The following is a 72,089-nucleotide window of genomic DNA, read 5'->3' as shown; positions in this document are numbered from 1 at the left end:
CTATGCACATGCTCTGGACAGCACTTAACTCTGCATAACCTGTGCAGTTTCCTATGCATCCCTTTATCTTGAATTCTCATCTGCTACATACCAGGTAACTCTTTCTTTTTGCTCTTAATCTTTACAATTCCTGGTAATTACCATTTACTTTGACTTTTGATAACACATTGCATGAGATATTGAGGACAATGTCCAATTTTGAGTTTGGGGGTGCACATTTTGATTTTTAGCTTTATTTTTCACATTTGAGTATAAGAGCATCCCATCCCATTTCATTTACATATATTGTAAATATTTTACATTTACATCCATACATACATATTCATTACACATTTACACACACATTATACATCACTTAGAAATTGTACAAATTGCATACAAATAGACTCCTTCCATTTAGTTCATGCATTACTCATTTTAGGAATCATGCACCATGCATTAAAATCTTTTGCCAAATCCCTTGAGTATTGAAAATGTGCCTATGAGAGTGATTTGACTCACCTTTTAGTTGGGTTTGTGGATTGAAAGTTTCCTAAAAGGTGCAAGGTTTTGAAGTGTCTATCCCTTGCCTATATCTTCTTAGCCAAAAAGCCACCCAACTAGTCATTTGGAGATGGAAGTGTTTAGAGGGAATTATTGGATATAAGGTAGTCAAATGATGTCTCCCCAATCCTAGAACAAATTTTCTAAACCTTTCAAGGCGAAATATCAGCTTATACTTGAAAAGAGAGATGATTAGGCATTCTTTGATTTAAACCTTCTCATTTTAAACCTTTGGCCCTTTTTCCCAATTAAAATTGACCTTTGAAAACCCCTTTGAGCCTTTTTATCCCTAATTTTTCTTGAAACCCTTATTGCTACCTAGCCAATGAACCAAACACTCCAACCCTTTTCATGAGAATAATTATTCATAATATTAGGTACATAAAAAAAATTAAAAAAAAAAGAAGAAAAGAAAAAAAAAATACAATAAAAGGGAGAAGAAATGCTTGTCACCTTGTAAAAGTGCTAGTATATGTGCTTTTCACCATTGTCATTCAAAATGAAAGAAATCCACCCAAAGTATTAAAAGAAATGAGTTTGGGGGTGGCAATTTTAGGGACAATCATCAAAAGAAAATGCAAAATACAAGTTAAAGTATCAAAATATCCCTCCATTTTTATGTGCTTTGTAAACTATGCTAGCACTTGACAATCCTCATTGTGTATTTCTCTCTCCCACATATATAAAAAAAAAAAATATATATATATATATATATATATATATATATATATATATATATATATATATATAATAAAGTGTACCTTATGTTTCAAAATTGCAACATATTCTCATGCTTTGAATACTTTTTACCCATTTTTCTTCTTAGCCTCTTTTTGAATCCCATGGCCCCATTACATCCATAAAAAGACCTTTGATCTCTTGAAAGTACTTGCTACATTAGTGGAGATAGGGGTAGGGAATTTGCCTATGGGATTGGAGAACTATTCATTCATTCATTCAATTCCATCATTCTATATAGAGACACTTTGACTATTGATTGTTCTAGAATTCCTTTTGAGCATGACTCTCTCTTTTGATTGGTTGGTTTGGGGATTTGAATGATAATTGACTTGATGGCTAAGCGGTGAAAGCTTGGATAAGCATTAAATTCTTTGCATTTTGAAGGATGGGTATATGGATTGTTGGTATGGCTAAAGGTGTGTTAAGTTACCTTAATGAGTGATTTTCATAACTCTTTGGATAAGGCACCCCTAAAAACTTTGCACCACATTTTAAAGTTTGCTTGAGGATAAGCAAAAGCTTGAGTTTGGGGGTATTTGATGCACACATTTTGCATAGTCATTTAGGTCTAATTTTATAGCTATTTTATTTGATTATTAGTCACTTTTAGCTAATTTCATTAGTTATTTAGTTAGTTTTCCATAATTGTCAATTTTGGATTAATTTGTAATTTTTACTTTGTTTTGTAGGAAAAATGGTGTTTTTGAAGGACTGAAGAGAATTTTGCCATTGAGGAGTGCCTTCCACAGCCCAAAGATGTCAAAAACAAGTTTTCAAGCTGAAATATGCATTGACCAAACTGTGCATAACTTGCCGCATAAGCTATGCAGATCTGCATAAGGAGAAAGATCACTGTTCCAGAACCAACCGAAATGTGCATAAGGAGACTGCATAGCCTATGCACATTCTCGCCTCCCTTATGCACATTCACGAAATTGTGCATAACCTATGCACCAAGTCATGCACCGCATAAGTGACCCGAACCAGCTGAATCAGATAAGGGATCGCATAACTTATGCGATCCACTTATGCGATCCCTTGAAGAGTTCATTAATGAGTGGCAGAGATTCCCTCAAATAATTCCTCCTAGAACATACTATTTTAGGGCTCCATGTCAGAAAAATGCTATATATAGTCTCATTTTCCCATTTTAAGGGGGACAAGGAGCAAAGAAGAAAAGGAGGAGGCTAAGCAGAATTTGAGGAGTCATTTTCACCTTCCACACCATTTTCAACTAAGATTTGCAGATTTCTTCCTTCCTTTACATTTTTCTACATTTCTAGTGTTTAATTTCTTACTTCTTAGCTTAGATTAAAGCTTTATTTCCATTTAAACTCATCAAATCTTGTAAGCATTATGGATAGTGAGTAGTTTACTTTTGATTCTGGAGTAAGGGTTGTAATATTTGAGATATTTTGTGGATTTTGATTGGGTAATCCATATTTTGTGTTCTTAATGAGTTTTATTCATTTCTTGTATGCTTAATGACATGCTTAATGTAGGATCCCATTGAGTAATGTTCTTAATCCATGGTTGAAGCACCGAAAGGAGAAGGCCTTGTGATAGATAATCAAGAAATTGGACTTAATTAACTTAGACCTAGAAATAGGCTAAGGATTAAGAGGATTCACAGATTAATTAAGGAACTTAATGGGTCTTAATTAATTCTAACTCCACGAAAGTAGGATTAGTTTGATTAAGGCACTCTTTGTCTCACTCGAAAGGGAATTCAAAGGATTTAAGAATTAATCTCCTTAAAACCCATAAGTTTCATAAGATTGGATAACCAATTTAAAATCCCAAAATAGCTCGAATATGAAATCCCGAACTCCGGAATCACCTTTTTACCATTGTTAATTTCTAATCGAAATTAATTGCTTACCATTTTAAATATTGCCATATTTGAACTTGCTTATTTCTATTTGATGCAATTTTAGTTTAATTAATACATTGTTGAATAGAATATTAAATTTGCACATTTAGATTTCATACTCCATTACCCATTAATTCATTATTTTAATTTCATAAATACTTCAATTTAGTCAACTTTTATATCGAAAATTCAATCATTAACACAACTCCTCGTGGGATCGATATTTTTCTATACTACTTGTACGACCCGTACACTTGCGGTTGGGACGCATCAAAAACTAATTGAATTTTTATAACTAATAAATTGAAATGATAGTAACAAAGTGAATTATGTGATAGATCCTTGAGGATATGCTGAGGAGTTGTGTCATTGAGTTTGAGGGGACTTGGGATAGATATCTCCCATTGGTAGAATTTGTATATAACAATAGCTACCAAGCTAGCATTCAAATGGCCTCGTATGAAGCACTGTATAGGAGGAAGTGTAGAACCCCAGTATGTTGGACTGAATTGGGCGAAGATAAGCCGGTAGGACCAGACCTGGTGAAACAAACTGAGGAGAAAGTAAAAATAATCAAAGCAAATTTGAAGGTTGCCTCAGATAGACAGAAATCTTATGCCGATTTGAAGAGAAAAGAGATAGAGTATGCAGTTGGTGATAAAGTGTTTCTCAAAGTCTCACCGTGGAAGAAGGTACTGAGATTTGGAAGAAAGGGTAAGTTAAGCCCTAGGTTCATTGGCCCATATGAAGTCATTGAACGTGTGGGACCAGTGGCCTATCAGCTAGCTTTACGACCAGAACTAGATAAGATCCATAATGTATTCCATGTGTCTATGCTAAAAAGATACCGCTCAGACACTTCACATGTCATCTCCATGGAAGAGATTGAAATCCAACCGGACTTGACATATACAGAAGAGCCTATACGGATCCTGGCTCGGGAAGTGAAGGAACTAAGAAATAAAGAAATTCCACTGGTGAAAGTACTTTAGAGCCACCACAATACCGAGGAAACAACTTGGGAAAGTGAAGAGACGATGAAGCAACAGTTCCCTCAAGTGTTTGCATCAAGTAAATTTTGAGGATGAAATTTTTATTAGAAGGGAAGAGTTGTAACATCCTCACTTTAGCTAGTCCATACAGTCTACTGTTTCGACGACCAATGTCGGTCCTGACAGTTAGAATGTTTGAAATTATAATTAGACTAGAGTGGAGAGTTATAAATAAACCAAATAATGATAAGAAAAATTAAGAAATATTTTTAGGAATGAAATACACTAAGGTTAAATGAGTCGAAACCCCAGTGATGAGTAACCCGAAGGGGAAGTGACGGTGAAGGCCGTTAACAACCCTAAACTCAGGGAAAACTTCATAAAATAATTTTTGATACCTCAGGGAAGGATTATTGGGGTTCCCATGATAATAAAATGTTAACAAAACACAAGAAAATTTTAATCCATCGGTACACACAATTTTAGCTCGTTAAGCCAAACAGAGGGCATTTTGGTCATTTCGTCTTCAGAGATGATTTTTGACCAACTTGTTCATTTATGTAAGTGAATTATATGACATGAAATATGAACAAATATTGATGAAAATTTTATTAAAAATGAATAGCAAGAGAAAGGAAAGAAAATGAAAATAAATGGGATTTATTACCTAATGCTTATGTAAGCAAGAGGTAATTAAATCCTATGGCCAATCAAAATAAAGAAACACAATTAAAATACATTAAAACTAAAGAAAAGAAGGCAGAAATCTAGAATAAACCAGCAGCTCTTTCTCCCTTCTTCAAGCCGCCCCCTTTGTTCCTCCATTTTCAAGCTTACCAAAGCTTGATTTCTTTGGTTTTTAACCAAATAAAGCCTAAGTTCCCAACATAAAATCTTGTTCTTTCATCTTGGTGAAGCTTTTGGGAGTAAAAAGAAGTGTAAAGGAAGAATTCTCACAAGTTTGGAAGTGACTCCATTAGAGGTATGTGACCAAACTTAATCTTTCTCTTTCAATTCATGTTGAAGGAGTGAAATTGAATGCAAATTTACAAGAAAATTTAACAAACATTATGTGTATGCCTTGCTTAAAATTTCAATAGCCTTGGGCTTGGTAGAGTTTTGAAGATTTTTTTGAATTAAAATGATACCCTAGCTGCCCTTAATACTAACCTATTATTTAGGATAGTGAAAGGTAAGTGAATGCATGATTTGAGATGGAATGGGTTAGGGTTTGGGTATGAAATTGAGACCTTGATCATATAATGGTGAAAGTAAGTTTTAATGGTCAATTAGTGACCATTTGGTTATGTGTGAATAAGAAATAAAGTGCTTTGTTTAGTGGGAATTGAAGTTAGTGTTGCTGCCTTGGCTGACCTGCAGGACTGAGCATGAGTCCAGCAAGTTTGGGTAGCTATAACTGGAGTTTTGTAGATTCAATTGGTACAAGGTCAATTGGACATGAAACTAGACACATAATGGCACAACTTTGGTGAAGAAACCCTACCCAGAAAACCAAACAAAGTTGACCTAAAGATTGCCCTAATCCGGGTGACCTGCATTCTGCCTGGGCAAAATGACCAAATAAACAGTGTTTATTCATTTGATCATAACTCAGTGTATAAAGGTCCAATTGACCTTAACTTTTACCAGCAGAAAGCTGAGATATAGACCTACAACTTTCATGGAGAAACCTAACCCAACTTTTGACCATAACATATTCAAAAAGTGATCTGCAGTTACTGCATAAAACACTGTAGATTTGGTCAGTCCAGAAAATCTGGAAAGTTTGCAATCCGGCCAATTATGGTTTTTAAGCCATAACTTGAGTTACAAAACTCCAAATGGAGTGATTCGAAAAAGGATATGTAATTAGACACAATAAGGAACAATTTTCATGTTGATAACTTTGCCAAATTCTCACTGTAAAAATGACTAATAGAATAGTAAACACAAGGCTTGAAATCTAAAAATTTTGAACAACTAACACTATGCTTAGAAATAGTATTGGCAACCAATACCAACAACTTTAAAATGCAAAATGTGGTATGTTGGGAGTATTAGAACCAATGTACCTATTGCCTATGCAAAAGTCAACATTTTAGTTAACTAATGAAATGAATAGTAACACCTAAGCTTAAATTTCAAGAATTGTATAATTTAAGAGTGTAACATGCCCTAGTACACCTAGCAAGATTGGTTTAGATAGATTGGTATGCCAATAGGGTTCTGTTAGTAGTATTACATATGGCTTCATGCTATTCTGTGTTTTATGACCTCACGTGCCATTCTGTGTTATAATAGCTTTTGGCTATGTTGATTGAGTTGTTATACTTGGGTTTTATCCCTGATAATTATTACAGTTTATTAGCTATTCTGTTGCACACCGAGAGACACAATGTGACCGATGGTGTGATGGTCCGAGGTACTTGGTACCCAGTGCCAGTTTACCCGTTTATCCTGTCCAGTTGACTAGTATAGGTTGCTCGGGCAATTAAAATAAATCTTACCAAATTTTAATCGAATAATACTGCAATGAATGCCAGGAATTAAGTCTACATAAAATGTAAACATACATTCTGCATATTTATTTTATTTAGTTATTTTTATTTTATATTGTTACCCCTAAGAAGAATTACTTAGCGCATCCCTTTTGCCACGCGCAGGTACTGGAGACATAGCTGGGGAGTCCAACAGACCTTAGACTGGGTGAATTTTCAGATCTGCACACAGAGTCCAGAGTCACCTCACATTTGCAGTGCATTGGTAGGACATTAGGCTACTTTTGGTATTTTGTATTTTGTAAACTTTTATAATCAGACCTTTATTTTGCCATGTATATTATAAACTCATGTAATTATGTTTTGATGTAATTATCTATAAATCATGTTTAGTAATAAATTTAAGTATTTCTTATTGAGTTGAGTGTGATATGAAATGAATTGAATTTTGAAATATTGAAGTCATTTTAGAAATTGTGGAAATATATTGGTGATTGACTGAGATTGATAATATGATTATATTGGAAGTGATTTTAACAAATTCAGAAGAATTGTTTTTTTTCAATTTATAGCTGGCACTCTGCCGAATTTTCTATAAAATTTGCGAAAAATTCAGATTAATCAAAATTATAAATAAATGAATTAAAAAGGATAAATTGTAATGAAAATATGATTTGGTGCTCCGGCACACTGTGTGGTATATCTTGCTCGGCTACACTGTAGACAGGTAAGGGGTGTCACATTTTCAAAATTTAATACCACTTATTTCTCATGGACATTTAGGTCAAAAGTCCACTCTAGGTGTTAAATGACTAAAATGCCCCTCTTCGGGTTGTATTTCTAATTTTTTGGTACTACCGATTAACTCCTTGACCCGCCTATTTCTTAAATTTTCGTTTTTTGTTTATACTGACTTATTAATTTTTCTTTGACATTTTCTAAGTCCATTATATCTCAATAAATGTTTATTTAAGTCTTAAAAATATTTCTCAGGGTTTCCCGCGGTCCAAGGCTAGTCAACAGTCCTCACCGCAACTTCCCAGTGCGGTCACCCATCGCTACAGTGCTGGCTCATTTAACTTACTTTCATTTCGTCTCTTTTATTTTTTTTCTTAATTTTTCTTGTATTTTCTTTTTATTTATTTCATCAATTTATGCCTGTTTATTATCACTAAAGTGTAGTTCCAGACATCCTGACTTGTCCGGACCGACATTAGGTCATCAGAGTAGTCGAATGTACGGACTACGTAAAGTGAGGGCGTTACATTTCTTTGCTGGTAGACAGGAGACTCCCAGCATAGTGGTTTAAGCAAGAGAACTCCCTCTCATACTCTACCACTGATCTGTTGCCTTGCTTCAAACTCAGAAATTCTTGCAACTTTTGATCTACATATGCATCTGGGACATATTTCTGTCTGAACTCTCTGATAAAGTCGTCCCAGCTCAATACTGGCGGTTCTGCCAAGCTGCGGGGGGATGGTATTCACTAGTCATAAACATCCCCTTGCAGTAGCGATATTGAATACTCGAATTTTAGTTCATCTGGGCAGTGTAGTTTCTTAAACACTAGGTCCATTCTCTCTAGCCACTGCTCTGCCTCTAAAGGGTCTACTGTCACACCTTACCCCTCTGTAAGGCATAACATGATCCTGTAGAATACCTAATGAACTATCGAACTTCACCTACCGATAACTCATTAAGTACCCTACAAGGGATTTTAAAACAATTTTCTTACATTTATAAGTCGGGAGCATTTTCTAATAGGTATTAAAACATTTAATTAAAGTTGAAAACTAGTTAAAATTTTTGGCCCATTTTATTTTATAAAAATTTCGACAGAGTGCCGTCTGTATTTTGAGAAAATAGATCTTTAAATTCCTGTAAAAAGCACTTCAATAATTTGTCTCAACAACTTCTTCAAATTCACAACCATCCCAATCAATTTCAACATCATTTATCAATTTTCAAAAATTCAAATCCACAATTTCCAATATTCAACAATCATCAAAATACCATTAATCAATTTCATTCAATTTAAAGCAAAATACTTCCATTCATATTTCATTAAAGATAAAACAATTTATATACATCATTATAAAAATTTACATTAAGAGAAATTCAAACTAAAATTTATTATAAACTTTATACAAACTGCTCAAGACCACTTTTACATGTCCATACCTTTACATACATTACATACATCAAAATAAATTTTTACAGTCAGGGTATAAAATATACCCGATAGACTTCAGAGTAGGTACCTCCTCTGTCCTCAGCAGCTCACTCTGCTACTCTTCTAGTCTCTATATCTGCGACAGCAATAACAGCTATCGTTGAGTACTAGGACTCAGTGGTGCACAACATACTAAAATAATCTTTATGCAGAATTTAAATCATATTTATTCAAAAATTGGACTGAACATGAGAATTAAATACAAAACATGAATTATGAGATTTTAATCCAAACAATTTCATTTCAAAGTGTCAAAACCAATTTCATAAAACCCACAGTTATATCATGCCATTTGAAACAAATATAATCTCAATAGCCAGAGGCTAAGGAGAAGTCACATCACAAGGCTAGCTAGCTCAAATATAGGGGAACCCATTCTTTTTCTTCTTCTACTGGCACACACCTCAACACTTCAGCCAGAGAAGGAATCAAAATTCGAAATTGTTTTCCCGCACTAGTCATGCTAGTGAGGTGTTCAAATATATGGTCATGACACTGTGGTTTCAAAACTTATCTTAACAATTTACTAAGCATTTATTGCCATTTCAAACATACACAAATAAACTTTCAACAATTCAAAGCAAAAGCATAATACACATTTCATGCACTTTGTAAATGAATTTTAAAGCATTTCAATGTTGTGCCCAAACCTTATATGATTCGCCTTTTGGCCTTGACTCGACACCTCGGGTTCTTTCCCGGTGTTCTTTTCCACTGAAACACACAGTTTCACAGTGTTTCAGTATCATAACTTAGCATAAATCCAAAAATAAATTTAAATTCACTTTTACCTAGCTCTAATATGCTAAACTTGACTTTCTTTAAAATTTGTGTTTTGGGTTTACTACTCACGATACTATTCAAGTCAATTTGTTGACTTTCTAAGGCTTAATAGGTATGGGAATTCCAACTTCACCCACATACCACATTTTGGTTACTAAATTTGTTGGTTTTAGTTGTTTACTTAAATTCTAAGTCTTTTAGGCAAATTTGCAAATTTTCAGTTTTGGTGTCTTAAGTTGCACTGTTCCATTGGTTATTTTACTGTTAGAATTTGGCAAAATTTTCTTCATAGAAAATGTTCCCTATTGTCTAAAATTTATTCCTCTTTTTGAATCACTCCAATTGAAATTTTGTAGCTCAAGTTATATCCATTTGAATCATGGCTGCCAGATTGGACTTAACCCAGATTTCTGGGCACCAAACTGGTTCTGGCAGTTTTAGGTCACCAAATTTGGGTGGCCAAATGACTTGGTTAAAGGCATAATTTGGGTTTGTGTTCTTCATGAAAGTTTTAGGTCTATATCTCAACTTTTCACTGGTAAAATTTCAGGTCATTTAGACCTGCCTAGCTGAAGTTATGGCCAAATGAATAAACACTGTTCATTTGGTCATTTTTAGTATAGGTCAAATTGCCAATTCCGGATTTGGTCAATTTGTTCACTAGGTTTTGGTCACTTTTTGGGCATGATTCCTAAATAAAAAATGTTCCATTTTGTGTCCATTTTCATCCCCAATTGACCTCACACCAATTAGACTTGTAAATTTTTATTTTTGGTCCCTAAAAGGGACCTTAGTCCTGCTGCCTGCAGCATGACCCTAAGCAATCCGAACTTGTATTTGGTTCCAAGACTTCTAACATACTCCAATTGGTCACAAATGACCATTTCTTACCTCAAACCAAGTTCAACACACCATTTAACACATTCTCACATTTTTGTCTTTAAAACCCTAGGTGCCAAACCCTAATTCACCTATTTGTTGAATTTAACTAGTTAAACACATATACACATGCTTCCTTAACTCATTCAAACTTACCTACACTATTTATTCAATCAAATTCGTATATTATCATCACAAACCCTAGCTGGCCAAATTTTTCACTAGTCCTCCAATAATTATTTTCTTTTAATTTTAAGTTAAAATCTAAGCTACTTGAACCAAAAACATAGAAATTAAACTAAGAAATGGAGGTTTGCTCACTAACCTCAACCTTTGATTTTCAATCTTCAATTCCCTTCTTCTGTTCTTCTTTCTTTCTTGCTCAAACTTCTTTTCAAGTTGCCAAAACAAGTTTTAAGTAATAAAATTGAGGAAATCTATGGTTACTTTAAAGGTTTGAAAGCTTGAATTTAAGCTTTTATGGAGGATTTTGAAAGAGAGAGCTTGGGAGAGAGAGACAGCAAGGAATGGAAGACCACCTTTTTTTTTCTTTTCTTTTCTTTTATTTTTCTTTTTTTATGTCTTTAGGAAGACCACAAATTTAAATTAAATAAATTTTAATTATAATAATTATTGCATCATGCATAAGGTCATGCATGATGTCATCACTTTTTACTTTTTCCTCTTTTTTTCTCTTTTTTTTATTTTTCTATTAGTTCTTTAATTTAATTCCCGATTCTGAAATTTTTTTTTCTTCGATTTTATTTGACAGTTAGGTCAGGAGTCAACTCTCAGGGTCAATTGACCAAATTGCTCCTCGTCGGTTCGGCCCGGTTTGCAAATAATTCAATATTTCTTCCGGATCCTTGACCAAATTATTTGACTGGCTTAACAGTTCTTTTTTGTGATTTTCTCTTTACCACTGTGTTCGCAATAGTCCTAAGGACCGTGGTGTCACATTTTACAGTTCGAAATTTGAGTTTAAATCGACTTCGCAATCCTTCCCAAGAAGGTCACCCATCGTTGTGACTCTCGGCTCATTTAACTTCTTATGTTCTGTTTTTCTTATTTATACTTAACTAATTGGCAATTACTAATTATTTGTGTTCAGGGCTTATCTAGTTATCTTAAGTGTGGTTCTAATCCCCTTAATTGTCCGGACCGGCACCGATCACCGAAATAGTGAAATATACCAGGCTATGCAAATAGGGGTATTACAATTCTCTCCCCCTTAAAATAAATTTTGTCTCGAAATTTTACTTGGTATCAATCTCTGAACAGCTGTGGGTGCTGTCTCCTCATGTCCTCCTCTCGTTCCCAAGTAGCTTTTTGGCCCGAATGATGGTTCCACAACACTTTCACTAACGGTATCTGCTTATTCTGTAGTTGCTTCACCTCATAAGCTAGAATCTCTATGGGTTCTTCCTCATATGTGAGGTCTAGATTCACTTCAATTTCTTCCACTGGTAGTATATGAGATGGGTCTGATCGATACCTCCTCAACATGGACACATGGAAGACATTATGTATCTTTTCTAACTCTGGAGGTAGTGCCAACCGATATGCCAAAGGACCCACTCTTTCCAGAACCTCATATGGCTTGGTAAAACGAGGAATTAGTTTCCCTTTTCTGCCGAATCTCATAATTCTCTTCTAAGGGAAAACCTTGAGGAATACTTTGTCACCCACTACAAACTCAATATCCCTTCTCTTTAAATCAACATAGGACTTCTAACGGTCTGATGCAACCTTGAGTCGATCTCTAATTAATCTGATTTTCTCTTCAGTTTGCTGAACAATTTCTGGGCCAATCATCTTTCTTTCACCTGCTTCATCCCAACACATGGGAGTTCTGCATTTTCTGCCATCCAAAGCTTCATATGGAGGCATCCCAATGCTTGATTGGTAGCTGTTATTATAAGCAAACTCAATCAAAGGCAAGTGTGTGTCCCAACTGCCCTCAAATTCAATCACACAACCCCGTAGCATATCCTCCAAGATCTGAATTACCCTTTCAGACTGGCCATCTGTCTGTGGGTGGAATGCAGTACTATAGTTCAATCTAGTTCCTAAGGCTCTCTGAAGACTACCCCAGAATCTAGAAATGAACCTAGGATCTCTTCTGATACAATGGATACTGGCACTCCATGCAGTCTTACTATCTCATCAATGTACAACTTGGCCAATCTTTCTAAACTGTAGTCCATCCAAACTAGCAAGAAATGAGCAGACTTGGTTAGTCTGTCAACAATGACCCCTACTGCATCATGACTCTTTTGTGTCCTCGGAAGTCCCATCACAAAATTCATTGTTATTCTCTTCCATTTCTACTCTGGTACTGGCAGTGGATGTAACAACCCAGCGGGTACTTGATGCTCTGCCTTCACTTGTTGACAAGTTAGGCATTTGGAAACAAATTTTGGCACATCTCTTTTCATACCCATCCACTAGTAATGCTCCTTTAGCCCTCTATACATTTTTGTACCACCAGGGTGCATGGCAAAAGGAGACTCATGTGCTTCCTTCAAAATGATCTGCCTCAAATCAACATCATTAGGAATACACATTCTGCCCTGGTGTAGCAATAGACCGTCATCTCTTATTGAGAATTCTGGTTTCTTGCCCTGCCGGACTTCTTCCAATAGATTCTGATACTTCTGATCATTCTGAGCAGCCATTCTGATCTGATCAATCAACACTGGCTATACATGCCATGCCACTGCTGTCTGCCCCTCATCATCAATCTCTAAGCTGGCATGTAATGATCTCAACTCATGTACCATAGACAAAGGAGTAACCCGTAGACTTGCCATAGTCTTGCGACTTAAGGCGTCAGCTACAACATTAGCTTTCCCTGGCTGATAGTCTATCAGACAATCATAGTCTTTTATCAACTCTAACCATCTCCTTTGTCTGAAATTCAACTCTTTCTGAGTGCCCAAATACTTCAAACTCTTATGATCTGTGTAGATGTAGCACTTCTCCCAATACAAATAATGTCTCCAGATCTTAAGAGCAAACATAATAGCTGCAAGCTCCAAATGTCACACCCTACTTCCCCGTAAGATGTAACATGATCCCGTAGTACACCTAATGAATTACCGTACTTCGCCTACCGATAACCCATTAGATATACTACAAGGGATTTTAAAACAATTTTCGTGAAATTTAAATCATCGATTAAAATTTGGTGTTATGAAATTTTTTCAAAATTTCCGCAAAGTGCTGACTGTGTTTTGAGAAAATAGTTCTTCAAACCTGAAAAGGAAAAAACACTCAATATATTTTCTCAAATACAACTCCAATAACTTCATTTCAACTCACAATTCAAATCTCAATAATCAAATCTATCACACCCTACTCCTCGTAAGATGTAACATGTTCCCATAGTACACCTAATGAATTACCGTACTTCACCTACCGGTAACCCATTAAATATACTACAAGGGCTTTTAAAACAATTTTCATTCATTTTGGAATTGGTGGGTAAATTTTTTTTTTCAAATATTAAAAACCTTCATTTAGAGTCCAAACATAAATCAAATTTTTGGATATTTAAAATTTCAGTAATTTTTACAAAAATTTTGGCAGAGTGCCGTCTGTATTTTGAGAAAACAGTTCTTCAAAACCTGAAAATAGAAACACTCCCAATATATTTTTCAATCACAACTCCAAATGCAACCACCAAACCTCAAATCAACAGCAATAGCAACACTTCAATTCAAAATCCAAATTTCAAATCAAGAATTAATATCTCAAAACATTTCATAACTCATGCACGTTACATTTTAAATCATTAATTTACAATCATAAGTTAATTTACAGATGCAAAATCTCAAAAATAATATTATTATAATTTTATTTGTACAACTGCTCAAATTACAGAGATACATATGCATACTATCATATTTACATCAAACTAAACTACCAGGGTATAGACAAATACCCGCACAAAAATTCTTCAATTGTGCTCTTCTCTAACTGGAGCAGCTCGCTCTGCTGCTATGTCATTTTCTCTATCTGCAACAGTAAGTTAAAGCTATCGTTGAGTATATAAATACTCAGTGGTGCACAATAAAGCATAAAATGCATAATAAAAAACATTTATGAACAAATCATCATTCAAAAATCTCATAATCGCATTTCACAATTTTTTTTTCTCAAATCACATTTATAACAAATCATAATTTTCAAAGCTTAATATAGCACAACTTGATCAAACAATTTAATAAACATAGTGTTGCCAAACAGTAACACCACTTAGGCCATGACACAAAATTTCCGAACATGTCGTGTGAACATCACGACAAGGCATACTCACCCCACTAATCGAAATCAATGAGGGAGGTGGCTAGCTAGCTAATGAGTACTCATCCAAACTCGCCCCTCAGACCAGAAAGCCAGAGAGGGAGGAAAGCGATCAAATATCAAACTCACCCCACAAGTGGAGGAGGAACATATTAGTATTGCCATGCCAAGTGTGAATTACAAACAATTTAAATCAAGTTATTCAAATATTTTATACAATTCACAAATTATATTTCATTCTAAACTTTTCATTTACAAAGTAGGCAACACACTATTTTTGAAATAAGATTTTCAAAGCCATAACTAAATTCAAAACCATATTGTTCAAATATTTCATACAAATCAATAATTAATTTTTCCTTCCAAATTTTCATTGTAGAATAGGCAACACAACATTCTCGAAATTCATAATGAACAAACACATTCACAATGTATAACAAATCAATTTCCATTATGAAAACTATAATTTAAAATTTTTGTGCACAAACCTGACGTGAGTCTCCTCTAGGCCTTGACTCAGTCCTTTATACCTTCCGGGTCTTTTTCAGCTGAAACACAACATTTATAGTGTTTCAGTGTCTTATTTCATAGTAAATCCAATAATTAATTCATAAATACTTAATTCTAGCCCAAATATGCTTCAACTAACATTCTTGGAAATTTTCATTTTAGAGTTACTATTTATGGTACTATTCAAGTCAATTTGTTGACTTTTTAAGGCTTAACAGGTATGAGAATTCCAACTTCACCCACATACCACATTTTGGTCACTAAATTTGTTGGTTTTGGTTATTTACTCAAATTCTAAGTCTTTTAGGCAAATTTGTAAATTTTCAATTTTGGTATCTAAGATTGCACTGTTCCATTGGTTATCTTACTGTTGGAATTTGGCAAAACTTTCTTCATAGAAAATGCTCCCTATTGTCTTAAGTTTATTCTCCTTTCTGAATCACTCCAATTGGAGTTTTGTAGCTCAAGTTATAGCCATTTGAACCATGGCTGCCGAATTGGACTTAACCCAAATTTCTGGGCAAATTTTGGTTCTGGCAGTTTTAGGTCACCAATTTTGGGTGGCCAAATGACTTGGTTAATGGCATAATTTGGGTTTGTATTTTTCATGAAAGTTTTAGGTCTATATCTAAGCTATCCACTGGTAAAATTTCAGGTCATTTAGACCTGCCTAGCTCAAGTTATGGCCAAATGAACAAACACTATTCATTTGGTCAGTTTGTACAGGCAGACTGAGATTTTCCAAGTTTGGTCAACTTGTTCACTAGGTTTTGGTCACTTTTTGGGCATGGTTCCTCAACGAAAATTGTGTCATTTAGTGTCTATTTTCATTCCCAATTGGTCTTATACCAATTGGACTTATAAATTTTTAGTTTTGGTCCCTCAAAGGAACCTTGGTCATGCTACCAGTAGCATGACCACACTCAATCCGAATTCGGCCTTAACTCCAACCATTCCAACACACTTCATTTGGTCACCATTGACCATTTCTCACTTCAAACTAGGTCAAAGACATCATTTACAAATTTCTCACATTTTTGTCTCTAAACCCTAATGGCCAAAACCCTAATTCACAAATTCTTGCATTTAGCTACTTTCAAAGTCTTTAATCATAACCATTCAACTAATTATGGTTCATATACCCATTCAAATAAATCAAACCATGCAAATACACCTCCATACACATGCTGGCCAAAATTTCAGTTTGGTCCTTCAATAATTATTTTCATTTCATTTCTTTAGTTTCTAAGCTACTTTAAGCTACAACACAACTAATAAATCTCAAGTTTTCAAATTAGGGTGCTTACCTCAACTTTGATATTCAATCTTCAATTTTTCTCCTCTTTTCTTCTTTCTTTCTTGCTAAATTTCTTTCTCAAGGGAAGGAAATAAGGTTTTATGGAGTGATTGGGGAAGAACTTAGAGTTTAATGGGGGATTTAAAAGCTTGAAACAAGCTTTAATGGAGTTTCATTCATGGTGATGTGAGGGAGAGGAGAGTGAGGCGGCAACACATGAGGAAGAAGGACTTTTATGTTTTTTTTCTTTTCTTTTCTTTTCTTTTCTTTTTAACTATTTTATGTCTTAGGAAGACCATAATTCAATTTAATTAAATTTATTAATTATCATATTTATGGCATCATGCATGATGTCATGCATGATGTCATCTCCCTACACCTTTTTCATTTTTTCTTTTTTTTTTCTATTAGTTCTTTAATTTAATTCTCGACTCCGAAATTTCTTTTCTCCAATTTTATTTGACAGTTAGGTCAGGAGTCAACCTCGGGGTCAATTGACCAAATTGCCCCTCGCCGGTTTAACTCGGTTTACAAATAATTTAATATTTCTTCTGAATCTCTGACCTAATTATTTGACTGTCTTAACAATTCTTTTTCATGATTTTCTCTTTTCCACTGTGTTCGCAATAGTCCTAAGGACCGCGGCGTCACATTTTACGGTTCGAAATTTGAGTTTAAATTGACTTCGCAATCCTTCCCGAGAAGGTCACCCATCGCTGTGACTCTCAGCTCCTTTAACTTTTTATATTCTGCTTTTCTTATTTATACTTAACTATTTGGTAATTACTAATTATTCGTGTTCAGGGCTTCTCTAAGTATCTTAGATGTGGTTCTAATTCTCTTAATTGTCCAGACCGACTCCGGTCACCGGAACAGTGAAATATACCAGGCTATGCAAATAGGGGTGTTACAATTCTCCCCCCCTTAAAATAATTTCATCCTCGAAATTTTACCTGGTATCAGTCTCTGAACAGTTGTGGGTGCTGTCTCCTCATATCCTATTCACGCTCCTAAGTAGCTTCCTGGCCTGAACGATGGTTCCTTAGTACTTTAACCAATATTATTTACTCATCGATTACTTACCTCGTGTGCTAAGTTTCTTATGAGCTTCTGTCATAAGTTAGATTCAAATTCATTTTAATTTTAGAGGTAAGCAAATCTGTGTGCTAGTGGATCCGCTTTTCTAGAACCTCGTGTGATCCTATGGGTGAGAACTTAGTTTTACTCTTTTCTTATCAATTCTCTTAATCATTTGATGTAACCTTCAGTTTAGTTTAGAATATTTTAGTCTTTTCTTGCTGTTGTTTTAGCAATTATTTTCTTTTGTGGTCATTTCTTTCTTGGCCATAGGTCCATAACTATTATCTTACCATCTCCATTTATGACCAAGGCCTATGTGCCATTTTAGACTATCTTGTTTTCTTTGGTTTAACTTATTTCTTTCTTGATAAAATAATTCAAAATATCGTTACGCATCTTAAGTAAATTGCTTGCCTTGGTGGCAATTCCTCATCTAGTATTTTTCTCATTTTTTACTGTTCTATTTATTTTTTTATCTATCGATATTCTATAGCTTATTTTTCACTGATGTGTAGTCATTATTTTCTTTTGTACTGAACTATAACCTTTCAATATTCTAACTTTAGAGTTTTAAATCCCAGGTTAGGATTTTCAAACTCCCTTCCAATAAGAAAACTTTATCTTATCATAACTGTACCAAAACAGATGCCATTTGCAACTATTCTTATTCTTGTGTACTATTGGGTAGTACGTAGCTCTACACAATAAATCTCAAGTCAGTACTGTAATCTACAGCTTACAGCACAAACATCAAGAATATTACATAGTTACTATGATACATCCAATAGAACAAACTTTCCTATATCTTATTTCTTTTAAATTCACTAATATCTTGAACTTATTTTGATTATGGTACCCACTGACATCTATCAGTAGTAATACCCTTACACGCATCTAAGATAACTATATTACTATAACTTACATTTAGGTTCTCTTTCCTTACATAATTAGGCTTACTAATTAACTTTACAAATTCTTGTGTGCTAGCAAATACTTTTCACTGACAAACTCTTCCAAAATTAATTTTAAAAAAACTAGTCACTAACATATCAAAATTGATTTTTTTTTTTTTTTGTTTCACATATACATATCTCAATTAAGAATTGAGAAAATACCGGCAACCATACCAGAAGTCTCATCCTCGTCCCTCTGTCGCATAGTGTATACTCTCACTGGAGCATCACCTTGTCCTAGTTGATTCACAATACTCTGACTTCCAGGTGTACTACCCCTACCTCTACCTCTGCCTCTACCAATTGTTGGTAAACTCTTTGGGGTATAAACTTGGGCTGATCCTTCTACCATGATAAATGATCCATAATGGCGTGGACTTATGCAATCCTTGGCAAAATGACCAGTCCCTCCAAAATTGAAACATGCTCCTATAGGTCTATAACATACTCCACTATGTGGTTTACCACAAGTCTCACAAAGTCAATCCGATAGCGTATTTCTGCGTCTCCGTTGAGTTTGCTGATCGGATTGGGATGGTTTCTGTCTAGAAGATATACCTCTACCCGATTTACGTGAGCTAGATCCTCCAAAATGTTTTCTTTTCCCAGAGCCACTCTCAGTAGCTTGACCAGTAACCTTTTTAGTTTTCTCTTTCTCTTGTGTACTTTTTTTCACTGCCCATTTTGATTCTATCCTTTCCAGTTCCAGAGCTTGTGAAATCAATGCAGAAAAATTCTGGTGTCGGAACCCTACCACTTGCATTCTCAAGCTAGGCCTCAACCCAGCCTCAAACCTTTTACACCGGTCTCTGGGGGTGGAGACTAAGCTTCCAGCATAATGGCTTAGCCTTGAAAAGTTCCGCTCATACTCTGCCACAGTTCTATCCCCTTGCATCAACCTTAAAAACTCTTGCAGCTTCATGTCTACATAAGTATCAGGGACCCACTTTTGCCAAAATTCCCTTAAAAAGTCTACCCATGTGAGGACTGGTGGCTCTACCAGGCTATAGGGGATGGTCTTCCACCACTCATATGCATCCCCTTGCAGAAGTGATACTAAATATTCGAACTTTAACTCTTCAGCACACTGTAGTTTTCTGAAAACCTGTTCCATCCTCTCTAACTACTGTTCTACTTCCAGTGGATCCACTGTTCCTTTGAATTCTGTAGCCCCAAATTTCATTAATTTCTCATATTGCCGAGCCGGAGGCTATGGTTGTGCTGCAGGTGCGTGTGTCTGTGCTTGAGGTGGCACATTTCCTGCCATTTGTTGAAAGAACGCAGCCATCTGCTGTGCAAACTGAGTAGGGAACTACGATGCTTATGGAGGAGCTGGAGTGGCTAACCCACTCACATTCTGGAGTGTTGGGGCTTCTCCTTGGGCCTCAGCCTCGACAAATTGCTCTACGGAATGATCTCCCTCTTCCATTCTGTTTTCCAGAAATTTTTTACACTCTGATAACAAACACAAGGACGTTGACCTCCGTTAGTGCATATTCATGATGTAAATATGCCATATATATCAAACATTTGAGCAGTTGTACTTACCGATAAAATATTTCAAATTCACAGTTCAAAATTTATTTTAAAACCTTGCTCTGATACCACTGAACATGTCACACCCTACTCCTCATAAGATGTAACATGTTCCCTTAGTACACCTAATGAATTACCATACTTCATCTACTGGTAACCCATTAAATATACTACAAGGGATTTTAAAACAATTTTCGTTCATTTTGGAATTGGTGGATAAAATTTTTTTTTCAAATATTAAAAACCTTCATTTAGAGTCCAAACATAAATCAAATTTTTAGATATTTAAAATTTTCGCAATTTTTACAAAAATTTTGGTAGAGTGCCGTCTGTATTTTGAGAAAACAGTTCTTCAAAACCTGAAAATAGAAACACTCCCAATATATTTTTCAATCACAACTCCAAATGCAACCACCAAACCTCAAATCAACAGCAATAGCAACACTTCAATTCAAAATCCAAATTTCAAATCAAGAATTAATATCTCAAAACATTTCATAACTCATGCACATTACATTTTAAATCATTAATTTACAATCATAAGTTAATTTACAGATGCAAAATCTCAAAAATAATATTATTACAATTTTATTTGTACAACTGCTCAAATTACGGAGATACATATGCATACTATCATATTTACATCAAACTAAACTACCAGGGTATAGACAAATACCCGTACAAAAATTCTTCAATTGTGCTCTTCTCTAATCAGAGCATTCGCTCATTGCTATGTCCTTTTCTCTATCTGCGACAGTAAGTTAAAGCTATCACCGAGTATATAAATACTCAGTGGTGCACAATAAAGCATAAAATGCATAATATAAAACATTTATGAAAAAATCATCATTCAAAAATCTCATAATCGCATTTCACAATTTTTTTTTTCTCAAATCACAATTATAAAAAATCATAATTTTCAAAGCTTAATATAGCACAACTTGATCAAACAATTTAATAAACATAGTATTGCCAAACAATAACACCACTTAGGCCATAACACAAAATTTCCGAACATGTTGTGTGTACATCACGACAAGGCATACTCACCCCACTAATTGAAATCAATGAGGGAGGTGGCTAGCTAGCTAATGAGTACTCATCCAAACTCGCCCCTCAGACCAGAAAGCTAGAGAGGGAGGAAAGCGATCAAATATCAAACTCACCCCACAAGTGGAGGAGGAATATATTAGTATTGCCATGCCAAGTGTGAATTACAAACAATTTAAATCAAGTTATTCAAATATTCTATACAATTCACAAATCATATTTCATTCTAAACTTTTCATTCACAAAGTAGGCAACACACTATTTTTGAAATAAGATTTTCAAAGCCATAACTAAATTCAAAACCATATTGTTCAAATATTTCATACAAATCAATAATTAATTTTTCCTTCCAATTTTCCATTGTAGAATAGGCAACATAACATTCTCGAAATTCATGATGAACAAACACATTCACAATGTATAACAAATCAATTTCCATTATGAAAACTATAATTTAAAATTTTTGTGCACAAACCTGATGTGAGTCGCCTCTAGGCCTTGACTCAGTCCCTTATACCTTCCGAGTCTTTTTCAGCTGAAACACAGCATTTATAGTGTTTTAGTATCTTATTTCACAGTAAATCCAATAATTAATTCATAAATACTTAATTCTAGCCCAAATATGCTTAAACTAACATTCTTGGACATTTTCATTTTAGAGTTACTATTCATGGTACTATTCAAGTCAATTTGTTGACTTTTTAAGGCTTAATAGGTATGGGAATTCCAACTTCACCCACATACCACATTTTGGTCACTAAATTTGTTGGTTTTTGTTGTTTACTCAAATTCTAAGTCTTTGAGGCAAATTTGCAAATTTTCAGTTTTGGTGTCTAAGATTGCACTATTCCATTGGTTATCGTACTGTTGGAATTTGACAAAACTTTCTTCATAGAAAATGTTTCCTGTTGTCTTAAGTTTATTCTCCTTTTTGAATCACTCCAATTGGAGTTTTGTAGCTCAAGTTATAGCCATTTGAACCATGGCTACCAGATTGGGCTTAACCCAGATTTCTGGGCAAATTTTGGTTCTGGCAGTTTTAGGTCACCAATTTTGGGTGGCCAAATGACTTGGTTAATGGCATAATTTGAGTTTGTGTTCTGCATGAAAGTTTTAGGCCTATATCTAAGCTATCCACTGGTAAAAGTTCAGGTCATTTAGACCTGCCTAGCTCAAGTTATGGTCAAATGAACAAACACTGTTCATTTGGTCAGTTTGTACAGGCAGACTGAGATTTTCCAAGTTTGGTCAATTTGTTCACTAGGTTTTGGTCACTTTTTGGGCATGGTTCCTAAATAAAAATTGTGTCATTTAGTGTCTATTTTCATTCCCAATTAGTCTCATACCAGTTGGACTTGTAAATTTTCAGTTTTGGTCCCTCAAAGGGACCTTGGTCATGCTGCCAGCAGCATGACCACACTCAATCCGAATTTGGCCTTAACTCCAATCATTCCAACACACTTCATTTGGTCACCATTGACCATTTCTCACTTCAAACTAGGTCAAAGACATCATTTACAAGTTTTTCACATTTTTGTCTCTAAACCCTAATGTCCAAAACCCTAATTCACAAATTCTTACATTTAGCTACTTTCAAAGTCTTTAATCATAACCATTCAACTAATTAAGGTTCATATACCCATTCAAATAAATCAAACCATGCAAATACACCTCCATACACATGCTGGCCAAAATTTCAGTTTGGTCCTTCAACAATTAGTTTCATTTCTTTTCTTTAGTTTCTAAGTTACTTTAAGCTACAACACAACTAATAAATCTCAAGTTTTCAAATTAGGGTGCTTACCTCAACTTTGATATTCAATCTTTAATTTTTCTCCTCTTTTCTTCTTTCTTTCTTGCTAAATTTCTTTCTCAAGGGAAGGAAATAAGGTTTTATGGAGTGATTGGGGAAGAACTTAGAGTTTAATGGGGGATTTAAAAGCTTGAAATAAGCTTTAATGGAGTTTCATTCATGGTGATATGAGGGAGAGGAGAGTGAGGTGGCAACACATGAGGAAGAAGGACTTTTATGTTTTTTCTTTTCTTTTCTTTTCTTTTTAACTATTTTATGTCTTAGGAAGACCATAATTCAATTTAATTAAATTTATTAATTATCATCTTTATGGCATCATGCATGATGTCATGCATGATGTCATCTCCCTATACCTTTTTCATTTTATCTTTTTTTTTTCTATTAGTTCTTTAATTTAATTCCCGACTCTGAAATTTTCTTTTCTCCGATTTTATTTGACAGTTAGGTCAAGAGTCAGCTCTCGAGGTCAATTGACCAAATTACCCCTCGCCGGTTCAACCCGGTTTGCGAATAAGTCAATATTTCTTTCGGATCTCTGACCTAATTATTTGACTGGCTTAACAATTCTTTTTTCGTGATTTTCTCTTTTCCACTGTGTTCGCAATAGTCCTAAGGACCGTGGCGTCATATTTTACGGTTCAAAATTTGAGTTTAAATTGACTTCGCAATCCTTCCCGAGAAGGTCACCCATTGTTGTGACTCTCGGCTCGTTTAACTTTTTATATTCTGCTTTTCTTATTTATACTTAACTATTTGGCAATTACTAATTATTCATGTTCAGGGCTTCTCTAAGTATCTTAGATGTGGTTATAATTCTCTTAATTGTCCAGACCAACTCCGGTCACCGGAACAGTGAAATATGCTAGGCTATGCAAATAGGGGTGTTGCAAAATCAATTCATTTTCAAACCAATCTCATCATAAAGAACATTTCATTGATTACAAGACTCAACATTTATATTACAATAATTTACGTTTAATTATATACCAAAATACTTTAAAAGAGTTTTTATACAGCTGCTCAAATAATTTACATACATATTATTACATGCATACATCAAAACCTATGTACATGGCTATACCTATGATATACCTGGAGCTGATCTGAATGTGTCTTCAAAGAAGCTTACTCAATTGCTGTGACACCCCTTACCCGTCTACAGTGTAGCCGAGCAAGTTATGCCACTCAGTGTGCCGGAGCACCAATTTATGTTTCTATTACAATTTATCCCTTTATAATTCATTTATTTTCAATTTTGATAAATCTGAATTTAACCGCAAATTTTATAGAAAATCCGCAGTCTTGCATTGTAAATTGGAAAAAGCAGTTCTTGAACTGTTTAAAAACACTTCCAAAATAATTTCCAAATCCAAACTCCATTATATATATTCAAGTCAATCTCAAAATCTCAATCTCAATCACGATATTATTTTCAAAACTTTTCTGTTCACTTCATCACTTGAAGCATATTCACAAATAATTCTCAACATTTCATTTATCAACATACATAATGCAGAAAATCTCAATAATATGAAATTTCATATATTTACATTAGTACATAATTACAGGAGTTTATAGTTACAATCCAAATTAAAAAAAAAAATGCCAAAATACAAAATACTCCCAAAATCCTATATCCTACCATATGCACTACAGGTGTGAGGTGACTCGGGACTCTGGATGCAAATCTGAAGGCTCACCCGGTTTGATGTCTACTGGGCTCACCAGCTAGGTCTCCAGTACCTGCGCGTGGCAAAAGCGACGCGCTAAGCAATTCTGCTTAGTGGTGACAATATAAAATAAAATAAAATGAATAAAATAAAATAAAATAAAGATGCAGAATGTGTGTTTACAATTTTTGATAGACTTAACTTCTGATACTATTTGTATTATTATTCAATTAAAATTTTGGTAAGGTTCTTTAACATTGCCCGAGTAACCCATACTAATTAACCGGACTGGATAAACGGGTAAACTGGCACTGGGTACTAAGTACCTCAGACCATCACACCATCGGTCACATTGTGTCTCCCGGTGTGCAACAGAACAGCTAATAAGCTGTAATAATGATCAGAGTTAAAATCCAAGTATATCAACTCAAATAACATAGCCAAAGGCTATTATTTCACAGAATGGCATGGGAAAGCCATGAAACACAGAATGGCATAAAGCCATATGCAGTACTGCTAACAGAACCCTATTGGCATGCCAAGCTATCCAAACCAATCTTGTTAGGTATACTAGGGCATTTTACACTTTTAAGTTTTACAATTTTTGAATTTCAAGTTTTGGTGTTATTATTCACTTAATTAGTCAACCAAAATGTTGACTTTTGCATAGACAATAGGTATATTAGTTTTAATACTCCCAACATACCACATTTTGCATTCAAATTTTGTTGGTATTGGTTGCCAATACCATTTCTAAACTTAATGTTAAGTAAGCAGAATTTTCAGTTTTCTTGCCTCATTTTTACTGTTTCATTAGTCTTTTTTGCAGCTGGAATTTGGTAAAATGATCAACATGAAAGTTGTCCCTTATTTTGTCTAGTTGAATTTCTTTTTTTGACTCCATTTGGAGTTTTGTAGCTCAAGTTATGGTCTAAAAACTACAACTGGCCGGATTGGAATTTTTCTGGACTAACCATATCTACAGTGTAGTGAACAGTGACTGCAACTCCCTTATTGGATAGGTTCTGGTCATAATTTGGGGTAAGTTTCTTCATGAAAGTTGTTGGTCTATATCTTATCTTGTTGCTGGTAAAATTTCAGGTCAATTGGACCTTTCTACATTGATTTATGGCCAAATAAACAATCACTGTTCATTTGGTCATTCTGCAGAATCAGACTGCAGGTCACTGACTTCAACTCACTTATTGGATAGGTTCTGTTTATAATTTGGGATAGGTTTCTCATGAAATTTTTTGGTCTATATCTCATCTTATTGCTGGTAAAATTCCAGGTCAATTGGACCTTTCTACATTGAGTTTTGGCCAAATGAACAGTACTGTTCATTTGGTCATTCTGCAGAAACAGCCTGCAGGTCACCCAGATTTGAGCAAGCTTTTGGTCCACTTGGTTTGGTTTTATGGGCATGATTTCTTCATGAAAGTTGTGCCATTATGTGTCTAGTTTCATGTCCAATTGGCTTTGCACCAATTGAACCTCTACAATTCAAGTTATGGCTGCCCAAACCTGCTGGACTCAAGTCCAATTCTACAGGTCACTCCATTCTGTAGGTCCCTTTAATGGCAGCCACACTAAACCCAATCCCATAACTCAACACACTTCATTTTTAATTTAAACAGAACTAAATGGTCACTAATTGACCATTAAAACTCACTTTCATCATTACATGCTCAAAGTCCCATTTTTCCACCCCAAACCCTAACTCTAACATCTCAAATCATGCATTTAACTTGCATTTCATCAATCCACTTAGTAAATACATGTTGTGGGCAGCCATAATAGTCTTTTAATTTCATTAAACTCAACCCAATCAAACCCTAACCATGGCTGCCCAAAATCTAGGGTTTCCATCCAAATGGTATTCAATAATTTTTCTTTGCAATTCACACTTATTCAAGTCCCTAAACATGTATTCAAAGTAAAAATTTAGGGTTAGGTCACTAACCTTTGTTGGAGAGTTTCCTTAGCTTAGAAAACTTCTTGATTTTTCTTTCTTTTTGCTGCCCAAAGTGTCCTCAAGGTGCTAGGTTAATTTTTTTGTGAAGAAGGCTAGGGTTTTGGTGTAAGATTTGGTGAGGTTGGGAGCTTGGGTGAGCTTTAATGGAGTTTTTTCTTCCTCTCTCTCTCTCTCCACGTTTTTGGCTGCCCCAAAGGTTGAAGAAGTCTGATTTTTTTTGTTCCATTTCCAGCCCATTTGTCTCTTTTAAGTGAGCTTATGCCATGTGTCAACATTGGGTTTGTTGGGAGAATTTTAAATGACCTCATAGTGATGTCATAAATCTGTTTTCTTTCATTTTTACTCCATTTCTTGTCTATTTAATTGCAATTAAATTTTTAACAACATTTAATCATATTTTATGTTATATAAATTATTTATTTAACTGAACAAGTTGGCCCAAAAATCATCTCTGAAGACGAAATGACCAAAATGTCCTCCGTTTGGCTTAACGGGCCAAAATTGTCTTTACCGATTGAAAATTTTTTCTAAGTATTTTCTTGGCATTCTAATGCTATAAGAACCTCAATAACCCTTCTCTGGAGTCCCAAAAATTATTTTATAATTTTTTTCCCTGGGTCTAGGGCTCCTGGTTGCGAGAACCGCAACTTCTCACTAAGTTACCCATCGCTAGGGCACCAGCTCATTTAACTTAGTTGTATTTTATTTCTAAAATTTTTCCTAAATTTTTCTTATTAATATTTAAGTTAATTATGGTTCCTCACTTTAGTTTAATTTTTTTTTCCGAACGTTCTAGCTGTCCGGACCGACACTGGTCACCGGAACAGTAGACTGTACGGACTAGCTAAAATGAGGATGTTACAACTCTTCCCCTCTAAGAAAAATTTCGTCCTCGAAATTTACCTGATGCAAACAGTTGAGGGAACTGTTGCCTCATTATCTCTTTACTTTCCCAAGTTTCCTCTTCTGTGTTGTGGTGCCTCCAAAGCACTTTCACCAGTGGAATTTGTTTATTTCTCAGTTCCTTCACTTCCCGAGCTAGGATCTGGATAGGTTCTTCTGTATATGTCATGTCCGGTTGGATTTCAATCTCTTCCATGGAAATGACATGTGAAGGATCTGAGCGATATCTTCTCAGCATAGAAACATGGAATACATTGTGTATTTTATCCAGTTCTGGTGGTAAAGCTAGCCGATAAGCCACTGGTCCCACACGTTCAATGACTTCATATGGGCCAATGAACCTAGGGCTTAATTTACCCTTTCTCCCAAACATCAGTACTTTCTTCCACGGTGAGACTTTGAGAAATACTTTATCGCTAACTGCATATTCTATCTCTTTTCTCTTCAAGTCGGCATAAGATTTCTGTCTATCTGAGGCAACCTTCAGGTTAGCTTTGATTATCTTTACTTTCTCCTCAGTTTGTTTCACTAGGTCTGGTCCAACCAGCTTATCTTCGCCCAATTCAGTCCAACATACTGGGGTTCTACATTTCCTCCCATACAGTGCTTCATACGGGGCCATTTGGATGCTAGCTTGGTAGCTATTGTTGTATGCGAGTGCCGCTGGGAGGTATCTATCCCAACTCCCCTCAAACTCAATGACACAACTCCTTAGCATATCCTCCAGGATCTATCACATAATTCACATTGTTACTATCATTTCAATTTATTAATTGCAAAAATTCAATTAGTTCTTAGGTTTACCTGAATTACTCGTTCTGACTGTCCATCCGTCTGAGGATGAAAAGCTGTGCTAAAACGGAGTTGTGTGCCCAAGGCTTCTTGCAACTTTTTCTAGAATCTCGATTTAAACCTTGGGTCTCGGTCATATATGATGGAAAGTGGGATTCCATGCAGTCTAACTATCTCACTGATATATAATTCTGCTAGCTTCTCCAGTGAGTAGTCAGTCCTAATCGCGAGAAAATGTCGACTTTGTCAATCTATCCACTACCACCCACACTGCATCGTGCTTCCTTTGGGTGAGAGGTAGACCACTAACAAAATCTATAGTGACCCGGTCCCATTTCCATTCAGGTATGCTTATAGGCTGTAGCAATCCTGATGGAACTTGATGTTCTGCTTTAACTTGCTGACATGTCAGACACTTAGTCACATAGTCAGCTATATCCCTCTTCATACCAGGCCACCAATAATGAGGCTTCAAATCATTATACATTTTTGTGCTTCCTGGGTGCATAGCATAAACACTAGTGTGTGCTTCTTTCAGAATACTAGTCTTCAGTTCCCCATCATCTGGTACACACACTCTTCCTCTGTAGTACAGCTACCTATCTGCTTTCACCTCATATTCAGTTTCCTTCTCCTCAGGAATTTTACCCATAATGGCCATTAGTTTTTCATCTGCCCTCTGCCCATCTTGTATCTGCTGTAGCAGGGTTGGCCTCACTTGCAACTCAGCCAAAATAGCTCCATCTTGAGCTAGGGACAGATAGGCATTGAGTGATCATAAAGCTGTGATGGACTTCCTGCTTAAAGCATCAGCAACTACATTTGCCTTCCCAGGATGATAATCAATCACACAATCATAGTCCTTCAGGAACTCAATCCATCGCCTCTGCCTGAGGTTGAGCTCCTTCTGGGTTGGCAAGTATTTTAGGCTCTTGTGGTCCGTATAGATGTAGCATTTTTCGCCATATAAATAATGCCTCCATATCTTCAGTGCGAAGATAATTACTGCTAACTCCAGGTCATGAGTAGGGTAGTTTTGTTCATGTGGCCTTAACTGCCTGGAAGCATAGGCAACCACTTTCCCCTCTTGCATCAATACACACCCTAGCCCATTATGTGAGGCATCACTGTAGACCACAAAGTCTTTTCCCGACACTGGCTGTGTTAACACTGGTGCTTCTATCAACATAGCCTTTAGCCTCTCAAAACTGGCTTGGCACTTGTCGTTCCAGCCAAATTTCACATTCTTGTGTAACAACTTAGTCATTGGAGTAGCTATAAGAGAGAACCCCTTCACAAATCTTCTGTAATACCCAGCTAGCCCCAAGAAACTTCTGACCTCAGTTGTATTTCTAGGAGGCTTCCATTCCATCACTGCTTCTATCTTTTTGGGATCCACTCTAATCCCCTTAGCTGATACTATGTGTCCAAGAAAAGAGATCTCACTCATCCAAAAGTCACACTTGGACAACTTAGCATACAACTTCTTTTCTCGCAGGGTTTGCAGAACAATCATCAAGTGTTCATCATGTTCTTCCCTGGTCTTAGAATACACCAGGATATCATCTATAAAGACCACTACAAACTGATCTAAGTATAGATGGAAGTGAAGGAACGGAAGCGTGAAAAACACAAGATTATACCATTGAATTCAAAAATTTTCACCTAGGGTCACATGCACCATGCAAGATTTATTTTTATCTATTTGATTTCAATGATAAACAACATATTAAAACTCTTTTAATATGTTTTTGGATCTGTATTTGCCATTTAAGATTTTAAAATTAATCAGATTAATTTTAGAACCCTAGATTAAATCAAGAACGATTACACTAACCTCTTGATGTGCTGCAGCGTGTCTGCGCCTTTGAGATTCGTCTTCAGGACACCAGATGTTGTCCCTCTAGCTTGTCCACACCAAGAAAACCTATGGCAGCCCTTGAACAGCTTCTAAAGCCTTTTCTATTAATTAGAAATTCATGTTCTGCCTTTTAAGAGATTAGAGATGCAAACAGGACACTAGAAACAATTTCTAGTGTTCTTAATTCAAGAGATTGATGGCTAATCTCTTTGAATTGATGAGAGATGAAGAGAAATAGCTGGAGAGGCTCAAAGTGGCGTGACATATGAGAGGAGAGGCTGCTGGTTATGTTTTCTTTTCATAACCACACTTAAATAGCTAGGTTAACACATTAAACCCTAGCCACATGTCACCTTTTGATTAGCTCTAGGTTTAAGTGACCCAATCACATTGTGCCAAGTGTCAAACCTATATTTAATCTTGATTTTAATCATCTTACATGATTAAAAATATTTGGCAAGCTTATGTGTTATGCCATGTGTCACCATCTCATGGTGCCACGTGTCACACTGTGAAATGACCAAAATGACCCTGTGTCTTAATTTTGAGTTCTTAACCCAAAATAATTATTTTCTTCTTCTAATTAATTTATATCAAATATAAATTAATTAATTAATCTCTATTAATTAATTTCTCATCAATTAAATTCATATTTAAACACTTTAAATATAAATTTAATTTATACTACACATCCAATAATCTAGATTTGGTTTCAAGTCATGCTAGGGACTTTGCAATTTAATTGCAAACCAAATCTATTTAATTAATCAATTAAACTCTTTAATTAATTAATTAAATCATATTTAAATAGGTGATAACTTGTGTATGTGTGTGACTTACTAGGCTCATCACTAATTGGCAATGAGACATGATATCAACTCTTAATATCATCAGAACTCTTTCTTACCATAAATGATTTCTCTAAATCATTTTATGAACCTCATAGACCATGGTTAACACCTAGCATAGCATGCCATGGCCACCCAATTAGTAATAAGGTTTACCTTAAATGAACCTATAATCATATGTTACCATGCACTAGAATCTCTCTGTTACAAAATCCCAACTCAAGCCGAGTCATGGTTTATGTCAAACTCCATTTGCTATGAATATTATGTTCTCTTTTAATTCCAGTTCTTGATTAAAAGATTTTTCTTATCGAAACTCTTTTACGAATAAATCTATCTGTCTGGCAGAACTTGAAACATCAAGAACAATTAAATGAACATAGGATTTTAACTCTATTTACTTAGAGGAACAGATTCCATCTTGATCAACACCTACCTCCATATATAACTAGCGTGAGCCAACACATGCCCATATACCCATACATAGTACAAGTATGAAAGCGATATCAAACTCAAACTACCTATATACAAGATAATCGTGCTATCTCAGTCTAAAGATTATATGCATTGATATGATTTATGACAAAACATTGACAAGAGTAAACTCCATGTGCTTGTCATAAGTGTCACTGTTCGACCTACTTATCATTTATAAGTGCCTATCATGTTTGTTATATGGCATGAGACTCACCATTCCATCTTATTTATATCTCATATAAATAACTTGGGAACAAACATGAATACAATCTTTCTGGATAAGTCATGTCCTTATTATGAAGTATCCTCGATTGTGAACCTATTTATGATACTTCGTGCTAGAAATATTGTCACTCATATTCTTAACAACTTAAGAATAATATTTCTAACAAAATATCAATGGACCTTTTCTATTACACATAAATATATTATGTAAACGGAAAAGTGGAAATGCCTTTATTAATAAAAATATGTACAAGATACATACTAAATGATATGCTCTAGGGCATATTACTAACAATCTCCCACTAGCACTAGAGCCATTCATTACAATATCTTAGACCTATCTTCTCAAGATGTCGGTCTAACTGAATTTGTGACAAAAGCTTAGTGAATGGATCAGCTGAATTTTTCAGCTAATGCTATTTTCTGCATGGCTACATCGCCTCGCCCAACTATTTCTCTGATAATGTGGTAGCGCCTTTCTATGTGTTTGGATTTTGGGTGAGACCTTAGTTCCTTAGCCTGTATGACTGTTCCATTATTGTCACAGTGTAATGGAACTGCTGACTCAATGGAAGGAACTACTGTAAGTTCTGTCACGAACTTCTTTATCCAAGCGACTTCCTTTGCGACATCGATGCAACAATATACTCGACCTCGATGAGTGGAATCTGCACTCGTGCTCTGTTTGGAACTCTTCCAACTGACTGCACCTCCATTACAAATGAACACATATCCAGAGGTAGACTTTCTATCATCGATATCTGATTGGAAATCAGAATCAGTATAACCATCCAATTGCAAGTCTCCACCTCCATAAATCAAGAATAAATCCTTAGTTCTTCTCAAGTACTTAAGGATATTCTTGACAGCTATCCAGTGTTCCAAACCTGGATTGGATTGATACCTGCTAGTCAAACTAATAGCATATGCGATATCCGGCCTAGTACACATCATTGCATACATTAAACTTCCAATAGTCGAAGCATATGGAATCCTGGCCATCTTATCTCTTTCTTCAGGTGTCTTTGGAGACATCTCTTTAGAAAGGTGGATACCATGTCTCACTGGTAACAATCCTCTCTTGGAATCAAGCATGTTAAACCTCTTTAACACCTTTTCCAAGTATAGACTTTGGGATAAACCAATTATTCTTTTCGCTCTATCTCTATAGATGCGAATCCCAAGAATATAGGTTGCCTCCCCTAAGTCTTTCATGGAGAATGTATTTGACAACCATACCTTTATAGTCGTCAACATACCTGTGTCATTACCCATCAACAGTATGTCATCCACGTATAAGACAAGGAAAGTGATAACACTGTCACTAACCTTCTTATATACACATGGCTCATTCTCATTTTTGATAAAACCAAAGGATTTAATGGCTTCATCAAAACGGATGTTCCAACTCCTCGAAGCTTGTTTCAACCCATAAATGGATCGCTTTAGCTTGCATACCTTGGAACCATCTTGGGATTCAAATCCCCTAGGTTGTTCCATGAAAATGTTTTCTTCAATGTATCCATTAAGAAAAATTTGTTTTGACATCCATCCGCCAAATCTCATAATCATACTATGCACTATTGCTAATAAAATCCTAATTGATTTAAGCATGGCAACAAAGCAGAAAGTCTCCTCATAGTCTATTCCTTGCCTTTGGCGAAACCCTTTCGCTACTAGCCTTGCCTTATAGGTCTCTACCTTTCCATCAGAACCAATTTTCTTCTTGAAAACCCATTTGTTCCCTATAGGTACAATACCTTTAGGTGGGTCAATAAGATCCCAAACTTGATTCTTATACATGGAATCAATCTCGGATTTCATAGCATCAATCCATTTTGAAGAGTCTATATCTGATATAGCTTCTTCATAGGTAAGTGGATCATCTCCATGATCTACTTCTTCATGAGTAGACAACTCTTGTTCTTCTTCATGAAGAAAACCATATCTCACTGGTGGGTGAGATACCCTAGTTGTTCTACGAGGAACAGCTGTAGATGTTTCATCAATGGGTATAGGTTGACTAGATGGATCTATATCCATCTGATCTGTTGGTTGGTCAGAATTCTCCAATTCTAACTCTATTTGCCTTCCTTTGCCTCCTTCTTGAACAAACTGTTGTTCAAGAAATGTGGCATCTCTACTTATCACAACCTTTTGTGAAGTAGGCAAATAAAAATAATATCCAAAACTATCTTTTGGATATCCAACAAATTGACCTCTTTCTGATCTGGTCTCCAATTTATCAGTGTTCAGCTTTTTGATATAAGCTGGACAACCCCAAATCTTAACATGCTTAAGACTTGGTTTTCTTCCATGCCATATCTCATAAGGTGTGGAAGAAACTGATTTTGATGGAATCCTATTCAGAATATATAAAGCTGATTCTAATGCAAATCCCCAAAAGGAGATTGGCATATCAGTATAGCTCATCATACTACGTACCATATCCAATAGGGTACGATTTCTCCTTTCAGATACACCATTCAGTTGTGGCGTTCCTGGAGGAGTCAGCTGAGAAACAATGCCATGCTCTCTCAAGTATTCATCAAATTCAGTACTCAAATATTCACCTCCACGATCTGATCGAAGAGCTTTAATACTTTTTCCTGTTTGATTTTCTACTTCAGATTTAAATTCCTTAAACTTTTCAAAGGATTCATGTTTGTATTTCATCAAATACAAATACCCAAACCTTGATTTATCATCAGTAAAGGTAATAAAATAATGAAAGCCCCCTCTAGCCATTTCTTTAAATGGACCACATACATCACTATGTATTAGCTCCAAAATATTTTCAGCTCTTAGCCCTTGTCCAACAAAGGGTGATCTAGTCATTTTGCCTTGAAGGCAAGATTCACAAGTTGGAGTAGGCTCAGAGCCCAATGAGGATAGAATCCCCATTTTCTCCAATTTTGCAATCCTATCTTCTGCAACATGACATAACCTTAAGTGCCAAATATATTTTGAACTTGAGTTGGTTTTCACCATGGCATTGCATTCTTTTAGATTACTATACTCTGGCCAGTGGAAACACTTTCTTACTGACAATGGAAACACTTTCCTGTTGTCAATGGAAACACTTTCCTGTTGGCAGTGGAGACACTTTCCTTTGCCTTTATCAGCTTTAATCTTCCTTTTCTGTTTAGCTATTTTCTTGGAAGGACCAGGAATCTGAGATTTCTTTTTCTTGTTGGACTTTCCAGTAGAAGAAGATGCAATCAAAGCTACCTCTTTTCCTTTATTGCCTGGCATATTCTTTTGGGCAATAACCAGCATGTTGAGTAAACCAGCTAAGGTGCATTCCTGTCTAGTCATATGGAAATTTGTCACAAAATTCCCAAAAGACTCAGGAAGGGACTGAAGGATCAAATCCGTTTGTAGTTGGAAATCCATGTTGAAGTCAAGATGTTCCAACTGCTCAATCAGCCGAATCATCTTGTGGACATGATCCCCAACATTACATCCCTCGGACATCCTCATACGGAATAACTATTTAGATATCTCATACCTAGCATTCTCTTTGTGCTCACCATACAACTCTTGTAGGTGAAGGAGGATCTCACTAGCACTCTGCATGTTCTCATGTTGCTTCTGTAACTCATTACTCATGGAAGCAAGCATGTAACACTTAGCTCTCATATCATGCTCCTTCCACTTGTCCAAAGTATCATGTTCCTCTTGTGTGGCCTCTGGAGGTAAGGGACCAGGAACATTTGAATATAGAACATATCCTATATGTTCAAGGTTCAGGACAAGTTTCAAATTTCTTAGCCAATCAGACAGATTAGGTCCTGTCAACCTGTTGTGATCAAGTATGCTTGCAAGGATATTGGATGGTGGTGGTTGTTTTGTGCTCATTTTTATCGAAAAATTAACTGCAGAAAATAACCAGATTAATTAGTAATTGTATCATGTAATTATCCTATATGATTTTGTTCTTTTAATCTAATTGTTCCTCCCACTTACTTTGCGTATCCTACACTTCCAAAGTATTAATCGGAAATCCTAGTTGGATGGATTTCTAGTGGGTGATTGAATTCTTATAATTCTATTGATCATCCTCAGGTACATCCATTATTGGAATTACAATAAACTATAAGTGAGCAACTCCTTGCCCATCACATCTCATGTGAGGTTCAATCCTTTACTAGACCCTAATGCTCAAAATCTCGGGTACATCCAATATTGACTTATCTTGCATTAGTTAAGTTGATCCCATTGAGCGATAATTATGCAAATAATTTTAATGTCCTCAGGTACATCCAATATTGGCCACCAAACCATTTACATATTTACAACATCTCATGCTTAACAATTATTCTTAAGAAAATCTCTTAAATTAATTGCATCTCATGCAACTATTTAAAATTTCTTAAAATAATTGCCCCAATGGAGGGCTTATGTTATAATTACTTTAATTATAGCATTTCCAACTTAATCATTTGTTTGGAAGATTTTATAGCCATCCTAATTACTATTAAGGTATCACTTTGCACATTATCCATTTAGCATGCATATATCATATAATTGCATACATTCCCATACATCTCATGCATTCATGGATAAGCAGTAAATATGGTATGATCATGGACTTTCTAAGGGATTCAATTCTGAGCCACCAAGAATTGAATCAGGGCATTCTAGGTGCATTTCATTCATTCATTTTACAAGAGTTGCTGAAGGAGTACATAATCAACACTTGATCTTGAATTCCTCCTTTGGTCCCACCAATGCTCTTGACCTCCTTGAACTTCTTGCAATCCAATATTACATAGTAATCCTTGGCATACCAAGGCGAATTTACAAGAACTTAAATAAATGAAATTACAACCCAAAAATATTACAAACTTAATAATACATGCCCAAAATAAATTAAAATAAATTAATTAATTTACAATCCCAAAGAAACATAAAAGAAATAAATCCAATCACATTGGTCTTTTATAGTCCATGATCATCCATCATGCATATCACTATTTAACAATTAAATAAAATATACATACTTAAATTAAATTGAATATCTCATATTCAACTTAAAAATCCAGATTTGAATATGATTCAAATTAATTTAAAAATTCAGATTTGAATCTCATTCAAACAAATTTAAAAATTCAGATTTGAATCACATTCAAACAACTTCAAAAATTCAGATTTGAATCACATTCAAACATTTTTTAAAAAATCAGATTTGAATCACATTCAAATATTTCTTAAAAAATCAGATCTGAATTTTATTGAATCAATTTTAAAAAATCAGATTTAAATATGATTCAAACAACTTTAAAAATTCAGATTTGAATCACATTCAAACAACTTTTAAAATTCAGATTTGAATCACATTCAAACAATTTTTAAAATTCTGATTTGAATCATAATTTAATTGTGTGATTAAAACAACTAATTAAACACTTTAATTAGTCAAAGAATAGGCCTTAGATCATACAACAATTGCAGAATTAAAAGCCAAACCTTAAACCACCCAAGGAACCATTGTTGCCGCCACCAATGGTGGCTTCACCATGTGTGACGCCACATCTCATGATCCAACCAGCAATGAATCTCTTGATCTCATGATCAAACCACACAATTAAATCATATAATAAACAATCTAAATCGAAAATATAGTGGCTCTGATACCAATTGAAGGAACGGAAGCGTGAAAAACACAAGATTATACCATTGAATTCAAAAATTTTCACCTAGGGTCACATGCACCATGCAAGATTTATTTTTATCTATTTGATTTCAATGATAAACAACATATTAAAACTCTTTTAATATGTTTTTGGATCTGTATTTGCCATTTAAGATTTTAAAATTAATCAGATTAATTTTAGAACCCTAGATTAAATCAAGAACGATTACACTAACCTCTTGATGTGCTGCAGCGTGTCTGCGCCTTTGAGATTCGTCTTGAGGACACGGATGTTGTCCCTCTAGCTTGTCCACACCAAGAACACCTATGGCAGCCCTTGAACAGCTTCTAAAGCCTTTTCTATTAATTAGAAATTCAAGTTCTGCCTTTTAAGAGATTAGAGATGCAAACAGGACACTAGAAACAATTTCTAGTGTTCTTAATTCAAGAGATTGATGGCTAATCTCTTTGAATTGATGAGAGATGAAGAGAAATAGCTGGAGAGGCTCAAAGTGGCGTGACATATGAGAGGAGAGGCTGCTGGTTATGTTTTCTGTTCATAACCACACTTAAATAGCTAGGTTAACACATTAAACCCTAGCCACATGTCACCTTGTGATTAGCTCTAGGTTTAAGTGACCCAATCACATTGTGCCAAGTGTCAAACCTATATTTAATCTTGATTTTAATCATCTTACATGATTAAAAATATTTGGCAAGCTTATGTGTTATGCCATGTGTCACCATCTCATGGTGCCACGTGTCACTGTAATGAAATGACCAAAATGCCCTGTGTCTTAATTTTGAGTTCTTAACCCAAAATAATTATTTTCTTCTTCTAATTAATTTATATCAAATATAAATTAATTAATTAATCTCTATTAATTAATTTCTCATCAATTAAATTCATATTTAAACACTTTAAATATAAATTTAATTTATACTACACATCCAATAATCTAGATTTGGTTTCAAGTCATGCTAGGGACTTTGCAATTTAATTGCAAACCAAATCTATTTAATTAATCAATTAAACTCTTTAATTAATTAATTAAATCATATTTAAATAGGTGATAACTTGTGTATGTGTGTGACTTACTAGGCTCATCACTAATTGGCAATGAGACATGATATCAACTCTTAATATCATCGAACTCTTTCTTACCATAAATGATTTCTCTAAATCATTTTATGAACCTCATAGACCATGGTTAACACCTAGCATAGCATGCCATGGCCACCCAATTAGTAATAAGGTTTACCTTAAATGAACCTATAATCATATGTTACCATGCACTAGAATCTCTCATTTACAAAATCCCAACTCAATTTGAGTCATGGTTTATGTCAAACTCCATTTGCTATGAATATTATGTTCTCTTTTAATTCCAGTTCTTGATTAAAAGATTTTTCTCATCGAAACTCTTTTACGAATAAATCTATCTGTCTGGCAGGAACTTGAAACATCAAGAACAATTAAATGAACATAGGATTTTAACTCTATTTACTTAGAGGAACAGATTCCATCTTGATCAACACCTACCTCCATATATAACTAGCGAGAGCCAACACATGCCCATATACCCATACATAGTACAAGTATGAAAGCAGTATCAAACTCAAACTACCTATATACAAGATAACTGTGCTATCTCAGGTCTAAAGATTATATGCACTGATATGATTTATGACAAAACATTGACAAGAGTAAACTCCATGTGCTTGTCATAAGTGTCACTGGTTCGGCCTACTTATCATTTATAAGTGCCTATCATGTTTGTTATATGGCATGAGACTCACCATTCCATCTTATTTATATCTCATATAAATAACTTGGGAACAAACATGAATACAATCTTTCTGGATAAGTCATGTCCTTATTATGAAGTATCCTCGATTGTGAACCTATTTATGATACTTCGTGCTAGAAATATTGTCACTCATATTCTTAACAACTTAAGAATAATATTTCTAACAAAATATCAATGGACCTTTTCTATTACACATAAATATATTATGTAAACGGAAAAGTGGAAATGCCGTTATTAATAAAAATATGTACAAGATACATACTAAATGATATGCTCTAGGGCATATTACTAACAGGAAGATACAGTTCATAAGGTCCATAAATGCTGCTGGTGCATTTGTCAAACCAAATGGCATCACTAGAAATTCATAGTGTCCATACCGAGTTCTGAATGCAGTTTTTGACACATCTGCATCCTTTACCCTCAACTGATGATACCCTGATCTGAGATTAATTTTTGAAAATACACCAGCTCCTTTCAACTGATCAAACAGATCGTCAATTCTGGGCAACGGATATTTATTCTTCACAGTTACTTTGTTCAACTGCCGGTAATCAATACACAATCTCATAGTTCCATCTTTCTTCTTCACAAACAGCACTGGAGCTCCCCATGGTGACACACTGGGGCGTATGAACCTCTTATCAAACAACTCTTGCAACTGAGTTTTTAACTCCCTCAATTCAGTGGGTGCCATCCTATAAGGAGCAATAGAAATGGGTGCCGTACCCGGCATTACCTCAATAGCAAACTCGACTTCCCTTTCTGGTGGTAACCCAGGCAACTCTTCAGGAAATACATCTGGGAAATCTCTTACTGTGGGTATATTACACAGGTTTGGCTTAGCTTGCCTAGTATCAACCATGTGTGCTAGGTAAGCTTCACAGCCTTTTCTCATCAATCTTCTTGCAACCATGGCTGAGATAAATTGGACAGGAAATCTGTCCTTTCACCCACAATAGTGATCTCATTACCCTTAGAAGTTTTTAGAGAAATCCTCTTCAATTTGCAATCAACTATTGCCTGATGACGTGACAACCAATCCATTCCCAAAATCACATCAAACTCATGGAAGGGCAACTCAATTAGGTCTGCCGAGAATTCATACCCCTGAATCCTCAATAAGCAACCTTTATACACCTTATTCACTACCACACTGTGGCCTAGTGGATTTGTGATCAAAATGTCTTGATCACACTCCTCTACTGGAACTCCCCTCTCTATGGGTAGTTTGATGCAAATGTACGAATGAGTGGATCCTGGATCCACCAATGCATGCATAGAAGTGTTGTAAAGGGAAAACATACCCCTGATGACGTCCGGGGCATCTTGCTCCTCCTAAGCTCTGATGGCATAGGCCCTGGCAGGTATTCTAGTGTCTGACCTCTTAGCTGACTCGGATGCAGGCCTCAGTGATGGACCAGCTGCGTCAGGTTTACCAGGCTTCCTACCCCTTTGTGGTGCAGGGCGGTGCAGTCGGTTGTGTTGGAGCAACAGTAGTAGTCCTCTTTGGACAATTCTTGATCTGGTGTTCTGTCGATCCACACCGTAAGCATGCACCGGTCACTCGCCAATAATCCCCCTTATGCCACTTCTGACAGTACTGACAAACAGAAGATGCTGGGGCTAGTCCCCTAAACACCGTCCCTGGAGAGCTGCCCATTGATGGTGTGGACTGGCCTCTCCTCAGTGTGAAGCTGATGCAGGCCCTCGAGATCGCCCGACCATGTGGTGGTCCTGAACTCTGAGCTGGAGGACCCTTACTCTTCTTACTGGGAGCAGAAAATGCACTGGACTGACTCGGACCCCTCTTCTGCTGTCTTTCCCTTCTGTTTTGTTCATTGATTCTGACCCTTTCCACTTTTGATGCAGCATCCACTAGCTTAGCAAAATCTGTGATCTCTAATGCTGTGATCATGACTTTGATGTTGTCATTGAGCCCTTCTTCAAACCGTCTGCACCTCTCTGCCTCTGTAGGGACTATCTCCCTCCCATATCTGCTCAGTCTGACAAATTCACGATCATACTCAGCCACTGACAACTGTCTCTGTCTTAGACTGATAAATTCTCTTCTTCGCTCTTCTAAATACACTTTGCTAATATATTTCTTCCTGAACTCTGTGAGGAAGAATTCCCAGGTGATCCGTTCAGGTTGCACCTCACTGGTTACTGTGTCCCACCACTGATATGCATCATCCTGAAGTAGGGACACAGCACCCACCAGGTTTTGCTCCGGGGTGCAATTTAACTGTTTCAGTACTCTGATGGTTCTATCCAACCAATTTTCTGCAGCCATGGGATCATCTTCCCTCTTCCCAAAGAAGTCTATAGCCCCATGCTTTCTCAATTTCTCCAGATGAGATTTCTGTGGTGCTGGTGAAGGTTGTGGCTATAGTTGTGGTGGTGGAATTGCCCCCATCATTTGCCGGTAGAATTCAGTCATTTGTTGAAATAGTGCAAACTGAGGTTGGCCATGTGCGTCAGCTGCTGGTGGAGCAGATTCTCCCCTGCCCCTAGACTCAGCCCTTGGCAGAGCATGACTCTCCACCTCTTCATCAACTGCTCTTTGCGAAGCAGGATCCATATCCTATTCAAAATAAGAAAACAAATAGATCTGCATCAGTGTCACCTTAACACTTACAAATGCAATGCAATGGTATATACTCTATCTAGGCCCAGAAACGCCTAAACCTGGCTCTGATATCACTAAATGTGACACTCCTTACCCGTCTACAGTGTAGCCGAGCAAGTTATGCCACTCAGTGTGCCGGAGCACCAATTTATGTTTCTATTACAATTTATCCCTTTATAATTCATTTATTTTCAATTTTGATAAATCTGAATTTAACCGCAAATTTTATAGAAAATCCGGCAGGGTGCCGGCTGTAAATTGAAAAAACAGTTCTTCTGAACCTGTTTAAAAACACTTTCAAAATAATTTCTAAATCCAAACTCCATTATATATATTCAAGTCAATCTCAAAATCTCAATCTCAATCACGATATTATTTTCAAAACTTTTCTGTTCACTTCATCACTTGAAGCATATTCACAAATAATTCTCAACATTTCATTTATCAACATACTTAATGCAGAAAATCTCAATAATATGAAATTTCATATATTTACATTAATACATAATTACAGGAGTTTATAGTTACAATCCAAATTAATACAAAATGCCAAAATACAAAATACTCCCAAAATCCTATATCCTACCATATGCACTGCAGGTGTGAGGTGACTCGGGACTCCGGATGCAAATCTGAAGACTCACCCGGTCTGATGTCTGCTGGGCTCACCAGCTAGGTCTCCAGTACCTGCGCGTGGCAAAAGCGACGCGCTAAGTAATTATGCTTAGTGGTGACAATATAAAATAAAATAAAATGAATAAAATAAAATAAAACAAAGATGCAGAATGTGTGTTTACAATTTTTGGTAGACTTAACTTCTGATACTATTTGCATTATTATTCAATTAAAATTTTGGTAAGGTTCTTTAACATTGCCCGAGTAACCCATACTAATTGACTGGACTGGATAAACGGGTAAACTGGCACTGGGTACTAAGTACCTCGGACCATCACACCATCGGTCACATTGTGTCTCCCGGTGTGCAACAGAACAGCTAATAAGCTGTAATAATGATCAGAGTTAAAACCCAAGTATATCAACTCAAATAACATAGCCAAAGGCTATTATTTCACAGAATGGCATGGGAAAGCCATGAAACATAGAATGGCATAAAGCCATATGTAGTACTGCTAACAGAACCCTATTGGCATGCCAAGCTATCCAAACCAATCTTGTTAGGTATACTAGGGCATTTTACACTTTTAAGTTTTACAATTTTTGAATTTCAAGTTTTGGTGTTACTATTCACTTCATTAGTCAACCAAAATGTTGACTTTTGCATAGAAAATAGGTATATTAGTTTTAATACTCCCAACATACCACATTTTGCATTCAAATTTTGTTGGTATTGGTTGCCAATACCATTTCTAAACTTAATGTTAAGTAAGCAGAATTTTCAGTTTTCTTGCCTCATTTTTACTGTTTTATTAGTCATTTTTGCAGCTGGAATTTGGTAAAATGATCAACATGAAAGTTGTTCCTTATTTTGTCTAGTTGAATTTCTTTTTTTGAATCACTTCATTTGGAGTTTTGTAGCTCAAGTTATGGTCCAAAAACCACAACTGGCCGAATTGGAATTTTTCTAGACAGACCATATCTACAGTGCAGTGAACAGTGAGTGCAACTCCCTTGTTGGATAGATTCTGGTCATAATTTGGGGTAGGTTTCTTCATGAAAGTTGTTGTTCTATATCTTATCTTGTTGCTGGTAAAATTTCAGGTCAATTTGACCTTTCTACATTGAGTTATGGCCAAATGAACAATCACTGTTCATTTGGTCATTCTGCAGAATCAGACTGCAGGTCACTGACTTCAACTCACTTATTGGATAGGTTTTGTTCATAATTTGGGATAGCTTTCTCCATGAAAGTTGTTGGTCTATATCTCATCTTGTTTCTGGTAAAATTTCAGGTCAATTAGACCTTTCTACATTGAGTTATGGCCAAATGAACACTGTTTATTTGGTCATTCTGCAGAAACAGCCTGCAGGTCACCCGGATTTGAGCAAGCTTTTGGTCCACTTGGTTTGGTCTTATGGGCATGATTTCTTCATGAAAGTTGTGCCATTATGTGTCTAGTTTCATGTCCAATTGGCCTTGCACCAATTGAACCTCTACAATTCAAGTTATGGCTTCCCAAACCTACTGGACTCAAGTCTAATTCTGCAGGTCACTCCATTCTGCAGGTCCCTTTAATGGCAGCCACACCAAACCCAATCCCATCACTCAACACACTTTATTTTTAATTTAAACAGAACTAAATGGTCACTAATTGACCACTAAAACTCACTTTCATCATTACATGCTCAAAGTCCCATTTTTCCACCCCAAACCCTAACCCTAACATCTCAAATCATGCATTTAACTTGCATTTCATCAATCAACTTAGTAAATACATGTTGTGGGCAGCCATAATAGTCTTTTAATTTCATTAAACTCAACCCAATCAAACCCTAACCATGGCTGCCCAAAATCTAGGGTTTCCATCCAAATGGTATTCAATAATTTTTCTTTACAATTCACACATATTTAAGTCCCTAAACATGTATTCAAAGTAAAAATTTAGGGTTAGGTCACTAACCTTTGTTGGAGAGTTTCCCTAGATTAGAAAACTTCTTGATTTTTCTTTCTTTTTGCTGCCTAAAGTGTCCTCAAGGTGCTAGGTTAATTTTTTTGTGAAGAAGGCTAGGGTTTTAGAGTGAGATTTGGTGAGGTTGGGAGCTTGGGTGAGCTTTAATGGAGTTTTTTCTTCCTCTCTCTCTCTCTCCACGGTTTTGGCTGCCCCAAAGGTTGAAGAAGTCTGATTTTTTTGTTCCATTTCCAGCCCATTTGTCTCTTTTAAGTGAGCTTATGCCATGTGTCAACATTGGGTTGGTTGGGGGAATTTTAAATGACCTCATGGTGATGTCATAAATCTATTTTCTTTCATTTTTACTCCATTTCTTGTCTATTTAATTGCAATTAAATTTTTAACAACATTTAATCATATTTTATGTTATATAAATTATTTATTTAACTAAAAAAGTTGACCCAAAAATCATCTCTGAAGACGAAATGACCAAAATGTCCTCCGTTTGGCTTAACGGGCCAAAATTGTCTTTACCGATTGAAAATTTTTTCTAAGTATTTTCTTGGCATTCTAATGCCATAAGAACCTCAATAACCCTTCTCTGGAGTCCCAAAAATTATTTTATAATATTTTTCCTTAGGTCTAGGGCTCCTGGTTGCGAGAACCACAACTTCTCACTAAGTTACCCATCGATAGGGCACCGGCTCATTTAACTTGGTTGTATTTTATTTCTAAAATTTTTCCTAAATTTTTCTTATTAATATTTGAGTTAATTATGGTTCCTCACTTTAGTCTAATTTTTTTTTTTTCTGAACGTTCTAGCTGTCCGGACCGACACTGGTCACCGAAACAGTTGACTGTACGGACTAGCTAAAATGAGGATGTTACAATTGCTCTATGCTCTTTTTACCTGCGACAGCATACAAAGCTATCGCTGAGTGGTGAACTTAGTGGTGCACAACTATAACTTAAAACATAGATCAATATACCTTAGCAAAATTACAGCAATTAATTTGAAAATCAGGATACTCATCAAATTCCAAAAATCAAATTATTCATTGCCAATAACATAAATCAATTGTATGAAATGACTTTGATCATGAAATTCAATTTATCAAATCACAACCAAACATTTAAGGTAATTCCAACAAAATCAATTATACATAAATCATAATTGAAATCACAATTCTTTACTATTCAAAAACCATTCTTTATCTCAAAAGCAATTCTTTATCTCAAAAACCATTCTTTATCTCACTAACTATGCAAGACTAATCCGAAAGGGCCATCTTCAGGGTGATTCTAACTCCCTATAGTCGAGAAGGTTGAATCATCGTGCACAGTACACATCACAATAATGAATCTTCTGCAAGGGCCACAACATAAAAAAAAAATAAAAATAAAAAAATAAAAAATACTTACATCTAACCTCTAATAAGAGGAGAATCTAAGCCTGTGCACGTACCATGGTAATCAAAACACAACTAACTCCATTATCTTCTCAACAAATGAGAGAGATAGGTAATAACCTAGTCAAGCATCTATAGTGAGATATAAAACAATATCACAATCCTTTTAGTGAGCATAAATCACAATACAATTAGATTCAAAGTCAATTCCAATATCCAATAATTTTTATGCTCATCACAATTCAAATCATAAATTTGCATTTTTCCATGCAAATTGCCCATCACAATTCAAAACATGTTCTATCACAATTTTTCAAAAACATAATTTATTCAATTCAATTCACAATAATGCTTAATACTTGTGGAAATACCATTTCACAAAGCTAAATTCATACATACTATAACAATTTCAATAATCATTGAATTAAATCCAATGCTTGTTAAACATAATACATAAGAAAAATATGTCATTTAATCATATGAAATATTCAGAACAAAATCAGTTAAAAACTAGTTATGCACAAACCTGATTTGAGTCGCTCCTAGGCCTTGACTCAATGTTCTTTATGCTTCTCAATATCCTTATCAACTAAAATACACAATTTAAAGTGTTTCAGTACTCAATGAATTTGTTTCCAACCATAAAATACAATATCTAAATTTTCTTGGTACTATTCCCTTCAATTCATTTCATTAGTCAACTTATAATGTTGACCCTTGATGCACTTTAAGTGGGTCAATTCCAATGTTCCAATATATCACATTTTATAGCCATTTAGTGTTAGTATCTGTTACCAAATTCATTTTCAAGTATATTGCATTTTATTGCAATTTATTAGATTTCAGTACACTACTTTGACCTAGCCAGATGACCTAGTTCCCTCAGTTTTCGGGTTCTGGTCCAAACTACAAACTTGTAGGTCTATGTCTTATTGCACGCAGGGCAAAATTTCAGGTCATTCTGAGTTGTGTAGACCAAGATATGGTCAATTTACCAATGTTGGACAAAATGCACTAAAATGGTAGGCTTAGGTCATTTTTAGGTCACTTTTGGTTCAGCCAGTTTTGGTACCTGAACTTGTGCAAGCTCTTTGGCTTGGTTCTAGCCATTTCTGGGCTTTGGTGTCTTCATAAGAATTGTAGATCTATGTCTAAACTATTCATGGTAAAAAGTTAAGGTCAATTGAACCTGTTTTGAGTAAGTTATGGTCAAAATACTAACTACTGTCCAAATGGTCAATTTTCAGGCTTTCAAGTCACTAATCTAGATTTGGTCATTTTTCAAGTCACCTTCTAGGCAGAATTTAGGTAAGCTTCCTTCATGAAAGTTGGCACATTTTGTGCCTAGTTTTACCTCCAATTGGTCTCATACCAATTGGAGTCACACACTTAAGGTTCTAAGCTAAAACATACACTGCCCTACTATACATTCTTCATCAGTTACCAATTTCACATTCTATACTTACCAAACTAACTCTTTCATGCCAATTCTGATTTGGTACCATACCATTAACATACTTAACAATACATTTTGGTCATTTTGGACAGCTTGTAACCATTCTCAATATACACATTATAACTCAGAATTTTCCAAAGTCCATTTACACAATTTAACCATATGAACAAACCTCATTTACATGTCTAAATCCAAACAATTATACACATACACATGCTGCCACCATAAGCATCATAATTCAATAAACCAAACCATGAAACAACACATTTCAACTACACTTTAAAGTTGTCGAATTACCTCATTGAACATGTAACACCCTCCCGGTAGCAACTCTGTACATTCTACTGTTCCGGTGACCGGTGTCGGTCCGGATAGTTAGAACGTTCAGAAAAATATTTAAACTAAAGTGAAGAACCATAATTAACTCAAATATTAATAAGAAAAATTTAATAAAAATTTTAGAAATAAAATACAACCAAGTTAAATGAGCCGGTGCCCAAGCGATGGGTAACCTAGAGGGAAGTTGCGATTCTCGCAACTAGGAGCCCTAGACCCGGGGAAAATTTCATAAAATAATTTTTGGGACTCCAGAGAAGGGTCATTGAGGTTCCTATGGCATTAGAATGCCAAGAAAATATTTAGAAAAAATTTTCAATCGGTACAGACAATTTTGACCCGTTAAGCCAAACGAAGGGCATTTTGGTCATTTCGCCTTCAGAGGTGATTTTTGGCCGACTTGTCCAGTTATGTAAATAATTATTATGACATAAAATAAGAATTAATATTTATGAGAAAATAATTAAATATGAGTGAAAGAAATAAAGAAAAGAAAAGAAAAAAGATTAATATATAAATGATGTCATGATGACCTCAATTAAAATTTTTAAACCAATGGGAGATTAACAAGTTTTATTAAAGGATAAGAAAGATATAAAATAAGGCCAAATAATAGAAAGAAATTATCATCTTCCTCTTTGTTTCCCATGGCCGGCACCCTTCCAACACTTTTTTCCTCCATTGTTGCTCAAATTGAGCTTGAAATCTCCCAAAATCCAACCTTAAAATCCTAATATCCTTTCACAAAAATTCATCCCCACATCACAAGGCAATTCTAGGCAGCCATAAGAAGTAGAAATTCTAAGGTGTATACAAGTCCAAGAAGTGCCACTTAAAGGTTAGTGTCCAATTCTTATTCCTTTTGCCTTAGTTCATGTTAAATGGCATGAAATGTGTAGGAATTGTAAGAAAATAAAAAAAACATGTGTAGGTACATCCTAGAATTCGACAGCCCTAAGGAAGGAACAAGATTTAGTATTTTTGATGGACTTGGAGTGAACGAGAAATCTTGTTTAAAGTATATAAACATAAGGATAAGGAATTAGTTAGTTAACTAGGGTAATTTGTGTAAACTTTGAATTTGAGCTAGGGTTTGGGAGTGAAAAATTGGACTTTGCTTATGAAATTGTTAAAGAACATTCTAATGGTCAATTAGTGACCATCTGAGGTAAGTTGACCATAATTTGGAGTGAACTATTGCATGGCAAACTGAAATGGGTGGGCTGCCTAGTGACAGCAGCAGGGAGGCTGTGAGCCCAGCCTGTTTGGACTGCCATATCTTTGGCTGTGTAGGTTCAATTGGTGTTTGGCCAATTGGACATGAAACTAGACATATAATGGCACAATTTTTCTGAAGAAACCATGCCCAAAAGACCAAAGCAAGTGGACCAAAAGTTGGCCCCAATCCGGATACCCTGCAAGCAGATTCTGCAGAATGACCAAATGAACAGTAACCATAACTCACTGTAAAATGGTCCATTTGACCTGAACTTTTTACAGCAACAAGATAATATATAGACAAACAACTTTCATGAAGAAACATACCCCAAATTATGACTAGAACCTATCCAACAAGGCACTCATAGTCACTGTTCATTGTACTGTAGATTTGGTAAATTCTGCAGTTTTCCAATCCGGCCAGCTGTGGTTTTTGGACCAAATCTGGAGATACAAAACTCCAAATGGAGTGATTCAAAAAAAGAAATTCAACTAGACAAAATAAGGAACAACTTTCATGTTTACCATTTCCTCAAATTTCCACTGTAACAGTCCCTAATGGAACAGTAAATTTATGGTACAAAAACTGAAAATTCTGCCCCTTAGTGCTAAGTTTGGAAATGGATTTGGTGATTAATTCCAAACAAGTTTTAAATGCAAAATGTGGTACATTGGGAGTGTTAAAACCAATACACCTATTTTCTATCCAAAAGTCAACATTTTTGTTGACTAATGAAGTGAATAGTGACACCAAAACTTGAAATTCACAAATTGAAGAATTTTAAAGTATCAAATGCCCTAGTATACCTAACAAGATTGGTTTGGATAGTTTGGCATGCCAATAGGGTTCAGTTAGCAGTACTGCACATGGCATTATGCCATTCTGTGATTTTATGGCTTTTAGCCATTTTGACATTGTGTTGAGACTTGGCCTCGTGCCTAATATTATTTACAACTTGTTAGCTGTTCTGTTGCACACCGGGAGATACATATGTGACCGATGGTGTGACGGCCCGAGGTACTTGATACCCAGTGCCATTTTACCCGTTTATCCAGTCCAGTCATCCAGTATAGGTTATTTGGGCAACCAAATAAATGAAAGTGGACAAAGTTAACGAAATAAATGGATATACAAAGACAAAACAAATCAGACATATACATTCAATGCATATTTATTTCTGTTATTTCTTTCTATTTTATTATTGGCACCACTAAGCATTATTGCTTAGCGCGTTGCTTTTGCCACGCTTAGGTTCTGGAGATACTGATCGAGAGCCTAGTAGACCGCAGACTGGGTGAGTCCATCCTGCAGCTCTGCATAGTGTCCGTGTCACCTCACCATCCACAGTGCATTGGTAGGACACTAGGTTTCATTTTGGTATTTTGTAACTAATGTTATTTTCTCATATGTAATTGAACTTATGTAATGTATTTTAATGTTCATGTAAATAATGAAAATTGTGGTTGTGAATGGAAAAGTGAATGTTTATCTGTGATTTATACATAATATCACATGAGATGAATGATTGAGAAATGAAATTGAAAAATGTTGAGATTTTGATATTGGAGTTTGAGATGATTGAATATGATTATAGGAAGTGTTTTGTACAGGTTCCGAAGAACTGTTTTCTCCATTTATAGCCGGTACTCTGCCGGATTTTCTTTAAAATTTTCGGAACCTCAAATAAATTATAATTTCAATAAATGACTTAAAGGAATTATATTTCACAAGTTATATTCCAAACTATGATAAAAATTAATTAAGATAAAATAGAGTATTCCGGTACACCGTGTGACATATCTTACTCGGATACACTATAGACGGGTAAGGGGTGTCACATTTAGTGGTATCAGAGCACGGTTTAGGCGTTTCTGGGCCTAAATTGAGTCCATACCATGCATTGCATTTGTAAGAGTCGAGGTGGCACTAATGCAAATCTGTTTGTCTTTCTTATTTTGAATAGGATATGGACCCTACATCTCAGAGGGTAGTTGAGAAGGAAGTGGAGAGTCATGCTCCACCTGCAGCAGCTGAGACTGGGGGTATGGGAGAACCTGCTCCGCCAGCTCAAGCAGAGCCTGCTCAGCCTCCACAGGCCATGTTCCAGCAAATGGCCGAATTCTTCCGACAAATGGCCGGGGTAATGCCAGCACCACCACCACCACCTCCACAACCAAAATCACATCTAGAAAAATTGAGAAAGTTAGGAGCAGTGGACTTCTTTGGCAAGAGAGAAGATGATTCTGTTGCAGCCGAGAATTGGTTGAACAGAATAGGCAGAGTTTTAAAACAACTCCACTGCACCCCAGAGCAAAATTTAGAGGCTGCTGTATCTCTATTGCAAGATGATGCATATGAATGGTGGGACACGGTATCCAGTGAAGTGCAACCAGAAGTTATAACTTGGGACTTCTTCCTCTCTGAATTCAAGAAGAAATATGTGGGTAGTGTATACCTGGAAGAGAGAAAAAGAGAGTTCATTAACCTGAGGCAGAGGCAGCTGTCAGTGGCCGAGTATGAGAAGGAATTCGTTAGATTGAGCCGTTATGGAAGGGAGATAGTCCCTAATGAAGCTGAAAGGTGCAAGAGATTTGAAGAGGGACTAAATGACAACATAAAGTTCATGATCACTGCCTTGGGAATTACCGACTTCACTAAGTTAGTGGAAGCTGCAATAAAGGTTGAAAAAGTAAGAATCAGTGAGCAGACTAGAAGGGAAAGACAGCAGAAGAGGGGCCCAGGTCAGTTTTGTTCAGCTCCTGCATCTGGGAAGAGGTTCAAGGGTCCACCTGCACAGAGTTCAGGTCAACCACAAGGTCAGGGTCAGTCTCAAGGGCCCAGGCCACAATTTACCCCTAGGAGGGGTCAGTCCACACCATCTGTGGGCAGCTCTCCAGGGATGGGGTTCAGAGGACCAGCCCCAGCATCTTCTGCATGTCCACACTGTTTGAAATGGCATAAGGGGGAGTGTTGGAGAGTGACTGGTGCCTGCTTAAGGTGTGGGTCAACAGAGCATCAGTTGAGGAACTGTCCACGCAGAACCACTACAGCTGCTCCAACACAAGCAGACAGACCTGCTCCTGCACCACAAAGGGGTAGAAAATCTGGCAAATCTGAGGCAGTGGGATCATCTCAGAGGCACGCATCGAGCTAGCGAGCGGGCACGATAACGGACCACTGCCAGAGCTTATGCCATGAGGGCTCAGGAGGAGCAAGATGCCCCAAACGTCATCGAAGTGCGTTCTCCTCTGCAATATACATTGCATGCATTGGTGGATCCAGATCCACTCATTCATACATCTGCATCAACTTACACGTAGAAAGTGTGTTACTAGGTGGGGAGAGTGACCAAGAAATTCTGTCACTAATCCATTGGGCCACAGTGTGGTAGTGAACAAAGTGTACAAGGGTTGCGTTAAGGATTCAGGGTATGAATTCTTGGCGGACCTAATTGAGTTGCCCTTCCATGAGTTTGGCGTGATTTTGGGAATGGGTGGTTGTCACGTCATCGGGCAATAGTTGATTGCAAATTGAAGAGAATTTCTTTGAAAACTTCAAGGTAATGAGATCATCATTGTGGGTGAAAGGATGATTTCTGTCCAATGTTATCTTAGCCTCAGTTTCAAGAAGAATGATGAGAAAAGGCTGTGAAGCCTACCTAGCACATGTGGTGGATACTAGGCAGGCTAAGCCAAACCTGAGTGATATACCCACGAAGAGACTTCCCAGGTATTTCTGAAGAATTGCACGGTTTGCCACCAAAAGGGAAGTCGAATTTGCTATTGAGACAACTGGTCTGCACAAGACCCATTTCCATTGCTCCTTATAGGATGGCACCCATTGAATTGAGGGAGTTGAAAACTCATTTGCAAGAGTTGCTTGATAAGGGGTTCATACGCCCCAGTGTGTCACCATGGGGAGCTCCAGTGCTATTTGTGAAAAAGAAGGATGGGACTTTGAGGCTATGCATCGATTACTGGCAGTTGAATAAAGTGACTGTAAAGAACAAATATCCGTTGCCTAGAATTGATGATCTGTTTGATCAGTTGAAGGGAGCAGGAGTATTTTCTAAGATTGATCTCAGATCAGGGTATCATCAGTTGAGGGTGAAGGATGCAGATGTGTCAAAGACTGCATTTAGGACCCGATATGGGCATTATGAGTTCCTGGTGATGCCCTTTGGCCTAACAAATGCACCAGCAGCATTCATGGACCTTATGAACCGTATCTTCTATCCATACTTAGATCGGTTCGTAGTGGTCTTTATTGATGATATTTTGGTGTATTCCAAGACCAGGGAAGAACATGATGAACATTTGAGGATTGTTCTGCAAACCCTGGGAGAAAAAAAGCTGTGTGCTAAGTTGTCCAAGTGTGACTTTTGGTTGAATGAGATTGCATTCCTTGGACACATAGTGTCAGCTGATGGGATTAGAGTGGATCCCAAGAAAATAGAAGTAGTGATGGAATGGAAGCCTCCCAGGAATACAACTGAGGTCAGAAGCTTCTTGGGGCTAGCTGGGTATTACAGAAGATTTATGAAAGGATTTTCCTTAATAGCTGCTCCAATGACCAAGTTGTTACACAAGAATGTCAGATTTGACTGGAATGACAAGTGTCGCACAGCTTTTGAGAAGTTGAAGGCTATGTTGACAGAGGCACCAGTTAACACACCAAAGGTCGAGAAAGGACTTTGTGGTCTACGTGATGCCTCTCATAATGGGTTAGGTGTGTATTGATGCAAGAGGGAAAAGTGGTCGCTTATGCTTCCGCATACCTAAGGCCACATGAGCAATTACCCTACCCATGATCTAGAGCTTGCAGAATTATCTTTGCAATCAAGATATGGAGGCATTACTTGTATGGTGAAAAGTGCTACATTTACACGCACCACAAAAGCACAAATACTTGCCAACTCGTAGGAGCTCAACCTTAGACAGAGACGATGGATTGAGTTCTGAAGGACTATGATTGTGTAATTGACTACCATCCTTGGAAGGCAAATGTAGTTCTTGATGCTTTGAGCGAAAGTCCATCACGACTTTGAGATCATTGAATGCCCGTCTAACTTTGATTCGAGATGGAGCTATTTTGGCTGAGTTGCAAGTGAGGCCAAACTCACATACAGATTTTAGATGGGCAAAAGGCGGATGAAAAGTTAATGGCTATTATGAGTAAAATCTCGAGGGAAAAGCAGCGACTATGAGGTGAAAGCGGATGGGTGTCTCAGATTTACAAAGGAAGACTGTGTGTACCAGATGATGGGGAATTGAAGGCCAATATTCTAAAAGAGGCACACACCAGTGTATATGCTATGCACCCAGGAAGTACAAAGATGTATCATGATCTGAAGCTCCAGTATTGGTGGCCTGGTATGAAGAAGGCCATAGCTGACTATGTGACTAAGTGCTTGACATGTCAGCAAGTCAAGGCAGAACATCAAGTTCCATCAGGTTTGCTACAGCCTATACGCATACCTGAATGGAAATGGGATCGGGTCACCATGGATTTTGTAAGTGGTTTACATCTCACCCAGAAGAAACATGATACAGTATGGGTGATAGTGGATAGATTGACGAAGTCAGCACACTTTCTGCCAGTTAGGACTGACTACTCACTGGAGAAGTTAGCAGAATTGTATATCAATGAGATAGTTAGACTACATGGAATTCCACTTTCCATCATATCTGATCGAGACCCAAGGTTTACATCGAGATTTTGGAAGAAGTTGCATGAGTCCTTGGGTACACAACTCCACTTCAGCACAGCATTCCATCCTCAAACGGATGGGCAATTAGAAAAAGTAATCCAGGTAAATAATTGAACCAATTGAATTAATATAACTATTGAACTAAAATGATAACAATAACATGAAATATATGTCAGGTCCTTGAGGACATGCTGAGGAGTTGTGTCATTGAGTTTGAGGGAAGTTGGGATAGATACCTTCCACTGGCAGAATTTGCATACAACAATAGCTACCAAGCTAGCATCCAAATGGCCCCGTATGAAGCACTATATGGGAGGAAATGTAGAACTCCAGTGTGCTGGACTGAATTGAGTGAAGACAAACTGGTAGGGCCAGACCTGGTGAAACAGACTGAGGAGAAAGTAAAACTAATCAAAGCCAATCTGAAGGTTGCCTCGCATGCATGTAAATCTTATGCCGACCTGAAGAGAAGAGAAATAGAATATGCGGTTGGTGACAAAGTGTTCCTCAAGGTGTCACCGTGGAAGAAAGTATTGAGGTTTGGAAGAAAAGGTAAGTTAAGCCCTAGGTTCATTGGCCCATATGAAGTCATTGAACATGTGGGTCCAGTGGCCTATACGCTAGCTTTACCACCAGAGCTGGACAAGATCCACAATGTGTTCCACGTGTCCATGCTCAGGAGATACCGCTCAGATCCTTCACATGTCATCTCCAGGGAAGAAATTGAAATACAACCGGATTTGACATATGAAGAAGAACCTCTACGGATTCTCGCTCGAGAAGTAAAAGAATTGAGGAACAAGCAGATTCCACTGGTGAAAGTGCTTTGGAAGCACCACAACACCGAGGAGGCAACTTGGGAAAGTGAAGAAACGATGAGGCAACAGTTCCCTCAACTGTTTGCATTAGGTAAATTTCGAGGACGAAATTTAAATTAGAAGGGAAGAGTTGTAACACCCTCCCGGTAGCAACTCCGTACATTCTACTGTTCCGGTGACCGGTGTCGGTCCGGACAGTTAGAACGTTCAGAAAAATATTTAAACTAAAGTGAGAAACCATAATTAACTCAAATATTAATAAGAAAAATTTAATAAAAATTTTAGAAATAAAATACAACCAAGTTAAATGAGCCGGTGCCCAAGCGATAGGTAACCTAGAGGGAAGTTGCGGTTCTCGCAACTAGGAGCCCTAGACCCAGGGAAAAATTCATAAAATAATTTTTGGGACTCCAGAGAAGGGTTATTGAGGTTCTTATGGCATTAGAATGCCAAGAAAATATTTAAAAAAATTTTTCAATCGGTACAGACAATTTTGACCCGTTAAGCCAAACGGAGGGCATTTTGGTCATTTCGCCTTCAGAGGTGATTTTTGGCCGACTTATCCAGTTACATAAATAATTATTATGACATAAAATAAGAATTAATATTTATGAGAAAATAATTAAATATGAGTGAAAGAAATAAAGAAAAGAAAAGAAATAAGATTAATATATAAATGATGTCATGATGACCTCAATTAAAATTTTTAAACCAATGGGAGATTAACAAGTTTTATTAAGGGATAAGAAAGATATAAAATAAGGCCAAATAATAGAAAGAAATTATCATCTTCCTCTTTGTTTCCCATGGCCGGCACCCTTCCAACACTTTTTTCCTCCATTGTTGCTCAAATTGAGCTTGAAATCTCCCAAAATCCAACCTTAAAATCCTAATATTCTTTCACAAAAATTCATCCCCACATCACAAGAAAACTCTAGGCAGCCATAAGAAATAGAAATTCTAAGGTGTATACAAGTCCAAGAAGTGCCACTTAAAGGTTAGTGTCCAATTCTTATTCCTTTTGCCTTAGTTCATGTTAAATGGCATGAAATGTGTAGGAATTGTAAGAAAATAAAACAAACATGTGTAGGTACATCCTAGAATTCAGCAGCCCTAAGGAAGGAACAAGATTTAGTGTTTTTGATGGACTTGGAGTGAACTAGAAATCATGTTTAAAGTAAATAAACATAAGGATAAGGAATTAGTTAGTTAACCAGGGTAATTTGTGTAAACTTTGAATTTGAGCTAGGGTTTGGGAGTGAAAAATTGGACTTTGCTTATGAAATTGTTAAAGAACATTCTAATGGTCAATTAGTGACCATCTGAGGTAAGTTGACCATAATTTGGAGTGAACTATTGCATGGCAAACTGAAATGGGTGGGCTGCCTAGTGACAGCAGCAGGGAGGCTGTGAGTCTAGCCTGTTTAGACTGCCATATCTTTGGCTGTGTAGGTTCAATTGGTGTTTGGCCAATTGGACATGAAACTAGACATATAATGGCACAATTTTTCTGAAGAAACCATGCCCAAAAGACCAAAGCAAGTGGACCAAAAGTTGGCCCCAATCCGGATACTCTGCAAGCAGATTCTGCAGAATGACCAAATGAACAGTAACTGTTCATTTGGCCATAACTCACTGTAAAATGGACCATTTGACCTGAAATTTTTACAGCAATAAGATAAGATATAGACAAATAACTTTTATGAAGAAACCTACCCCAAATTATGACTAGAACCTATCCAACAAGGCACTCACAGTCACTATTCATTGTACTGTAGATTTGGTAAATTCTGCAGTTTTCTAATCCGGCCAGCTGTGGTTTTTAGACCATATCTGGAGTTACGAAACTCCAAATGGAGTGATTCAAAAAAAGAAATTCAACTAGACAAAATAAGGAACAACTTTCATGTTTACCATTTCATCAAATTTCCACTGTAACAGTCCCTAATGGAATAGTAAATTTATGGTACAAAAACTGAAAATTCTGCCCCTTAGTGCTAAGTTTGGAAATGGATTTCGTGATTAATTCCAACAAGTTTTAAATGCAAAATGTGGTACATTGGGAGTGTTAAAACCAATACACCTATTTTTTATCCAAAAGTCAATATTTTTGTTGACTAATGAAGTGAATAGTGACACCAAAACTTGAAATTCACAAATTGAAGAATTTTAAAGTATCAAATGCCCTAGTATACCTAACAAGATTGGTTTGGATAGTTTGGCATGCCAATAGGGTTCAGTTAGCAGTACTGCATTGAGGGAATTGAAAACTCAGTTGCAAGAGTTGCTGGATAAGGGGTTCATACGCCCCATTGTGTCACCATGGGGAGCTCCAGTGCTGTTCGTGAAAAAGAAGGATGGGACTTTGAGACTTTGTATTGACTACCGGCAATTGAATAAAGTGACTGTGAAGAACAAATATCCGTTGCCTAGAATTGATGATCTGTTTGATCAGTTAAAGGGGGCTAGAGTATTTTCTAAGATTGATCCCAGATCAGGGTATCATCAGTTGAGAGTGAAGGATGTAGATGTGCCCAAGACTGCATTCAGGACCCGGTATGGGCATTATGAGTTTCTGGTGATGCCCTTTGGCCTAACAAATGCACCAGCGGCATTTATGGACCTTATGAACCGTATCTTCCATCCATACCTAGATCGGTTTGTAGTGGTCTTTATTGATGATATTCTGGTGTATTCCAGGACCAAGGAAGAACATGATGAGCATTTGAGGATTGTTCTGCAAACCCTAAGGGAAAAGGAGCTGTATGCTAAGTTATCCAAATGTGACTTTTGGCTGAATGAGATTGCATTCCTTGGACACATAGTGTCGGCTGATAGGATTAGGGTGGATCCCAAGAAAATAGAAACAGTGATGGAATGGAAGCCTCCCAGGAATACAACTGAAGTCAGAAGCTTCTTGGGGCTAGCTGGGTATTACAGAAGATTTGTGAAGGGATTTTCCCTAATAGCTGCTCCAATGACCAAGTTATTACACAAGAATGTCAGATTTGACTGGAATGACAAGTGTCAGACCAGTTTTGAGAAGTTGAAGGCTATGTTGACAGAGGCACCAGTGTTAACACAGCCAGTGTCAGGAAAGGACTTTGTGGTCTACAGTGATGCCTCTCATAATGGGTTAGGGTGTGTATTGATGCAAGAGGGGAAAGTGATCGCCTATGCTTCCAGACAGCTAAGGCCATATGAACTGAACTACCCTACCCATGATCTAGAGCTTGTAGCAATTATCTTTGCACTGAAGATATGGAGGCATTAATTGTATGGGGAAAAGTGCTACATTTACACAGACCACAAAAGCCTGAAATACTTGCCAACCCAGAAGGAGCTCAACCTTAGACAGAGGCGATGGATTGAGTTCCTGAAGGATTATGATTGTGTAATTGACTACCATCCTGGGAAGGCAAATGTAGTTGCTGATGCTTTGAGCAGAAAGTCCATCACAGCTTTGAGATCATTGAATGCCCGTCTAACCTTGATTCGAGATGGAGCTATTTTGGCTGAGTTGCAAGTGAGGCCAAACCTGCTACAGCAAATACTAGATGGGCAGAAGGTAGATGAGAAGCTAATGGCTATTATGAGCAAAATCCCAGAGGGAAAAGCAGCTGACTATGAGGTGAAAGCAGACGGGTGTCTGCACTACAAAGGAAGACTGTGTGTACCAGATAACGGGGAATTGAAAGCCAGTATTCTAAAAGAGGCACACACTAGTGTATATGCTATGCACCCAGGAAGTACAAAGATGTATCATGATCTGAAGCTCCAATATTGGTGGCACAGTATGAAGAAGGACATAGTGACTACGTGACTAAATGCTTGACATGTCGGCAAGTCAAGCGAACATCAAGTTCCATCGGGTTTGCTACGACTTATACACATACCGAATGGAAATGGGATCGGTCACCATGGATTTTGTAAGTGGGCTACCTCTCACGGAAGAAACATGATGCGGCATGGGTGATAGTTGATAGATTGACAAAGTCGACACACTTTACGCCGATTAGGGTGACTACTCACTGGAGAAGTTAGCAGAATTGTATATCAGTGAGATAGTTAGACTACATGGAATTCCACTTTCCATCATATCTGATCGAGACCCAAGGTTTACATCGAGATTCTGGAAGAAGTTGCATGAGTCCTTGGGTACACAACTTCATTTCAGCACAGCTTTCCATCCTCAGACGGATGGGCAATCTGAAAGAGTAATCCAGGTAAACAATTGAAACTAATGAAATTGATACAAATATTGAATTAAAATGATAACAATAACGTGAAATATATGTCAGGTCCTTGAGGATATGCTGAGGAGTTGTGTCATTGAGTTTGAAGGAAGTTGGGATAGATACCTCCCACTGGCAGAATTTGCATACAATAATAGCTACCAAGCTAGTATCCAAATGGCCCCGTATGAAGCACTGTATGGGAGAAAATGTAGAACTCCAGTGTGCTAGACTGAATTGGGCGAAGACCAACTGGTAGGGCCAGACCTGGTGAAACAAGCTGAGGAGAAGGTGAAATCAATCAAAGCCAACTTAAAGGTTGCCCCAGACAGACAGAAATCTTATGTCGACCTGAAGAGGAAAGAAATAGAATATGGGGTTGGCGACAAAGTGTTCCTCAAGGTGTCACCATGGAAGAAAGTGTTGAGGTTTGGAAGAAAAGGTAAGTTGAGCCCTAGGTTCATTGGCCCATATGAAGTCATTGAACGTGTGGGTCCAGTGGCCTATAGGCTAGCTTTGCCACCGGAGCTGGACAAGATTCACAATGTGTTTCACGTATCCATGCTCAGCAGATACCGCTCAGATCCTTCACATGTCATCTCTAGAGAAGAAATTGAAATACAACCGGATTTGACATATGAAGAAGAACCTCTACGGATCTTGGCTCGGAAAGTGAAAGAGTTGAGGAACAAACAGATTCCACTGGTGAAAGTGCTTTGGAGGCACCACAACACCGAGGAGGCAACTTGGGAAAGTGAAGAGACGATGAGGCAACAGTTCCCTCAACTGTTTGCATCAGGTAAATTTCGAGGACGAAATTTAAATTAGAGGGGAAGAGTTGTAACACCCTCCCGGTAATCATTCCGTACATTCTACTGTTCCGGTGACCGGTGTCGGTCCGGACAGCTAGAACGTCCGGAAAAATAATTAAACTTAAGTCAGGAACCATAATTAACTCAAATATTAATAAGAAAAATTTAGTAAAAATTTTAGAAATAAAATACAACCAAGTTAAACGAGCCGGTGCCCTAGCGATGGGTAACTGGAGGGAAAGTTGCGTTCTGCAACGAGGAGCCCTAGACCCGGGGGAAAAATTGTAAAATAATTTTTGGAACTCCAGAGAAGGGTCATTGAGGTTCCTATGGCATTAGAATGCCAAGAAAATACCTAGAAAAATTTTTCAATCGGTACAGACAATTTTGACCCTTTAAGCCAAACGGAGGGCATTTTGGTCATTTCGCCTTCCGAGGTGATTTTTGGCCGACTTGTCCAGTTGAGTAAATAATTAATATAATATAAAATATGAATAAACATTACTAGAAATTAAATTGAAATTGAGTAGTGATGAAAAGAAAAGAAAAATCCATAAAAATGCCCATTTATGACATATGGTGATGCAATTTAAAAAGCTCCACCAATCACAATTTGACAAATTAATAAAAGAGATAAAAATGAACTAAAATGAGATAAAAACAAAATAAAAACAGCCATCTTCTTCATTTCACTTCTCCATGGCCGAAATCAAGTCTCCCTCTCCCATGAAAAAAAAATTTTTCATCTCTTTCTTCAATTCTCATTGATTTTACTCCACTAAACTCTAAACCCTTTCATTAAAACCTAACCACACCTCTTGGGAAAGTGTTTGGCTACCTAGAAAGTGAAGGAAAGTGAAGATTTAACTTGGAAAATTCTGCCACTCAAGGTTAGTGCTACAATTTCATTCTCCTTCTTTTAATCCTAGTTAGAACATCATTTTGAGCTAAGAAATTTTAAGGAATTGAAGTAAATTACATGTGTTATGGTACCTTAAATTTTCGGCAGCCCTATGGAAGTATGAGGTTGATTGTTTTAATAAAATTAGAGTGGCTAGAAATGATGGTTAAGGTATTAATATACATGGACATTAAACTAAGTATGTTAATTAAGGTTATGAGTAAATTTAGTTGGACATTAGGGTTTGGAAAGGTGAAAATGTGACTTGGCTTAGGAAATTGTTAGAGAACATTTTAATGGTCAATTAGTGACCATTTTAGGTAATTTGACCAACAAATGGACTGAAAAATAGGATTCCAAAATGAGGTTGCAGGCTGCCCTAGGACAGCAGCATAGGGACTGAAAATTGAGTCCATTTACACTGCCATAACTTGGGCTGTGTTAGTCCAATTGGTGTTTGGCCAATTGGACATGAAACTAGGCTTATAATGGCACATTTTTGCTGAAGAAACCATGCCCAAAAGACCAAAGCAAGAGGACCAAAACTTGGCCCCAATCCGGATACCCTGCAACTGGTTCTGCAGAATTGACAAAATGAACAGTAACTGTTCATTTGGCCATAACTCACTGTAGATATGGTCAATTGACCTGAAATTTTTACAGAAACAAGTTAAGACATAGACAAACAACTTTCATGAAGGAACCTACCCCAAATTATGGCCAGAACCTAAACCAAATGGTAGTGGAAGTTACTGTTCCTGTTACTACAGATATGGTATTTTCTGCAGAATGGGAATCCGGCCAGCTGTGGTTTTTGGACCATATCTGGAGCTACAAAACTCCAAATGGAGTGATTCGAAAATGGAAATTCAACTAGACAAAATAAGGAACAACTTTCATGTTTTACATTTCTTCAAATTCCCACAGTAACAGTGTCCAATGGAACAGTGAAGTTGACTCACCAAAACTGAAAATTCTGTTTGTGTTGGGTTACACTTTGAAATGGTATTAACACTTAATGCCAACAAGTTTTAAACACCAAATGTGGTATGTTGGGAGTGCCAAAGTCAATGAACATATTTTCTATCCAAAAGTCAACATTTTTGTTGACCAATGAGGTGAATAGTAACACCAAAACATGAAATTTACAAATTGAAGAATTTAAAAGTTTCAAATGCCCTAGTATACCTAACAAGATTGGTTTGGATAGTTTGGCATGCCAATAGGGTTCATTAGCGATCGCACATGGCAATATGCCATTCTGTGATTTCATGGCTTTTAGCCATTCTGACTTTGTATTGAGACTCAGCCTTGTGCCTGATATTATTTACAGCTTGTTAGCTATTCTGTTGCACACCGGGAGATGCATATGTGACCGATGGTGTGACGGCCCGAGGTACTAGGTACCCAAAGGCCGGTTACCCGTTATCGATCCGATCGCCTAGTGTAGGTTACTTGGGGCAACCAAATGAATAAAAGTGAACAAAGTTAATGAAATAATGAATATACCAATACCAAACAAAGAAAGCATACACATTTTATACACATTTATTTTCTTGCTATTTTCTTTTATTATATTATTGCACCACTAAGCATTATTGCTTAGCGCGTTGCTTTTGCCACGCGTAGGTACTGGAGATCCCGATCGTGAGCCCAGTAGACCGCAGACTGGGTGAGTTCATCCTGCAGATCTGCACAGTGTCCGTGTCACCTCACTACCTGCAGTGCATTGGTAGGGCACTAGGTGTCATTTTGTCATTTTGTAATTAAATTTTTATTTTCTCATATGTATTTGGGATTATGTAATGTATTTTGAGGTTCATGTAAATAATAAAGATTTATGGTTATGTATGGAAGTAATTTGAGCTTTTAATTGTTATTTATATATATATGAGAACCCTGAGAAATGGATGTTTGAGAAATGAAAAGGCTATTGAGAACTGAAATTGAGAAATATTGTTGAGTTTTTGATATTGAGACTTTGTTGATGAATTGAAGTTGGGTTTGTTTGAAAATTATTTGGAAGTGTTTTCACAGGTTTCGAAGAACGGTTTTCTCCATTTTTAGCCGGTGCTCCGCCGGATTTTCTTTAAAATTTTCGGAACCTTAAATGAATAATACTTTTGATAAATGGCTTAAATAAATTGTATTTCATAAATTATATGCAAAAGCATGATATAAATTAATTGAGGAATATTAGAGTGTGCCAGACAATCGTGTGGCATTACTTACTCGGTATACTGTACGGGTAAGGGGTGTCACATTTAGTGGTATCGAGCACGCTTTAGGCGTTCGGGCCTAGATTGAGTCCATACCATGCATTGCATTTGTAAGAGTCGAGGTGACACTAACGCAGATCTATTTATCTTTCTTATTTTGAATAGGATATGGACCCTTCATCTCAGAGAGCCGTTGAGAAGGAAGTGGAGAGTCATGCTCCACCTGCAGCAGCTGAGACTGGGGGTAGGGGAGAACCTACTCCGCCACTCAGTGCAGAGCCTCGCCACCTCCACAGCCATGTTCCAACAAATGGCCGACTTCTTTAGACAAATGGCCGAGTAATGCCAAGACCACCACCACCACCAGCTCCACAACCAAAATCACACGGAAAGGCTAAGAAAGTTTGGGGCGTGGATTTCTATGGCAAGAGAGAAGATGACTCGTGGCACCGAGAATTGGTTGAATGCAACAGTGCAGTCTTAAAACAACTTCACCGCACTTGCAGCGTAACTTAGAAGTCGTTGTATCCTTGTTACAAGACGATGCCTACGAATGGTAGGACATCATGTTCAGTGAAGTACAGCCTAAGTCAGAACTTGGGACTTTTTCCTCTCCGAATTCAAGAAGAAGTATGTGGGTACTGTATACCTGGAAGAGAGAAGGAGAGAGTTCATTAATCTGAGGCAGAGGCAGTGATCAGTGGCCGAATACGAGAAGGAATTTGTTCGATTAAGCCGCTACGGAAGGGAGATAGTCCCTAATGAAGCTGAAAGGTGCAAGAGATTTGAAGAGGGATTGAATGACAATATTAAGATACAGCTCACTGCCTTGGGAATCACAGAATTTAGCAAGCTAGTGGAAGCGGCAATAAGGGTTGAAAAAGTGAGAATCAGTGAGCAGACCAGAAGGGAGAGACAGCAGAAGAGGGGACCCGGTCAGTCTAGCTCAGCTCCTGCATTTGGGAAGAAGTTCAAGGGTCCTCCTGCACAGAGTTCAGCTCAGCCACATGGTCGTGGTCACCTCGGGGCCTGAGCCACGCTCACCCCTAGAGAGGTCACCCACACCATCGGTGGCGCTCTCGAGGATGGGGTTCAGGGACCAGCCCCAACATCTTCTCGCATGTCCACACCGGCCGAAATGGCATAAGGGGGAGTGTTGGAGAGTGGCGGTGCCCGCTTGAGGTGTGGGTCAACAGAGAGCATCGATTGAAGAACCGCCCACGCAGAACTACTACACTGCTCCAACACAAGCGCATGCACCGCTCCTGCACCACCAAGGGGTAGAAGGTCTGGTAAATCCGAAGCTGTGGGACCATCTCAGAGGCCTACATCTGAGCCAGCAGAGAGGCCAGATAACAGACCACCTGCCAGAAATTATGCCCTGAGAGCTCAGGAGGAGCAAGATGCCCCGGACGTCATCAGGGGTACGTTCTCCCTCTACACTACACCTGTGCATGCATTGGTGGATCCAGATCCACTCACTCATACATCTGCATCAATCTACCCGTAGAAAGGGGGATCTTGGTAGGGAGAGTGACCAAGACATTCTGGTCACTAATCCATTAGGCCACAGTGTAGTGGTGAACAAAGTATACAAGGGTTGCCCGTTAAGGATTCAAGGGTATGAATTCTTGGCCGACCTGATTGAGTTACCCTTCCACGAGTTTGACGTGATTTTGGGAATGGACTGGTTGTCACGTCATCAGGCAATAGTTGATTGCAAATTGAAGAGAATTTCTCTAAAAACTTCAGAGGGTAATGAGATCACAGTTGTGGGGGAAAGGACAGATTTCTTGTCCAATGTCATCTCAGCCACAGTTGCAAGAAGAATGATGAGAAAAGGCTGTGAAGCCTACCTAGCACATGTGGTGGATACTAGGCAGGCTAAGCCAAACTTGAGTGACATACCCACAGTGAGAGACTTCCCAGAAGTATTTCCTGAAGATTTGCCCGGTTTGCCACCAGAAAGGGAAGTCGAATTTGCTATTGAGACACTGCCGGGTACAGCACCCATTTTCATTGCTCCTTATAGGATGGCACCTACTGAATTGAGGGAATTGAAAACTCAGTTGCAAGAGTTGCTGGATAAGGGTTCATACGCCCCAGTGTGTCACCATGGGGAGTTCCAGTGCTGTTCGTGAAAAAAAAGGATGGGACTTTGAGACTTTGTATTGACTACCGGCAGTTGAATAAAGTGACTGTGAAGAACAAATATCTGTTGCCTAGAATTGATGATCTGTTTGATCAGTTAAAGGGGGCAGGAGTATTTTCTAAGATTGATCTCAGACCAGGGTATCATCAGTTGAGAGTGAAGGATGTAGATGTGCCCAAGACTGCATTCAGGACCCGGTATGGGCATTATGAGTTTCTGGTGATGCCCTTTGGCCTAACAAATGCACCAGCGGCATTTATGGACCTTATGAACCGTATCTTCCATCCATACCTAGATCGGTTCGTAGTGGTCTTTATTGATGATATTCTGGTGTATTCCAGGACCAAGGAAGAACATGATGAGCATTGGAGGATTGTTCTGCAAACCCTAAGGGAAAAGGAGCTGTATGCTAAGTTATCCAAATGTGACTTTTGGCTGAATGAGATTGCATTCCTTGGACACATAGTGTCAGCTGATGGGATTAGGGTGGATCCCAAGAAAATAGAAGCAGTGATGGAATGGAAGCCTCCCAGAATACAATCGAAGTCAAGCTTCTTGGGGCTAGCTGGGTATTACGTAAGATTTGTGAAGGGATTTTCCTAATATTTGCTCCAATGACCAAGTTATTACACAAGAATGTCGATTTGACTGAATGACAAGTGTCGACCATTTTGAGAAGTTGAAGGCTATGTTGACAGAGGCACGGTGTTAACACGAGTGTCGTGAAAGGACTTTGTGGTCTACAGTGATGCCTCTCATAATGGGTTAGGGTGTGTATTGATGCAAGAGGGGAAAGTGATCACCTATGCTTCCAGACAGCTAAGGCGACATGAACTGAACTACCCTACCCATGATCTAGAGCTTGCAGCAATTATCTTCGCACTGAAGATATGGAGGCATTACTTGTATGGGGAAAAGTGCTACATTTACACAGACCACAAAAGCCTGAAATACTTGCCAACCCAGAAGGAGCTCAACCTTAGACAGAGGCGATGGATTGAGTTCCTGAAGGATTATGATTGTGTAATTGACTACCATCCTGAGAAGGCAAATGTAGTTGCTGATGCTTTGAGCAGAAAGTCCATCACAGCTTTGAGATCATTGAATGCCCGTCTAACCTTGATTCGAGATGGAGCTATTTTGGCTGAGTTGCAAGTGAGGCCAAACCTGCTACAGCAGATACTAGATGGGCAGAAGGTAGATGAGAAGCTAATGGCTATTATGAGCAAAATCCCAGAGGGAAAAGCAGCTGACTATGAGGTGAAAGCAGATGGGTGTCTGCACTACAAAGGAAGACTGTGTGTACCAGATAACGGGGAATTGAAAGCCAGTATTCTAAAAGAGGCACACACTAGTGTATATGCTATGCACCCAGGAAGTACAAAGATGTATCATGATCTGAAGCTCCAATATTGGTGGCCTGGTATGAAGAAGGACATAGCTGACTACGTGACTAAATGCTTGACATGTCAGCAAGTCAAGGCAGAACATCAAGTTCCATCAGGTTTGCTACAGCCTATACGCATACCTGAATGGAAATGGGATCGGGTCACCATGGATTTTGTAAGTGGGCTACCTCTCACCCGAAAGAAACATGATGCAGCATGGGTGATAGTTGATAGATTGACAAAGTCAGCACACTTTCTGCCAGTTAGGACTGACTACTCACTGGAGAAGTTAGCAGAATTGTATATCAGTGAGATAGTTAGACTACATGGAATTCCACTTTCCATCATATCTGATCGAGACCCAAGGTTTACATCGAGATTCTGGAAGAAGTTGCATGAGTCCTTGGGTACACAACTTCATTTCAGCACAGCTTTCCATCCTCAGACGGATGGGTAATCTGAAAGAGTAATCCAGGTAAACAATTGAAACTAATGAAATTGATACAAATATTGAATTAAAATGATAACAATAACGTGAAATATATGTCAGGTCCTTGAGGATATGCTGAGGAGTTGTGTCATTGAGTTTGAAGGAAGTTGGGATAGATACCTCCCACTGGTAGAATTTGCATACAACAATAGCTACCAAGCTCGTATCCAAATGGCCCTGTATGAAGCACTCTATGGGAGAAAATGTAGAACTCCAGTGTGCTGGACTGAATTGGGCGAAGACCAACTGGTAGGGCCAAACCTGGTGAAACAGGCTGAGGAGAAGGTGAAATCAATCAAAGCCAACTTAAAGGTTGCCTCAGACAGACAGAAATCTTATGCCGACCTGAAGAGGAAAGAAATAGAATATTGGGTTGGCGACAAAGTGTTCCTCAAGGTGTCACCATGGAAGAAAGTGTTGAGGTTTGGAAGAAAAGGTAAGTTGAGCCCTAGGTTCATTGGCCCATATGAAGTCATTGAACGTGTGGGTCCAGTGGCCTATAGGCTAGCTTTACCACCAGAGCTGGACAAGATTCACAATGTGTTTCACGTATCCATGCTCAGAAGATACCGCTCAGATCCTTCACATGTCATCTCCAGAGAAGAAATTGAAATACAACCGGATTTGACATATGAAGAAGAACCTCTACGGATCTTGGCTCGGGAAGTGAAAGAGTTGAGGAACAAACAGATTCCACTGGTGAAAGTGCTTTGGAGGCACCACAACACCGAGGAGGCAACTTGGGAAAGTGAAGAGACGATGAGGCAACAATTCCCTCAACTGTTTGCATCAGGTAAATTTCGAGGACGAAATTTAAATTAGAGGGGAAGAGTTGTAACACCCTCCCGGTAATCATTCCGTACATTCTACTGTTCCGGTGACCGGTGTCGGTCCGGACAGCTAGAATGTCCGGAAAAATAATTAAACTTAAGTCAGGAACCATAATTAACTCAAATATTAATAAGAAAAATTTAGTAAAAATTTTAGAAATAAAATACAATCAAGTTAAACGAGCCAGTGCCCTAGCGATGGGTAACCAGAGGAAAGTTGCGGTTCTCGCAACGAGGAGCCCTAGACCCGGGGGAAAAATTGTAAAATAATTTTTGGGACTCCAGAGAAGGGTCATTGAGGTTCCTATGGCATTAGAATGCCAAGAAAATACCTAGAAAAATTTTTCAATCGGTACAGACAATTTTGACCCGTTAAGCCAAACGGAGGGCATTTTGGTCATTTCGCCTTCCGAGGTGATTTTTGGCCGACTTGTCCAGTTGAGTAAATAATTAATATAACTTAAAATATGAATAAACATTACTAGAAATTAAATTGAAATTGAGTAGTGATGAAAAGAAAAGAAAAATCCATAAAAATGCCCATTTATGACATATGGTGATGCAATTTAAAAAGCTCCACCAATCACAATTTGACAAATTAATAAAAGAGATAAAAATGAACTAAAATGAGATAAAAACAAAATAAAAACAGCCATCTTCTTCATTTCACTTCTCCATGGCCGAAATCAAGTCTCCCTCTCCCATGAAAAAAATTTTTTTCATCTCTTTCTTCAATTCTCATTGATTTTACTCCACTAAACTCTAAACCCTTTCATTAAAACCTAACCACACCTCTTGGGAAAGTGTTTGGCTGCCTAGAAAGTGAAGGAAAGTGAAGATTTAACTTGGAAAATTCTGCCACTCAAGGTTAGTGCTACAATTTCATTCTCCTTCTTTTAATCCTAGTTAGAACATCATTTTGAGCTAAGAAATTTTAAGGAATTGAAGTAAATTACATGTGTTATGGTACCTTAAATTTTCGGCAGCCCTATGGAAGTATGAGGTTGATTGTTTTAATAAAATTAGAGTGGCTAGAAATGATGGTTAAGGTATTAATATACATGGACATTAAACTAAGTATGTTAATTAAGGTTATGAGTAAATTTAGTTGGACATTAGGGTTTGGAAAGGTGAAAATGTGACTTGGCTTAGGAAATTGTTAGAGAACATTTTAATGGTCAATTAGTGACCATTTTAGGTAATTTGACCAACAAATGGACTGAAAAATAGGATTCCAAAATGAGGTTGCAGTCGCCTAGACAAGAAAGATAGGACTGAAAATTCAGTCCATTTGCACTGCCATAACTTGGGCTGTGTTAGTCCAATTGGTGTTTGGCCAATTGGACATGAAACTAGGCTTATAATGGCACATTTTTGCTGAAGAAACCATGCCCAAAAGACCAAAGCAAGAGGACCAAAACTTGGCCCCAATCCGGATACCACGCAAATGGTTCTCAGAATTGACCAAATGAGCGAATCGCTCATTTGGCCATAACTCACTATAGATATGGTCAATTGACCTGAAATTTTTACAGCAACAATTAAGACATAGACAAACAACTTTCATGAAGGAACCTACCCCAAATTATGGCCAGAACCTAACCCAAATGGTAGTGGAAGTTATCGTTCTCATTCATCAGAGTTATGGTATTTTCTGCAGAATGGGAATCCGGCTAGCTGTGGTTTTTGGACCATATCTGGAGCTAAACAACTCCAAATGGAGTGATTCAAAAAAGGAAATTTAACTAGACAAAATAAGGAACAACTTTCATGTTTTACATTTCTTCAAATTCCCACAGTAACAGTGTCCAATGGAACAGTGAAATTGACTCACCAAAACTGAAAATTATGTTTGTGTTGGGTTACACTTTGAAATGGTATTAACACTTAATGCCAACAAGTTTTAAACACCAAATGTGGTATGTTGGGAGTTCCAAAGTCAATGAACATATTTTCTATCCAAAAATCAACATTTTTGTTGACCAATGAGGTGAATAGTCACACCAAAACATGAAATTTACAAATTGAAGAATTTAAAAGTTTCAAATGCCCTAGTATACCTAACAAGATTGGTTTTGATAGTTTGGCATGCCAATAGGGTTCAGTTAGCAGTACTGCACATGGCAATATGCCATTCTGTGATTTCATGGCTTTTAGCCATTCTGACTTTGTATTGAGACTCGGCCTTGTGCCTGATATTATTCTGACTTGTTAGCCGCTCATTACACCGGAGATGCATATGTGACCGATGGTGTGACGCCCGAGGTACTAGGTACCCAGTGCGGTTACCCGTTATCGATCCGATGCGTCTAGTGTAGGTTACTTGGGGCAACCAAATGAATAAAAGTGAACAAAGTTAATGAAATAATGAATATACCAATACCAAACAAAGAAAGCATACACATTCTATACACATTTATTTTCTTGCTATTTTCTTTTATTATATTATTGCACCACTAAGCATTATTGCTTAGCGCGTTGCTTTTGCCACGCGTAGGTACTGGAGATCCCGATCGTGAGCCCAGTAGACCGCAGACTGGGTGAGTTCATCCTGCAGATCTGCACAGTGTCCGTGTCACCTCACTACCTGCAGTGCATTGGTAGGGCACTAGGTGTCATTTTGTCATTTTGTAATTAAATTTTTATTTTCTCATATGTATTTGGGATTATGTAATGTATTTTGAGGTTCATGTAAATAATAAAGATTGATGGTTATGTATGGAAGTAATTTGAGCTTTTAATTGTTATTTATATATATATGAGAACCCTGAGAAATGGATGTTTGAGAAATGAAAAGGCTATTGAGAACTGAAATTGAGAAATATTGTTGAGTTTTTGATATTGAGACTTTGTTGATGAATTGAAGTTGGGTTTGTTTGAAAATTATTTGGAAGTGTTTTCACAGGTTCCGAAGAACGGTTTTCTCCATTTTTAGCCGGTGCTCCGCCGGATTTTCTTTAAAATTTTCGGAACCTTAAATGAATAATACTTTTGATAAATGGCTTAAATAAATTGTATTTCATAAATTATATGCAAAAGCATGATATAAATTAATTGAGGAATATTAGAGTGTGCCGGTACACTGTGTGGCATTACTTACTCGGGTATACTGTACACGGGTAAGGGGTGTCACACAAAGGGGAAGTGACGGCGAAGGCCGTTAGCAACCCTAGACCCGGGAAAAACTTCATGAAATAATTTTTTGGACCTCAGGGAAGGATTATTAGGGTTCCAATGACAATAAAATGTTAAGAAAACACAAGGAAAATTTAATCAATTGGTACACACAATTTTGGCTCGTTAAGCCAAACTAAGGGCATTTTGGTCATTTCATCTTCAGAGATGATTTTTTACCAACTTGTCCATTTATGTAAGTGAATTATATGACATAAAATATGAACAAATATTGATGAAAAATTAATTAAAAATGAATAGGAAAAGGAAGAAGAGAAATTGAGAATAAATGAGATTTATTACCTCATGCTTATGTAAGCATGAGGTAATTGAAATGCTTAGCCAATCAAATTAAAGAACAATACTTATAATACATGAAATGGGCAGAAAATAAGTCAAAAATTTCTGGAACAACCACTTGCTCTTCCTCTCTTCTTCCTTGCCGCACCATA

Source organism: Hevea brasiliensis, chromosome 11 (genome assembly GCF_030052815.1).
Source record: "Hevea brasiliensis isolate MT/VB/25A 57/8 chromosome 11, ASM3005281v1, whole genome shotgun sequence".
Classification (NCBI taxonomy): domain Eukaryota; kingdom Viridiplantae; phylum Streptophyta; class Magnoliopsida; order Malpighiales; family Euphorbiaceae; genus Hevea; species Hevea brasiliensis.
The sequence above is the reverse complement of the archived record's forward strand: the minus strand, read 5'-3'. Positions refer to the sequence as shown.